This window comes from Schistocerca piceifrons, chromosome 5 (assembly GCF_021461385.2).
Source record: "Schistocerca piceifrons isolate TAMUIC-IGC-003096 chromosome 5, iqSchPice1.1, whole genome shotgun sequence".
NCBI classification, from domain to species: Eukaryota; Metazoa; Arthropoda; class Insecta; order Orthoptera; family Acrididae; genus Schistocerca; species Schistocerca piceifrons.
Genome location: NC_060142.1, coordinates 692,283,329 through 692,355,417, shown reverse-complemented (window position 1 = coordinate 692,355,417; position 72,089 = coordinate 692,283,329). Strand labels below are relative to the sequence as shown.

At 40.4% G+C, this 72,089-nt stretch overlaps 1 protein-coding gene across 1 annotated transcript; it reads left to right on the top strand.

Annotated features, from left to right (window-relative positions):
- The first annotated feature begins 36,075 nt into the window (after positions 1 to 36,075).
- On the top strand, positions 36,076 to 64,700 carry LOC124798106 (tafazzin). Its single transcript, XM_047261358.1, has 4 exons — positions 36,076 to 36,505; positions 36,967 to 37,095; positions 62,010 to 62,158; positions 62,242 to 64,700. The coding sequence occupies exons 1-4, from the start codon at positions 36,391 to 36,393 to the stop codon at positions 62,638 to 62,640; spliced, it is 792 nt and encodes a 263-aa protein (XP_047117314.1). The 5' UTR covers positions 36,076 to 36,390; the 3' UTR covers positions 62,641 to 64,700.
- Positions 64,701 to 72,089: the final 7,389 nt, after the last annotated feature.

Sequence of the window (72,089 nt, the reverse complement as noted above, 5' to 3'; positions counted from 1 at the left end):
TTGCCTTTTCTTAATCTTTCTTCTAAGATAAGTCGTAAGGTTAGTATTGCCTCACGTGTTCCAACATTTATACGGAATCCAAACTGATCTTCCCCGAGGTCCGCTTCTACCAGTTTTTCCATTCGTCTGTAAAGAATTCGCGTTAGTATTTTGCAGTTGTTACTTATTAAACTGATAGTTCGGTAATTTTCACATCTGTCAACACCTGATTTCTTTGGGATTGGAATTATTATATTCTTCTTGAAGTCTGCGGGTATTTCGCCTGTCTCATACATCTTGCTCACCAGATGGTAGAGTTTTGTAATGACTGGCTCTCCCAAGGCCATCAGTAGTTCTAATGGAATGTTGTCTACTCCCGGGGCCTTGTTTCGACTCAGGTCTTTCAGTGCTCTGTCAAACTCTTCACGCAGTATCTTATCTCCCATTTCACCTTCATCTTCATCCTCTTCCATTTCCATAATATTGTCCTCAAGTACATCGCCCTTGTATAAACCCTCTATATACTCCTTCCACCTTTCTGCCTTCCCTTCTTTGCTTAGAACTGGGTTGCCATCTGAGCTCTTGATATTCATACAAGTGGTTCTCTTCTCTCCAAAGCTCTCTCTAATTTTCCTGTAGGCAGTATCTATCTTACCCCTAGTGAGACAAGCCTCTACATCCTTACATTTATCCTCTAGCCATCCCTGCTTAGCCATTTTGCACTTCCTGTCGATCTCATTTTTGGGACGTTTGTATTCCTTTTTGCCTGCTTCATTTACTGCATTTTTATATTTTCTCCTTTCATCAATTAAATATTTCTTCTGTTACCCAAGGATTTCTATTAGCCCTCGTCTTTTTACCTACTTGATCCTCTGCTGCCTTCACTACTTCATCCCTCAGAGCTACCCATTCTTCTTCTACTGTATTTCTTTCCCCCATTCCTCTCAATTGTTCCCTTATGCTCTCCCTGAAACACTGTACAACCTCTGGTTCTTTCAGTTAATCCAGGTCCCATTTCCTTAAATTCCCACCTTTTTGCAGTTTCTTCACTTTCAATCTGCAGTTCATAACCAATAGATTGTGGTCAGAATCCACATCTGCCCCTCGAAATGTCTTACAATTTAAAACCTGGTTCCTAAATCTGTCTTACGATTACATAATCTATCTGATACCTTTTAGTATCTCCAGGATTCTTCCAGGTATACAACCTTCTTTCATGATTCTTGAACCAAGTGTTAGCTATGATTAAGTTATGCTCTGTGCAAAATTCCACAAGGCGGCTTCCTCTTTCATTTCTTCCCCCCAATCCATATTCACCTACTATGTTTCCTTCTCTCCCTTTTCCTACTGACGAATTCCAGTCACCCATGACTATTAAATTTTCGTCTCCCTTCACTACCTGAATAATTTCTTTTATCTCATCATACATTTCATCAATTTCTTCATCATCTGCAGAGCTAGTTGGCATATAAACTTGTACTACTGTAGTAAGCATGGGCTTCGTATCTATCTTGGCCACAGTAATGCGTTCACTATGCTGTTTGTAGTAGCTTACCCGCATTCCTATTTTCCTATTCATTATTAAACCTACTCCTGCATTACCCTTATTTGATTTTGTATTTATAACCCTGTATTCACCTGACCAAAAGTCTTGTTCCTCCTGCCACCGAACTTCACTAATTCCCACTATATCTAACTTTAACCTATCCATTTCCCTTTTTAAATTTTCTAACCTACCTGCCCGATTAAGGGATCTGACATTCCACGCTCCGATCCGTAGAATGCCAGTTTTCTTTCTCCTGATAACGACGTCCTCTTGAGTAGTCCCCGCCCGGAGATCCGAATGGGGGACTATTTTACCTCCGGAATATTTTACCCAAGAGGACGCCATCATCATTTAATCATACAGTAAAGCTGCATGTCCTCGGGAAAAATTACGGCTGTAGTTTCCCCTTGCTTTCAGCCGTTCGCAGTACCAGCGCAGCAAGGCCGTTTTGGTTAATGTTACAAGGCCAGATCAGTCAATCATCCAGACTGTTGCCCCTGAAACTACTGAAAAGGCTGCTGCCCCTCTTCAGGAACCACATGTTTGTCTGGCCTCTCCAACAGATACCCCTCCGTTGTGGTCGCATCTACGGTACGGCCATCTGTATCGCTGAGGCACGCAAGCCTCCCCACCAACGGCAAGGTCCATGGTTCATGGGGGAAGATTAGCCACAATGTCCTCAGAAAAAGTTCATCCTCGCAGATCAGATATAGAAAAGGTTAATGCGATCGTAGTAAAATGAAATAGTATCCAAGAAAAGGTCCGAGAATTAATATCGCTTACTGAAGGTTGTAATGGACAGACAGTATAAGGGACAGAAAGCTGGTTGAAACTGGACGTTAATGACAACGAAATCCGGAGTTCGGATTGGAATATTTATCGTAACGATAGGTTAGTCGCCAATGGTGGCAGCGTGTTTATTGCAGTAAAGAATTCGATAAAATCTAGAGAGTTATCACGGATTCCGATTGTGAATTAATCTGGGTAAAGTTAAGCATCAAAGATCCGTCAAAAACGGTAATCGGTTGCTTTTATAGACCGCCTGGGACAGGAGCTCTAGTGGTAGAGCGCTTCAAACAGAGCTTTCAAAATATTGCTAATAATTTTCCTGATAATGCCGTTGAAATAGGGGGTGACTTCAATTTGCCAGTTATAGACTGTGAGCGCCACACTATCAAAGCTGGTTCTAGAGACAAGGATTCGTCTGACATTGTTCAGGATGTCTTGTCCAAACATTATTTTGAGCGGTTAGTTTCAGAACCAACTCGTGACGGTAACTTCTTAGACCTCCTGGAAACAAACAGACCTGAACTTACCGAATCAGTTAACGCAGAGAAAGATATCAGTGATTATAAGGCTGTGATTGCACCTATGACAATGGGTCTTACAAAGAAAGTTAAGAAAGGTAGGAAGATATTTTTGCTTAGCAAGAGTGACAGGGCACTAATTTCAGAGTATCCGTGCAGTCAGCATCAATTATTCGGTGATGAGGACGAAGATGTAGAGAACAAATGGGAAAAAATTCATCGGCACCGTGCAATATGCCCGAGGCAAGTATGGTATTAAGAGATGGTAAAGACCCACCATCATTTAATAGCCGTGTTTGCTACATGGACAACTTGAACTTCACCTCAGATTGAAGAGAAGTAAAAATCTAGCTGATAAAAGCTGAAAGAAGCGAAAATCAACGTATAGAGAGTAGTGTCAGAAGTGTTCAATCACTCTGCAAATAAAACTTTGACAACTGATCTGAGTAAAAATCCTACGAGTTTTTGGTTGTATGTAAAATCAGTAAGTGTGTCAAAATCATTTATTCATTGGAAGTTGGAAATTTGTAGTAAGTCCTACAGCACCAAACTACCGAGGTCATCGGTCCCTAACCTTACGCACTGCTTAACTTAACTCTAACTGACACTTAGGACAACGCACACACCCATGCCCGAGGGAGGACTCGAACCTCCGACGGGGGCAGCTACTTGTTCCGTGACAAGACGCCCAAGACCGCGCGGCTACCCCCGCGCGGCCATCTATTCATTCACTCAGTGGCCATACCGGCGCCGAAACGGAAGATAACAGACAGAAAGCCGAAATACTGAATTCGGTCTTCCGAAACTGTTTCACCGCGGAAGATCGTAACACGGCCCCTCCTTTCAATAGTCGTACGAAAGTCGAAATGGCAGACATTGAGATAGCCGATCGCGGAACAGAAAACAATTACAGTCGCTTAATGATGGAAAGGCGTCAGGACGAGATGAGATACCTATAAGATTCTGCAAAGATTATGCGAAAGAATTTGTCCCCCTTCTAGCAATATTTCATCGTAGATGGCCTGAGCAACGAAAGGTACCTAGCGACTGGGAGAAAGGGCAGGTCAGAGCAGTGGAACAGATGCACACAATTATAGACCTATATCGTTGACGTCAATCTGTTGTAGAACTATGGAACATGTTTTACACTCAAGAATTATAGCGCTTTTGAAGAATGAAAATCTCCTCTACAAAAATCAACATGGCTTCCGCAAACAGAGATAATGCGATGCCGTGTTCCTTGACTTCAGGAAGACATTTGACAGCGTCTCGGATTGCCGTTTAGTGAAGAAAATACGAACTTATCGAGTATCTGAGCAGATTTGCGACTGGGTTCAAGATTTCCTTGCAGACAGAACTGAACACAGCGTTCATAATGAAACAAAATAAACAGATATAATTTCCGGATTACCCCTAGGGATTGTGATTGGACTGTTACTGTTTACAATATATGTATATATACAGGGTGGTCCATTGATCGTGACCGGGCCAAATATCTCACGAAATAAGCGTCAAACGAAAAAACTAAAAAGAACAAAACTTGTCTAGCCTGAAGGGGGAAGCCAGATGGCGATATGGTTGGCCAGCTAGATGGCGCTGCCATAGGTCAAACGGATATCAACTGCGTTTTTTAAAAATAGGAACCCCCATTTTTATTACATATTCGCGTAGCAGGTAAAGAAATATGAATGTTTTAGTTGGACCACTTTTTTCGGTTTGTGATAGATGGCGCTGTAATAGTCACAAACATGTGGCTCACAATTTTAGACGAACAGTTAGTGGGTAACAGGTAGGTTTCTTTTTAATGAAAATACAGAACGTAGGTACGTTTGAACGTTTTATTTCGGTTGTTCCAATGTGATACATGTACCTATGTGAACTTATCATTTCTGAGAACGCATGCATTTGGCAATACGTGTAACGACATTCCTCCCAACAGCGAGTAGTTCGCCTTCCGTAATGTTCGCACATGCATTGACAATGCGCTGACGCATATTGTCAGGCGTTGTCGGTGGATCACGATAGCAAGAATCCTTCAACATTCCCCACAGAAATAAATCCGGGGACGTCAGATCCGGTGAACGTGCGGGCCATGGTATGGTGCTTCGACGACCAATCCACCTGTCATGGAATATGCTATTCAATACCGCTTCAACCGCACGCGAGCTATGTGCCGGACATCCATCATGTTGGAAGTACATCGCCATTCTGTCATGCAGTGAAACATCTTGTAGTAACATCGGTTGAACATTACGTAGGAAATCAGCATACATTGCACCATTTAGATTGCCATCGATAAAATGGGGCCAATTATCCTTGCTCCCATAATGCCGCACCATACATTAACCCGCCAAGGCCGCTGATGTTCCACTTGTCGCAAGCATCGTGGATTTTCCGTTGCCCAGTATTGCATATTATTCCGGTTTACGTTACCGCTGTGAGTGAATGACGCTTCATCGTTAAATAGAACGCGTGCAAAAAATCTGTCATCGTCCCGTAATCTCTCTTGTGCCCAGTGGCAGAACTATACACGTCGCCATGCAATTCCTGGCGCATAGAAATATGGTACGGGTGCAATCGATGTTGATGTAGCATTCTCAACACCGACGTTTTTGAGATTCCCAATTCTCGCGCAATTTGTCTGCTACTGATGTGCGGATTAGCCGCGACAGCAGCTAAAACACCTACTTGGGTATCATTATTTGTTGCACGTCTTGGCTGACGTTTCACATGTGGCTGAACATTTCCTGTTTCCTTAAATAACGTAACTATCCGGCGAACGGTCCTGACACTTGAATGATTTCGTCCAGGATACTGAGCAGCATACATAGGACACGCCCGTTGGGGAATTTTGACCACAATAGCCATACATCGACACGATATCGACCTTTTCCGCAATTGGTAAACGGTCCATTTTAACACGGGTAATGTATCGCGAAGCAAATACCGTCCGCACTGGCGGAATATTACGTGATACCACGTACTTATACGTTTGTGGCTATTACAGCGCGAAAAAAGTGGTCCAACTAAAACATTCATATATCTTTGTGTACTACACGAATATGTAATAAATAATGGGGGTTCCTATTAAAAAAAAAACTCAGTTGATATCCGTTTGACCTATGGCAGCGCCATCTGGTTTCCCCCTTCAAGTTAGACGAGTTTCGTTCTTTGTAGTTTTTTCGTTTGAAGCTTATTTCGTGAGATATTTGGTCCGGTCACTATCAGTGGACCACCCTGTGTATGTTCGGTGTACAGCTACACTATTAATGACAAACCGCTGGAAACAACATCTACCGTAAAATATCTAAGAGTAATTGTGCAGAGCGTCCTCGAGTGGAATGACCACATAAACAAATAGTGGAAAAAGCAGGTGCCAAACTCAGATTCATGGGAAGTGTGTGATGTAACTCATCTACGAAGGAAGTGACTTATAAGGCGCCTGTTCGACCGATCCTTGAGTACTGTTCGTCTATCTGGGACCCCTACCAGGAAGGACTTATAGAAGAGACAGAGAAGATCCAGGGAAGAGCGGCGTGTTTCGTCACGTTTAGTCTGCATGAGAGCGTTACGGAGATGCACAGCGAACTCCAAAGCCAGACGTTACAAGAGAGGCGTTGTGCACCACGGAGGGGTCTGCTATTGAAATTTCGAGAGAGTATTTGTCCGGGAAGAGTCGGACAACATATTACTTCCCCACACGTAAGTCTCGCGTAATGACTACGAGGATTCTGTTCGAGAAATTTGGGCCGGTACGGAGGCTTACCGACAACCGTTCTTCCCAGACGCTATTCGCGAGTGGAACGGAGTTGGAGGGCTCAATTAGTGGTACAAAGGTACCCTCCGCCTCACACCGTTAGGTGGCTTGCGGAGTATGAGGTAGTTGTAGACATTAGTCGTCTTTCCGTGGACTCTTGGTAAAAGAGTAAGGAAACAATATTAATCTAGTAATCACGGAAACCGTTTTTTTAAAGATAAGTGCTACACATTTCTGTGTAACAAACAAACTTCTGGATCTTATTCCAATTTTAAAGAAATATATTAAAAGAAAAAGCGATTCGTTTACGTTTACGGTAATTCTTGAGATCTTCAAAAGCTTTAGGTGGGAGTACAACTACATGTATTGTAGGCCTATTATTCCAGCTATTAAACTTAGTGGAAAGAATGAAAAAATAAAATGTTATTCTTTTTAATTCAATAATTTACAAATTAGTTCACTTTCAATCAGAAGAAGTTGGACAGAAATCCAAAAAAATAACAAGTACTTTGACAATTACGGGTCCACCTTGGACCATATTGGCAGCAAAACGTGCCGGTGCTCCACATGCATATACCACGTTCCCGAACACTGCGCCAGGTAAAGTAGACCTTGGGTGAAATTAGAGTCACGTTGCTTGGGAACTTAATCGAAAGGTTTTCATTTCAGATACTTTATACTAACTAGGCCAATACTTGTGACTGAAGTAACGACACACCCGCAATTACATACCTCGCCAGCGGCTCGTTTGCGGATCCTCGTTTATCGGAACGTTTACATTTCTCACGTATACTTCCACCCGAGTTAGTTATCACTGTTAATTACGACACTGTTCGTGTAAAACTTTTGCACCTGGGCAACTCCAGCGACCCTTCAGCTTGGCTACCCAAGCAGCCGCCTGTCTTGCTTGAGACGAACACCAGGTCCGTGTGTAAGTAAACTGAAACCTGGTAGTCAAGGAAGGCAGGATTCGGCTACGATTGTGGACCGGGCCGTAATCTGTTACTATTGGTTGGCTTTTCTTCTAATCACACACAATTTATTTAAAATCAACAACAAATTAAAATAATGGCAATAACTTAAGAATTGTTTCACGGCTGAAGGCCTAAATGGCTATAAATTAAGAATTGATTAAACTTGCTGCAACTTACAATTACAGTTATTAAAATATGACAAGTGACCAAGACGTTAAAGCTCGCTGCAAAAACACATTTGCCAAATTAAAGTTTTAAGGCAAGTAACGACACTCACGGCTGAAGGCCTTAATGGCAATAAATTAAGAATTGTTTCACAGCTGAAGGCCTTAAACGCCAAGAATGGCAATTATTTTAAAAAATTAACAAACAAACATAGAATAATACAGAAAATATAATAAAGGTTAATTCAAAAGGACAAGCAACTGATCACCAAGCAGGCGAGAAAAATGATGGTAACTTGGTCAGGCCAAAAACACTGACTTGCATTCACACCACACGATGGTGATTCACACTAGTGGCAGACTAACGAGTGACTGATGATAATCTTGGCGAGTCTACGTGACGTCCTATAAACCAAATGCAAAGATGTAAAAGTACGCTGAAGCCGGAACCGGCGGTCTGAACTCCGGCCACAGACTACTGCGCTTACAGCGCCCCAAACAATAAAGGAATCACTACCACCAAGGTAGAAGAATCTCCAAACAACCTACAATCAAGAAAGCTGTCAAACTTACACGCCTACCGTTACACACACTAACCCCCAGGGCAGGTAACTGGGGTGTTAACGGCCACCAGGCAGGAAAATACCGCTGGTTGAACTTAACAACTGTAACAGGCTGAAGGTAGTTAACAGTAATTAGAAGCCCAGGAAAGCTAATCAGATCCGCCTTCCCAAGCACTCCACTCGCTCCTCTTTGCCTCGGCATACTTAGAGCATCAACACGAACCCAAGTCACTGGAGGATCACGGGATTTCACAGTGGTGGAGGTTTGTCTGCTCGAACTGAAATACACACAACCTAAAGCTTGCAGGCTCCGGTTTACGACGAGGTCGTGCACCCTCGTGACCACAGCCCTTCCATCCGGCAGTCCATGCGCGCCGCCAGCGGTCCCGGTGTGTTCTCGCTCTGCGCGGACCTGGCTCCTCCTGCCTCCCCAACCGAACTGCTCACTCACACGACACGGAAGAACAACGACGTCACCCCAAAGGTAGGGCCACAGTTACTACTTATCGATAACGCCACTGCTGCCACTAGCAGACAGGCAACGCTTGCGAAACCAAGTGGCGCCAGTCAACACAAGAAGAAGACAAACAACCGCAACCGTGTCATCTAAACGATACAGTCTGGCCTCCAACAGTGGACGGAAACCTACAACAGCACCAACGCGAGCCGTAGCACGGCTCAAAAACCTCATAGTTCACCTTGTCAGTTAGTCGACACTTGAGCACTATTTAGTCGAGATCTCCATTAGGCCATGACCTTAATATTTTACATTTAATTACGTTAGTTATTGTCAGGAGTGCTTTTGTGTAGAGTTTACTGTGATTATTTTCAACAACCTCGCCGTGATAACATCCCTGTATCTCATTTATTAATGACAGCTTCCCACATTCCTGTGAGAAACGACACTATCAGCTTGTAGAACAATAGTGATACAGACTGAGAGGGATATCATCAGCAGAATAGCAATACAGAGCAGGTAGAAGCAGCAGTTACTCAGCAGGTTAACTCAAGGATGGACAAGCTTCACCCTGCCACCTTCAGTGACATGGTTTTCCGTGACAGCAATGTCCCTGTGCAGGGTCGAAGCGTCTGCTTCTAATTAACAGTGTTAGAAGCGAAGCGTAATAGAGATGTTGCACTATGGGTAACTTAAAACTTACTCACTGTATCTACCTTCATTCGTGTAGACGATGTGATTCTGTGGTATCAGATGAATCTGTTTGAAATAGCCATTATTTTCAAAAGAAATAAATCTCGTTCGGTTATGATCAGACGTGTACACATTGTGCTGTTGACCAGCCCATGCATGCAGGGAAGCTGCCGCACGTTATCAGCGGAATGTTACGTTGCTTTACTCCCATCCAAGCCAAGCTAAGCCCAACCCAAGCTAATTAGTTACGTGTTTCATTGATCATTTAGCGTTATAGATCGCAATGATGTGGAAAGAGCTGTTTTACATTCACATCGGAAGTCAATTTGCACGTACGGTTACATTCTGAACATTTCTAACTCTTATTTTTTCAAAAAGAAAAAAAAAGTTTAGAGATGTGAGTTATTAATTCCTACCCACCCTTTTTACACATTACAGAAATAGAAATTCGTCTACAGAATAGAAGTTGTCAAAGAGAAACTTTCTCAGTTGGTTATCTAATTTAACTTGGATGTCATATATCACTGGGTAAGTGATCAAACATTTTTATTGCAGCACTGTGCACTTTTTTGTGCTAGAGAGAGCCTTAATGTGGAGAAATGAATGCGTTTTTCATTCTGGAATTGTAATTATTTACCTCATTGATCCTTTTTAACTGTAGTAGATTATTTACAAAAATCTTCATGAGACAATAAAAATACGTTAGTCAGACTGCCCAACTCTTTACACAGATGTCTACAAGATTATCGTGGGTGAGCATCTCATATTATTCTTACAGCACGTTTTTGGACAATGAAGAGTTTATCTCTTAACGATGAGTTAGTCCAGAACATTATTGCATGTAACAATATTGAATGAAAATATGTCAACTTATTTGTTTCTCCCCAAGATTTGCGTTGATTCTAAGCGCAAATGTAGCTGAACTAAGTTGTTTAAGGAGTACAAAATGTGTTTTTTCCAATTTCAATTCCCATCGATACGAACACCGAAGAATTTTGACGTTTCCACCCTATTTATTATTTCCTCACCAGGCTAAAGCAGTCTTGAATGCCTGGTCGTCTTCCCGCTATGTTACACTACGTGCCAAGTTATTCTGTACGCTTTCATTGTAGTTTTATGAGTAATGTCAGGAAGCTGATGAAAATATTCAAGTATCACAAGACGTGACTCAATGAAATATACATTCATTTTGGATCATTGTAGAGCATAAAATGGTGGCTTTTATTTGCCCTTTTTTTTCTTTTTGGCGTATATCGGGCTTATTTATTTGTTTCGATAACTGTTTTCTCTGCAAGTTCTCTCTTTTTGACTAGTACTGGCTATTGTCAGTTCGAAACATCAGCTCATCTTTAATACATGCTTTCCGTAATAACGAGAACCATCTCCAAAAAAGTCGAGATCTTTTGACTTAAGACTCTGAAGACTCCTATTACACCGCAACACCAACTGGAGCAACGTTTTGCGAGTCTATTTTCTGTAACCTTAGTGTATTTCAGCCAAATATGACCCCAGTTATACCAATATTAATTACTTTCACCAGGATGTGTATTGCCGGTGGTCAGAATAGTTCTTTCTTAATTCCCGGAATGCATTTTAGCAAACGGAGTTCGTTTCTCATATTATGTTAATCTAAAAAGTACAAGTCTGTGAGAAGCTTTCCTTTCATACAAAGCTTTCTTCGCACTACCATCAGAATGCGGTTTTTAATACATACTGACCCATATTTTTCGGGTTTTCGATATCTACTGCGCGATATTTTCTCCCTTTTTCAATCAATGTTTTTCCCTAAATGTAGAACGTCTGTATACTGCTAAACAGCCTTGAGTCCTTTGCACACACTTCTACATCCTTGCCAGCCACTCCACCTTTGTAGTCTTTCAAAATATGGATGGAGAGAGGAAACTACCGGTGAAATCTACAAATACGTCGTAACATACTCGAGGTCCCGAATGAGTGTTCAGTAACTTTTTACTCAATTTGCATCGCGAGACACCTAATTTATTTGAAGTTGCCTCGTAAACCTTTTCCCCTGTTGGATTAGAATTCTATTTCGTGACTGGTATATATTCCTCAGTTCTTACTTTCTCCTAAATCTCATGTAAGTGTTCTGCCTTGCGGCAGGTCTTGTCATGGTGGATGCCTCGTCAGAGAGGTCCGCCGCATGAGCGCCTTGGGAAGTGATTCCAGTGGTGGTTTCCCGTTGCCTTCCTGATGATGATGATGATGATGATGAAATGATAAAGAGGACAACGCAACACCCAGTCCCTGAGCGGAGAAAATCTCCCACACAGCCGGGAATCGAACCCAGGCCCCTTGGCGTAACAGACCGCCGCGCCGCGCTGACCACTCAGCTTTTTTTTTTATCGTTGGGTTTGGTCGTTGAGGACGTCACATGACATCCGTTAAAGTTCGTTTCTTGATCCTTCCACTCATTTTTGTTTATTACGGATGCCGACCAGCTGTCTGACCGAATACGCTGAGCTACCGTGCCGGCTGTCGGGCGGACAATCCCATGTAAGTCTGGTTTGTTCATACCGTTATGATAAATGACCTGCAGTGAAACTCCGTACGGAAACAAATACCTGGCAAGTCACGCGCAAACTGTTGTCAGGTGCAGCGGGCTAAACGAGTCCCGTGAAGCTTGCCAGTCATGTGGAAACCCAAGCTGGTCTGCTTTAACTACTGTGCTTCAGTACACGTGTACTCTTATGTCTCCCTTGCGACAGGTTGAGTTGCTATAATGGTTGCAGCGGAGATGGGACAGGCAGACTTATAGGAGAATATGTTTACACCTCTGGTTATTACACAAGTGTCTTGAAACAGATGTGACTAAATAAAAGTGAAAACACATAATTTTGCTCTTGCAACGAGGTTGACTCAGTTTATCATCGTCATCGAGATTGTAAGCTTTTAATTGGTCCCTGCCCTCGCTGTGGAAGACGGGAGACTGTGGTGCTGTGAGCACGTGAGCGTGTCGCAGCCGGGTCTGAGAGAGGGCCAGGCTGCCATCTCGCGCCGCGCATGTACAATGGGACATCTGTCGCGTTCCTGGCGAGGACGAACGCGGAATAACAATGGCCGGGGGTCCGCTCCCCGGCGACCTCGCGCTCTCTTCGCGCTCGGCTCCAGCGCTCGTGAACCGACCTCCAGACTGCAGGCGGGCTCTGGGCGCCATGTTGCGAGCCTCGGCGACTCGAATTGGAAGTACGCTGGTGTCCAAAATTAAAGCAACAAACCCGCTATTTCCCCATCCTGTGTCTAATTCACGATATAACCATACAAACTGTCAACAGATGTCGTTACGATCGTGTTTTGCGCGGAACATGGCATTCCGGTCAACGGACAACCACGCAAACGATGACGTCATGGAACCTATCAAACGGTACATTGTTTCAGGGGTAGTCCCTTATGTACACGGTCACAGATCGTGCAATATGGCACAGAGAAGACACCTAACAGACTCTCTGCACTGGAGGGCCACAGGAAGAAGGGAAACAGGACAGTGGCGAAATGATGTGGTCTATTGGCTTAACGTGAATCGTTCTGTTTCTCCGATGTGGCGACAGTTTATAGAGACCGAAACTGTACCCCGAAGACCAGGACTTGGTTGACGACGACTCACATCAGAAAGAGAGGACCGTTATTTGGCTACAAGGACACGGCGGTGCCGCCTTAGTACTGCACGGCAACTGGCATCTAACCCCACAGCATCCACTGGGCATGTTGTAACGAGGCAAACGGTGTACAGAAGGCTTTGTCAGAGTGGCCCTTACTGTCGGAGATCTGCTGCATGCGTACCTCTGACGTGTCTTTACAGAATGGAACGTCCAGAGTAGAGTCATCGACATGTCACCTGGACAGTCGAACAAAGCCGCAATGTTCTTTTCACATGTGTGTCCCGATTTGGTCTGGAGAGTGACTCTCGACGGATTGTCGTCTGGAGCGAATGTGGAACACAACTTCGGGACCCAAACACTGTGGAAAGAGGCCGGTACGAAAGAAAGAGGCCGGTACGGAGAAGGATCCCTAACAGTGTGAGCAAGGATTACGTTGACCATTCGAACACCTTTTCACCAAACTGTACCGGTGAATTGGTAAGGTTTAACTGTTGCCAGGAATCGTGATGAGATCTTGGGACCTCATGTGGATTGACGGACGATAATGCTCTACCTCACAGAGCACAGGTTTTTTTATTTTTTTTTATTTCGAGTCAAAAACATTACAACAATATTTACAATATATACAATATAACAAATCAGGTCAAATCATAAAAGAACAAACTAAACGGTATTAGCCCAAAATTGTGCAACGGCAGCAGCATTGTCTGAAACATCAACAAGCTCTTGTGTGGAACATGATACAGGACATCTAGGACAGTTAATTAAATGTTTGGTTGTCTGTTCTTCTCCGCAGTCACACAAGGTGGAAGATTCCTTCATGAAGCCCCATTTAAACAGATTGTCCTTAGTTCGTCCGACGCCACTCCTGAGCCGATTTAGAGACTTCCACACTGTCCAGACTTGATTTCCACCAGGAGGAAGGGTCTCAGAAGGAGTCATCCAATCGTTACTGTCAGATTTTGCTGTCCACTGAGATAGTCTGGCTGCTCCAGTCCGACCGGTGAGGGGTGTAGTAGTTCTCATGAAGCTCCTCCTAGATTTGAGTCTACTAATTGGTAGCTGGTATCCATGTAGCAGGTGATCGGTGTTATGATCTACTTTATGTCTCTCAAGTTTGGCTGCGACTTCACGCCTTATGTCTGGAGGAGCAATACCTGCTAGTTTATGGAGTTTATCAATAGGTGTAGCTTTGAGGCATCCCGTTACTGTCCTGCAGGTTTCGTTCAGGGCCACATCAACCTGCTTTGCATGAGATGACTTGTACCATACAGGACATGCGTATTCAGCTGCGGAATAACACAAGGCCAAGGCTGATGTTCTTAGTAGTTTGGGATCTGCACCCCAAACGCTGCCAGTGAGCTTCCGCAGGATGTTGTTACGAGCAGCAACTTTCTGCTTGGTGTTAGTGCAGTGTTTTCTGTAGGTCAACGTTCGATCTAAGGTGACACCCAGATATTTGGGGTAGAAACAATGTTCAAGCTCTTGATCTTCCCAAAACACTGTAAGTTTTCTATAGGCCTCTCGATTGCGTAGGTGGAAAGCACAAACTTGAGTTTTAGCAGGGTTCGGTCTTAAGTTATTGACTCTGTAGTACTCAGATAGGTCCTTGAGAGCAACAGTAAGCTGGTTTTCTACTGTGTCAAAATCTCTGGCTTGTGTGACTAAGGCAAGATCATCTGCATAGATGAAACTCTTTGTAAGAGAAGGTTGAGGCTGGTCATTTGTAAATATGTTGAACAATATGGGGGAAAGGACACTACCCTGAGGCAAGCCATTCCTTTGACTTCTCCATCTACTCTTTCTTCCTTGGAACTCCACATAGAATCGCCGGTTTTCCAAAAGTGTCTGCACAGTTCTGGTGAAATTAATGTCTCTAGTGATGTAGTAGACTTTGTGCAATAATTGTCGATGTTGAATGGTGTCATATGCTGCTGTGAGATCCACGAAGACAGCCCCGGAAATGTATCCTTTTTCATATCCCTCTTCAATATGTTCAGTCAGATTAAGGACTTGTGCTGTACAATTCTTTCCAGGTCGGAAACCTGCTTGTTGAGGTATGAGTTGTTTTTCAACAATGGGAGTGAGTCTATTTAGCAACATTCTTTCATAGATTTTATACAAATGGCAAAGGAGCGAAATCGGTCGGTAGTTCTTGGGATCAGCTGCACCCTTTCCAGGTTTTAGTAAGGGAATAACTTTAGTTTTCCTCCAGATGGCAGGGATCTGTTTCCGCTTCAGACAACCATTATAGAATTGCAGAAGCCATCTTTCCGTGATGGGACCAAAATGTTTAATTTGCTCAATCATTAGGTCGTCTAGACCAGGCGCTTTACCATTTTTGCATTTCTGAATTGCGGTTCTGAGTTCTTGTAAGATGAAGTCATTTGATATATGGTTGTTTTCACGTTCAGGTTCTCTTTTGAGTTTTGTTCTATCTTTAGAACAATTGACCCTTCCATTCTGAACTAGATGATGAGCAATTTGATCTGGTGCAATGTTTGCATGGCCATGATTGTGGACAGGGTCGTTGTTCAGGCGTCGCAGCAACTGCCAGGCTTTCTGACTGCTTTTAGACATATCAAGGTTCTCGAGTAGCTCTATCCATCGTTCTTTTTTGGATTTGGCTAAGGCTGAGGATAAATTTTGGCCAGCAGTTAAGGTTTCAATGCTGTAAGGATTATCATTGAAAAGTTGGATATAGTTATGTAGATGCTTCACGGATTCTTCTGTCAAGCCAGGTATGTAGTTAACTCGACAGCCTCTGGGAGTTGAGAGTCTTGAGCATCTTTTCACGGCTTCTACAAACTCATCATAGTTGGAAACTGAGGGTTCTATGCGTGAAACTTCTGAGTCAAGGAGATCAGCAAACTTCTGCCAGTCTGCTTTCTTGAAATTGTATCGCCTTCGGAATGATGTGATTCTAGGAGTAATGGCTGCAAACACTTGGCAGCCTATGGGGCGGTGTTGAGTATTTGGTATCGGATTTAGAACAGTTTTTCTGCATTGGTGAGCTATGTTCTCGCTAACAAAAATTAAGTCGGGGTTATACCCACGTTTCCAACGCCCACTGTTAAAAGATGGTGGGAGTTTATTATCATGGACAAGATTAAGATGGTTGGTATCAGCCCAAGTCAAAACTGCTTCACCATTACTGTCGTCCTCAGCATAACCCCAAACACTGCTATGACTATTGAAATCTCCAACAATAAAGTGAGCTTGTTGATTGGTGTAGTTGTCTGTAGGTGAAAATTGGAAATCTGCTCCTGGGGGTTTGTAAATTGACGACACAATACAACCATTCAGTTCTACAGACAGTATTTCAATATTGTTGAATTCTGTAAGTGAGGTAGAGAGAACAGCTATATCGTTCCTCACAAAGATAGCACTGCCATATTGTCTATGGGGTCGCTCAACTGCCAGTTTCATCCCAAGGATTTTTGGTCTTCTCATGGTGTCATCTCGATGGGTTTCTTGTATACATAAAATATCACACCTAGGTTCCTTGGCAATATGTTGCAGGAGTTCTTCTTTGGCAACAGACAATCCTTCTATGTTGATTGATACAATCACAAGGTGAGGTCTTGATAAAGACCTTTGGTTTCCATTCATAGTGAAACCTATAATGCAATGCTTTTGGAATGCTGACGTTCAGTTCAGTACTGGAGAATCTAGTCCAGTACCTATGCAGGGGCACCACGTGCAGGAGTCAGCACAGGTGGTTGATGTTTTCTTGGAAACTGAATATATTGCACGCATGGCATGGCCTGCTCGCTCTCCCAGATTCAATCCCGTAGAGCGTGTCTGGGATGCATTAGGGAGATGCGTTGCATCGCATCCGCATCAACCAACCACTGTCCGTGACTTGAAAGCAGCTCTGCAGGAATAATGGGTGGTATTGCCTCTACGTGGGATTGACGACATCATTCACAGCATGCCCCATCGTTCTCATGGCTGTATTCCTGTCAGGTGTTGTCACACCCTACACCGAGCACATTAACTAGTTGTCGGAATATGTGTGCAAATCTTTTAAGTTTATACAAAAAAAAGAAGAACATTTTTGTCATCGCTGAAGTTGTTTACGCCCTATATTGTTTACATTGTTTCTACTTCACTATCACTTGTTTACACTGTTCTGTGCTGAAATAAACGTTACCTTGCAAAACTTACGTTTGTTGCTTTAGATTTGAACACCAGTAATAGCAGTTTCACTATTTCGGTGTGGTACGCAAAATCAAGATGAGGTGAAGAAAGAAAAATTTATTCCTACAGCATATCACAGCCTGTCAAGAAAAGTGACAAGTCGAGAAAAGGCAATTATCAGTTTTTATCACCGAGAAATACATACATGTGAAGCGCCCCAACGTACAAGGAAAACGTCACCCCTCTATCTCGCAATTTGCCCATTTCAGGTCAGTTGCAGGCTACTTCATGATCTTCCATGGCAAGAACAGTCTCACTTAAGCATTGCTACTGGCAGGTGTGCGTGGGTCATTCAAGAACAATGGTACATCCTGAGTTGCGAAACTTTTCCTGTATAAGAATTTTTAATGGCATTGATTGTTACAATGTTTGTTTATACAGTGTCAGCATCTTACAGGGCCTTGTGGTTACCTGAAGAATGGCTACAAATCGTCTTCTTTGACCAATGACGTCATTATTTTAATCATAGACATTAGTTTGGTTTATTTTCGAGCCATAGATAATAAATCTGTTATCTTCTGTGGCAAAGCGTCACAATCGTAAATAAAAATGAGACAGATATTGTGCATGCTTTATGTCGCTTGTAGCAATTTTAAATCATTTGTGTACACATTTTGAATTACACCTTTGTCTGATAGTGAGTCGTTCCAGTTGTTTCCTCCGCAACTGATTCGTATCCTGTACTACGTAGATCAAGGGAATATAGGATACTAGAACTAGCGAAAGCAAAAAAAGCAACACACATAACACTATATACTGTATCTCAATTTAACTACGAAGGTTGTATCCCATTCTTCAGTTGACCTTAATTTGTCAACAGAAGCTCAGGACACAAATTTTACTTTTGTCGCTTTTTTCGGCTTCGCTAATACTAGTATTCTATTCTTCAGTTGACATTACTACCAGCAAGGTTGAAAAATCTGACATGCGTAAAATCTGTATCCTGTACTTCAGATGATCTATATCGGTCAACTGAAGAATAGTATACTAGGACTTTCTACTGCGAAAAAAGCGATATATGTAACATTACGTTCGAAATATGGATGTACGTGGTATATATCCACGACCTATTTTCTCTGCACTACCTTCTTTTGTTTCTGCGCATTCGTCTATGTATCTGCAATACATCATCTGTGGTAACTTGTGACGTCATTTTTCAAAGCCCACGGTTTGTATACCATTCTTCAGTGTTTCCTTGCATCGTCGTTCAGACAATGTTTTGACGTTTACAGCTGTTGTAAATAATACGAAATTTCGTGCGTTGCAGTGTACAAGGGAAAAATGGATATTTCTGCTATAAAGAAAGGTCATATTGAATCCATTTTCTCAGCGGAAAGGCATTATATAAGCCCATTTATGATTCCATGTATCCGTGTATTGTGTTCTTTAAATTGTAACAAATTGATGTTCGTTATTAAATTTTATTAATTTTAGTAAATTACAATTTTATATTTTGTATTTTTCTAATACAAGAATTTCTTATTATAACTTCAGTACTAATTTCGCCTGATGGAGATTCCAATGTATTTTATTACAGTGAGTACAAAAATCAAAAGTATTCGGACACCTGGCTCAAAATAATTTACAAATTCGTGGCGCCATCCATTGGTAATGCTGGAATTCATTATTGTGTTGGCCCATCCCTAGCCTTGACGACAGAGTCCACCCTCGCAGGCATACGTTCAAACATTTGCTGGAAGGTTTCTTGGGGAACGGCAACCCATTCCTCACGGAGTGCTGCACTGAGGAGAGGTATCGATGTCGGTTGGTGAACCCTGGCACAAAGTCGGCGTTCCATAACATCCCAAAGGTGTTCTATAGGATTCAGGTCAGGACTCTGTGCAGACCAGTCCATTACAGGGATGTTGTTGTTGTGTAATCACTCCACCACAGGCCGTGCGTTATGAACAGGTGCTCGATCGTGTTGAAAGATGCAATCGCCATCCCCGAATTGCTCTTCAACAGTGGGAAGGAAGAAGGTGCTTAAAACATCACTCTATGCTTGTGCCGTGATAGTGCCAAGCAAAACAAGGGGTGCAAGTCCCCTGCATGAAAAACACAACACGACCACACCATAACACCGCCGCCACGCCACCGAATTTTACTGTTGGCATTACACACGCTAGCAGATGACGTTTACTGGGCATTCGCCATACCCACACCCTGCCATCGGATCGCCACATTGTGTACCGTGATTCGTCACTCTACACAACGTTTTTCCACTGTTCAATCGTCCAATGTTTAGTTCCTTAGCCGGCCGAAGTGGCCGTGCGGTTAAAGGCGCTGCAGTCTGGAACCGCAAGACCGCTACGGTCGCAGGTTCGAATCCTGCCTCGGGCATGGCTGTTTGTGATGTCCCTAGGTTAGTTAGGTTTAACTAGTTCTAAGTTCTAGGGGACTAATGACCTCAGCAGTTGAGTCCCATAGTGCTCAGAGCCATTTGAACCATTTTTTTAGTTCCTTAAACCAAGCAAGGCGTCGCTTGGCATTTATCGGCATGATGTGTGGCTTATGAGCAGCCGCTCGACCATGAAATCTAGGTTTTCTCACCTCCCACGCAACTGTCACAGTACTTGCAGTGCATCCGGATGCAGTTTGGAATTCCTGTGTGATGATCTGGATGGATGCCTGCCTATTACACATTACGATCTTCAACTGTCGGCGGTCTCTGTTAGTCAACAGACGAGGTCGGCCCGTACGCTTTTGTGCTGTACGTGTTCCTTCACGTTTCCACTTCATTATCACATCGGAAACAATGGACCTAGGGATGTTCAGGAGTGTGGAAATCTTGCGTACAGACGTATGACTCAAGTGACACCCAATCACCTGACCACGCTCGAACTCCGTGAGTTCCGCGGAGTGCCCCATTCCGCTCTCTCACGATGTCTAATGACTACTGAGGTCGATGATGTAGAGTACCTGGCAGTAGGTGGCAGCACAATGCACCTAATATGAAAAACGTATGTCTTTCTGGGTGTCCGGATACTTTTGATCACATAGTGTATGTTCCGTCTTTGCGTCTAAATGAAAGGCCGTTTGCTTTTTACCATAAGCGTTTCGCTTCTTTTACTTATGACACATTTTCACTGATATGTAATACACATATGCATTACGTAGTAGCTACAAATATACGGGTGTACATAAAGTTCGGGAACACTTTCAATTATTTATTGCATAAAAACCGAACATTGTAGAGATATCATACATATGTTATTTTGAAGAGAAACCTTGATAGTTTTTTTTTTTTTCAGGTATACCGCTAGAGCTAGTTTGGTAGCAAACATGGTGAGTTCAGGTGCGGAGCGAGCTGTGTCATGAAATGGCCTCCCCGATCACCAGATCTCACTCCGTGTGACTTTTTTCTAAGGGGACACATTAAAGATCTGGTGTATGTACCGCCACGTGACGTAGCAGAGCTCCGGGAGAGAATATGGGAAGCGACTGCCACAGTCGACGATGCCTTGCTGGAATGGGTATGGCAAGAATCCGATTACCGTATTGACGTCTGCCGGGTCACTCATGGTGCGCATATCGAATGTTTGTATTAGAAAAAACTTTCAGAGTTTCTCTTCAAGATGCAGTATGTGTGACATCTGTCCAATGTTTAGTTCTTCTGCAATAAATAATTGAAAGTGTTCCCGGACTTATGTACACCCTGTATTGCTATGTTACGTTTTCTCTTGCTTTTCTCTTGATTTTCACATTAGAAACATTTGTAGCACAAAGTTTCGGGAAGTTAAATTCTTCTTGGTATTACTTACGATTTCCAGTGTTGCTAGACCATGTGTGTGGTCCTAGAGATGTCTTGATGGTCCCCATACTCCAGGTGGCCAATTTCTGGTGTTTTTCACCCACATTTATTACAATATTTCACTTGCACTTCTCATTCTGTGATCAACATTTGTGTGTTTACAGTGCATTTCATTTGTTTTATATATACTAGGATTGGAACTTTAATAGTGGCAACTATTTATTTACAACTCGTACAGAACAGATACGTGTTCCAAAGTTTTACTGACCTTCAAAGTAGTCATCATCAGCATTGTGTACAGCCCGTTGCCAGCGATGTGTAAGTCGTAGGATACTCTTAGCAGTGCCAGTTGTGTTGACAGTTCCAGTGACGCAGTCTATTGCCCGACGAATTTGTAGCAGTTCTGAAGCGAATACTGTGAAGCGTTTCCTTCAGTTTAGAAATCGAGTTGAGCTCATGAGGGCTGTCATTTATCGTCAATTAAAGTCATCAGAAGATCAAAACCAATTGGAAAATTATTTAAACTAGGTATCTGTGTGGTGCGCAGAGTGGCAATGAGCTCTAAATAATAAAATTTGTGATGTCATCTATAGGAGTACCTACTAAAAGGAATCTGCTAAATTTCGGTTAAACGATAAAGCACAGAAATCTGAGGTTGACAGTTCAGGTAAACACCTAAAAATTACAATTACGAACAGCTTAATCCCGAACGATCAAGTAGATAATTTTGTGGGAAAAGCAAACTGAAGACTACATTTTATTGGCAGAATAGTCAGAAGATGCAAGAGGTCTACTAAAGAGATTGCCTACAGTACGCTTGTCCGTCCTACGTTAGGGTATTGCTGTGCAGTTTGGGATCCTGACCAGATAGGATAGACGGAGGACATCGAAAAAGTTGAAAGAATGGCAGATCGTCTTGGATTATTGCGAAATAGGGAGGGTCACTAAGAAAAAGACGTATTTCGCTGCAGCGAGATCATTTCACGAAATTTCAATTACAAATTTTCTCCTCAGAATGCGAAAATATTTTGTTGATGCCCACCTACATAGAAAGCAATGATGATCGTAATAAAATAAGAGAAATCAGAGCACTCACGGTAAGATTTAAGAGTTCGTTTTTCACGCACGCCATTCGAGAGTGGAATGTTAGACAAATAGTCTGAAGGTCGTTCGATGAACCCTCTAAAAGGCACTTATGTGTGACTTGCAGAGAATTAATGTAGATGCGGATAGATTATATTGTCTTGTCGGAATTATGTGCTTCATACCAATTGCAACTCCATTACCAATGTCCCGATCCTAGCTTGATTCCGATAAAGGTAGAAGGGCACTAAAATCTGCCGCCAACTGCGTTCGGTTTTCGTAGAAAGCATTTTGGTAATGATGCCAAACGTAGTTTTTGCAAGACTGTAATTATGCGCTCGCCACTATGGTTTAGTGGGCAGCGTTAGTGGTTACCGACATGAAGGTAGCCTCCCGGTTTTGATATCCACCAGTTTTTTTTCTGTATTGGATACCTCTGGAATGGTTTCCACTTGGTCACGTGACGCCAATAAAATACGCAGTGAAGTTGAAACGCAAGCCGCCATCTAAGGACTTCCACTAGCCTGAGAACCAAACGACATCATTATTATGCCGACTCCGAGTTTCCGCGAGATTTATGGCCTTTACGCAATAGGCGAAGGGCCTGTTGGGAAATAAATAGTGCTACAGTAGTACAGGAACATAAGCGAAAGTAACATGAGCGTAAAGGGGAAACAAATAATGTTAAAGTATTAATGAACACGAAGTAAAAAAAATGATAACGGGTTACAGTCGCATTAAGTCAGATGATGCTGAGGCAATTAGATTAGGAAATAGGAATCTGAGAGAAGAGATTTGCTGTTTGGGCAGCAAAATAAATGACGACAGCAGAAATAAGGAGGATTTAGAATGTGAACTGGCAACAGCACGAAAAGCTACCCTGAAAAGGTGAACGTCGAACACAAATTTGTTAGCAAGCCTTTTTTTAATTATTCGTTTGTGGTGTAGCCCCAAATGAGATTGAAACATAGACGATAAACAGCAGAGATAAAAAGAGAATAAAATCTTTTTAAATGTTCTACTGTCCAAAAATGCTGAAGATTAGATGGTTAGGTCGAACAGCTAATGAAGAGGTGCTAACAGGAATTCCGGAGGAAAGCGCTTCATGCCCCAATCTGACTAAAAGAAAGATAGGTTCATAGCACACATCCTGAGACATCAACAAATTTGTTAATTTGGCAACGTAGAGAAGTGTATGGGAACAAAGTGGGAGGGAGCGGTTAAAAGGGGAGGCCGAGCCTTGAAAACAGTAAACAGCTTCAAATGGATGAAGGGTGACGCAGTTGCGCAGGGATTAAAAGACCCAGTAGAGATAGACTATATGAATAGCTGCATCGGACTAGTCTTCGGACTGGTATCTAAAGCCATAACAACGGAGACACAAAAGTTTCCATGTCCACTATTCCGGTACAAGGTAGTCTTCCTCTAAAGCGATAAATCGCAGGTTAACTCGTCGACTGGAACGTAGTGGATCATCTGCTTTGGAAAGATGCTAGGCAATGCATAAGTCGTAGCTTCGACTGGAAGTCCGACTAAGAAAGAGGGATCAGTACTTAGTGCGTTTCACGTCGATATCTGTGAAATGTCATATACAGTATTCTAAGCTTCATTAGTTTCCTTGAAAGTTACCGTAGCACATGAGCTTACGACGAGAGTAATCTAATCAGGCGGAGAACCGAACAAACGTGACGCCTTGGAACTTAACTGAGTTAATTTGTTCTTAAATGCCATGAAAGTACTACTCTTGCAGCCCCCTTGCAAATATTTGAAAAAAACAGCCACCGTATATTTTTATCACATCACTCGGTTGTATAGGCTTAGCAACAACAGGTGCATCAGCGGCTGTACTACCGAACAATCTTAGTGGTTGGGATAAACGAGAAAGTTTTTATTTTTATTTATTTTATTTTATTTTTTGCTCTCAAACGGTTTGGTGCTCTCAGATAGTACTCACAGAACTGTTTACATTAGGGGCGAATTTTCGCTACTGGTTCCTGTGTGATAGTCAGCTGCTAATACTTTCTGTAAGTGCATGAGTTTTGCAAAGAGAGGTCGAAGTGTTTACACACAGCAAGTTGAGAGAGTCTGTGAAAGCTGAGAGACCACTGTCCGCGAGATTTTTCAGTCTTATTTCTGTGCGTGAAGGAAGCGGTTGCGATGGAAGAGCATCGGGCTGCAGCAGCAGTTTTAATACTTTTAGCGGCAGGGAAAAATAGATAAATGACCGTGTTTGTGATGGATAAGAGAGTGGATTAGACGGCGGGATGATTCTGGAGCCTGCAACAATCTCATCGTAGAACTTGTGATGGAAGATCCACAGCAGTATCATAATTTTAGGAGAATGGCAGCGATATAGATGGAAGACAAACTCCTTTTCATTAGACCCAGAATTCTCAAGCTGGATACTTTTACGCGTAAATCCATTAGTGTTCACGACAGACTGCTTGTGACACAAAGACTTCAAGCGTCAGGTACATTTATTCTCCTTAACATTTGGTGAAGCAACAATTACGATGAAACAACATTACACAGATTTCGTCTTGATGCCTGTACTCTTTCAAAAGCCAGACAGGAAGGTTATCTGATAAATGTAACACATCCGAGCATCCATTAATAAAAACTATTTGTATTGACTTAAAGAAACAGTCGTTAACTCCTGAACGTCTTTTCTTCAACACCAATTATAATCAGTAAATATATCACACAAAATTATTGATACAGCCATGTTAGGTGAAGTTAAATGGCAATTTTCCAAGTTCCAAAGCGATTGCTTTCAAATATAACTTCTTTTTTCTCTATGGTAATTAATCTATGTTATAAAAGTACCTTGTATGATTCCTTAAACTGGGGATATTCTGTTAAATTCCTTCCATGGAGGTATTAAAAACTGCAGCCACTCCAGTCAACAAACTTTGCTTTTTATCTCAGTTCCTGTAATCCAGTAACTGTACATTCCATAACGCTGGCCTTTTCTCGCACAAACTTGTTAAACGCACACCTTTGACCTGAGTCCACTTTATGGCAGTTTTCTTCGCCACTTTTTCTGCGAGCGATTTTAGTTGACTTTTTATTTGTCAATATTCTCACGTCTTGAATGGGACATCCGTACCAATCTAGGGAACACTGAATGTCTTGTTCCTGCAAAGCTCCGTTCTACGCTTTTAAGAAATAGCTTACGCAGGAGGATCGTGCTAACATACCGTCGTTTGACCATCACAGAGTCCCGTACGGACGACATAGTAATAAGCATCCCTCGCGTAAAGAAATAACTGAAAGAGTTTAAAATAAATAACTTGGTTTTACAAAGAGTAGTCTACGGCACTGGCGGCTTACTTAGCTTGCGTTTCTCGCGAATCTCTCGCACAGTGCAAAGTTCCAAGCAAATGGAAGAAAGCGCAGGTGACTCCTTTATTTTAAGTACAGTAAAAGAAAGGACACGCAATATTGCAGGCCAATACCATTAATATCAGTTTGCTACAGGATTTTTGAACATATTTGGGTTCGAATATTTCCCTGGGAGGGAAAAGCTTATGTCTACCGATTGGCGCAGTTTTAGAAACCATCGCTCATGCGAAAATAACCTCGACGTTTTCTCACACGATACACTGCGAACTATTACGATGAAGATCAACATGCTGGTGCCAGTTTCCTAAATTTCCAAAAAGCATTTGACACGGTGCCCCACTGCACACTTAACGAAGCTGCTATCACATGGAATAGGTTCCCAGATATGTGAGTGGGCTCAAAGACTTCTGAAGTAATAAAACGCAGTATGTTGTCATCGGCGGCGAGTATTCATCAGAGACAAGCTAATCGCCAAGGGTGCCACAGCAAAGTGTGATAGGACTACTTTTCTGGTGATGCTGTGATGTAAGCGAAGGTGTCGAAATCGAGTGACTGTAGGAGGATACAAGATGACTTTGATAAAATTACTCTTTCGTGTGATGAATAGCAGCTAGCCCTAAACGTGTAAAAATGTAAGTTAATGTGAATGAGTAGCAAGAACAAACCCGTAATGTTCGGATACAGCATTAGTAGCGTCCTGATATAAACAGTCACGTCGTTTAAACATGTGTGTATAATATTGCAAAGTGATTTGGAACTAGCAGGTGAGCACTGTGATAGCGAAGGCGACTGGGAGAATTTTGGGAAAGTATGGTTCACCTGTAAAAGAGACCGCATAGGGGACACAAGTGCGACCCATTGTTGAGTACTGTTCTAGTGTCTGGAATCCGCAGCCGGTCGGATTAAAGGCAGACATCGAAGCAATTGAGAGGGAATCCCTGGAAGGAAGGCGACGCTCTGTTCGAGGAACACCACTGAAAAAATTTAGAGAACCGACATTTGAAACTGACTACAGAATGATTCTACCGCCGCCAACATACATTTCGCGCAAGGATTACGAAGTTAATACACGAGAAATTAGGGCATGTAGATAGCCTCTTTTCCCTCGCTTTATTTGCTAAAGGGTCAGGAAAAGGGAATGACTATAGCTCACACAGGGTACCCTCCGCCACGCACCGCACGATGACTTGCGGAGTATACATGTAGCTGTAGAATCAATCACAATGTAATATCTTTTCTTAGCAATTTATTAAACGAGCAAATTTAGAAAACCCACAAATATCGATGTAGTCCCCTCTTTAAATAACTGAATTATCAGAGTATGTTCCTTGTTTCCCCAGTACCACAAACGGCCGAAATGTTTTTTTTTTTCAGTCTGAAGAATTTTTTGATACAGCTCTACATATCTCTATACTGTGCAAGCCTCCGAGTAACTGCTGCAACAAACATCCTTCTGAATCTGCTTATCTGTAATCATCTTTTGGCCTCCCCCTAAGAATTTTTATCCCCCAGGCTTCCCCTGGGTGATCCCTGAAAATTTGTGCTTGTGAATTTTTAACAGCTATGATAATACTTGCAAAACGGAAAACGTGGGACACATGAAACGGATAATAGTAAGCAGTGTGGTGAGTAACCGTTGTTGAGGAATATCACAGAACAGTTTGAAACCTCCCCTTAAAAAAATTAATGAATTACTGTGCTGGTAAACCCCTTACATTATTTGATTTTCAAACAGCTGAGCAGAACTGAACGTACTCAGACATTTCGCTCTTTACTTATTCTGATCAACACTAAACTGACACACAATATTTTTAGCGCAACGCAATCTGACTTTCAATAATCCCTACAAAAAGAATGGACCTGACTAACAATAACCTATACCTTTCATGAATCACTTACCTCACAAAAATCTTCGTTACTCGAACTACTGCAATACAGCGAGCGCCAATACTGCCAGCTAAATAAAAGATTCTAACTACTGAAAGCACTAACTACTGATAGGCATACTTAGCAAATGAAAGATTGTGATAGAGAACAAACAATGTATTTACCTTAATAGTGTTTAAAAGTCAATATATATATATGTATATATATCAGTTCATGACATCCAGTCTTACAAATTTACTCTCTGTGATGGACACACGTCCAGATCATCCGCTCTCAAAACTCCGCCATCTCTTTCCCCACGTCCACCACTGCTGGCGGCTCACCTCCAACTGCGCAACGCTACGCGCTGTTAACATCCAACTGACCAACACTACAATAGCGAATATTACAACAATGCCAACCAGCCACAGACTGCACACAACACAGCCAGTGATTTTCATACAGAGTGCTACGTGGCGTTACCAATATAAAAACCTAAACAGCCTACTCACAAGATTACGTAATTTGAAGTGCAATAAATTGCTAACGACTTAGGTGAACTATTCATGCACCAATTGCATATGTCCCACGTTTTTAGTTTTAAATTTTGCAATCTTTGTCATAGGTATTAAAAATTTCCAACCACAGATTTTCGGATTATCTGTTTGTCGATATAAATCTGTATGGAGCAAGGAGAAATTAATACATTTTAGCCCGTTTCAAAAAGTGTTATATTATAAAGTTTTTACTTAAATAATTATTTTAATTTAAATTTATTGATGTATTTCTCTCTGCCCTCCGGTTAACATCCAACATCGATAACTTTTTCGGTAAAGCTGAGGCGACGAACAAACCACATACGATACATACATTGAATTTAAACGTAAATGTCATGTTCCGACAAAAGGTGATTCACGATCTTCTCATCTTCGCAGACAGTGAGAATCCGCCAAAAATCTACGATCTCATGCATTGCGACGAGGCCCCGCCCACCAGACAACTAAATGTTTTAAATGCCATTTGCCTTCTACTCACTGAGCTGAACTAAAACTGACTTCATTTACGACCATGTTCCTTACTGCGAATGAGTACTACGTTCGAACTTTCACGTCTCTATAATGCGCTTCCTCAAATCCTTGTTACTCTCGTGTGTAATTCGTATCTGCTGATCGGTAGGAAGTGCGCGCCGTATGGCGTTGTCGGCACTGAAGCGCAAGCGAGGAAACATTCCGTCTGTCAAGTCCCCGCTTCCCGCGGTACATCGTGGCCATTGGCCAACTTATCGTCTACAGAAAAAAATCTATTTGAGCCAGGCGTCCGGGATTTTCGAAGTTTTTGTCTGGGTTCGACAATTTAAGTGATAACAGGCATACCTCAGTGATGTGTCAGCTTAATTAGTTACGCGTTAATGGCACCTGGAACAACTAAATCCACAACAATAGATGAATTAGTTTTAAAAATGGTAAAAATGAAAATTACTCCATTCAGTACGTAATTGAAAGAACATGTATAATGCTTATTTTAACTTTCGCATACCCCTTGTGCTACGTCTTCACTTACCCCTGAGATTAGGGCTACCTGCATTACATTACAGTAATACTTGTCCCACAGATGATGAACACCACATTTCGTAATCTATGGAACGTGTCAGTTTAACATAAGATTTCTTTACTCAATATAATTAAAATTTTTCTTTACAATTACTACTTGATATCTAAAAATTCATCTGTTGAGTAGAAGGAGTTGTCAATTTTTTTTGTTTTTAAATGCTGGTTGGCTACCTGTTAGACTTTTGATGCTATTTGATAAAGGGCCAAAGTCTTTTGTGTCAGCAAAATTCACACCTTTCTGTGCCAAAGTCAGATGCAGCCCAGCATAATCAAGAACATCATTTCGTCTAGTGTTGTAGCTATGCACTTCAGTATTATTTTTGAATGGGAAATCGGTTATTAATAACAAATTTCATAAGTGAATGTATGTATTGTGAAGGTACTGTGAATATCCCGAGTTCCTTGAATGAATGTCTGCAAGGTGATCTTGGATGGGCTCCAACTATTATTCTGGTCACACACTTCTGTCCGATGAGTACTTTTTCTCTTAATAATGAATTACCCCAACATATGATGTCATATGAAAGCAGTGAATGAAAACAGGCACAGTAGGCTAATTTAATTAGATAAGTAATTTAAAGTACCAAAATTTGCAAAAACTCTAATAGCGTAAGTAGCTGGACTCATGTGTTTCAGCAGATCATCATTGTGTTTCTTCCATTTAAATTTCTCATTAGCACACGTACCCATTGATTTTTAAGTATTCTGCCTTAGAGACAGACTTCTGCTTGATGTCTGTCGATATCAATGATGTTATGCTATTTACTGTCCAGAACTGTATATATACTGTGTTTTCTTAAAATTTAGCGAGAGTCCAATTACGGAGAACCACTTAATAATTTCCTGGAAGACATTATTTACTTCCTCAGCTAATTCTTGTTTTTTATGTGATTACTATATTTGTATCATCAGCAAAAAGAACTAGCATTGCATCTTCATGAATACAGAGTGGTAAGTCACTAGTATATACTGAGAACAGTAAGGGACCCACGACTGAACACTGCGGGGGCACTGTTCTTGATACCTCCACAGTTAGAAGACTCTGCTGATTTTTGCAGAATATATGTACTGTTAATTTCAATCTTCTCCATTCTTCCAGTTAAATATGAATTAAACCTTTTGTGCACTGTCCCTCTCATACCACAATACTTAAGCTTATCTAGAAGAATTTAATGATTCGCACATTCAAAAGCCTTTGAGAGAACACAAAAAATCCCAATGGGTGATGTTCGGTTATTCAGAGCATTTAATATTTGATCCGTGAAAGCAGATATAACATTTTCTGTTGAAAAGCCTTTCTGAAAAATCAAACTGGCATTTTGTTAGTACTTCAGTTATACAAATACGTGAAGCTACTCTTATATACATTACTTTTTCAAGAATTTTGGATAAAGCTGTCAGAAGTGAAATTGGGCGGTAGTTGTATCATACCTATCCAATGGTTTAACAACACCATACTTAAGTCTATACTGAAAAATGCCCTGTTTCAGTGAGCTACTACATGTGTGGCTAAGAATCCAACTTACCTGTTAAGAAAAAATTTTTAGCACTCTGTTGGAAACGCCATCAATCCCGTGTGAGCTTCTGCATTTGAGTGAATGTTTTAGGTTCGTAATTTCAGTAGGAGAGGTGGGCTAAATGTAGGTTTTATCAAATTGCATAAGTATTGCCTCTTAAATATACAGCCTTGAATTTTCAGATGAACGGCTGGATCTTGCTTTCTCTACTACACTTAAAAATGATTATTAAAATAGTTTCTACTTCTGACTTTTTGTTAAAAAACTTTTCATTGACTTGGATTGAAGTACAGTCTTCCCGTGCTCTCGATTACTCTTCTTCCCTTTTAACAAAATTCCAAATTGTTTTAATTTTAGTACCGGAGACGCTAATCTCACACATAATGCATATACTTCTTGACTTTTTAACAACTTTTCTTAACAACGTACAGTAGTTTTTATAATGTTTCACTGTTTCTGGACCATTACTCCTTATAAAGTAAGATACATTTCCCTTTTCCGTTTACAAGATGTTTTTATCGCTTTAGTAAGCCACGGCCTTTTTGATGGTTTCTTCTAACCACGTTTCATTGTCTTCTTAGGGAAACAGTTTTCAAATATACTCACAAAGATATTATGAAATAGGTTAAATTTTAAACTAGCCTCAGGCTCCATGTACACCTGTTTCAAGCCTTCCCTAAAATTTGCAATTGTTAAATCATGAAATGAACGTACTATTTTGGAGGACCGTTTTGCATTACTGTATGAAACTACGTCATATAGCTAGCTACACTAGCTGTGTATCATGTTCAGAATGATCATTCCTTACAGGAGAAGTTTTTATTTGACTAAATTTATCTTGGTCTATAAAAACATTACCTGATAGTATGCTGCTTTTCTGTACTACCCGAGCAGGAAAATCAATCACTGACGTCCAATTGAAAGAACCGAGTAGTACTTCTAAGCCATTCTTTCTTTCAGAAATCTACATTTAAATCCCCCACAAACAATAATTTGCTTCCCTCTGTCTGACAGATAGCACAACAAAGAATCGAAGTTTCTCAGAAATAGCTGAAAATTTTCCAACGGGAACATACACACAGGTGCAGTTACAAAAGTACCATTATTTATAGGATATAGATTCTGCCGTTTTGCAAACACGCTGTTTTTTTCTTTTTACCCAAACGTGTTTCAGCACCTCTGTGTCATAATCTGTGAGGTTTCATCTGTTGAAAACTAAAAAGTGAACATATTTTAGGTTGCACCTGATCTAACAAAGTGATGCTTAAAGAAAGTTTTTGTTCGTTTTGCTTCTTACCGTGATTTTACATTATAAGGGTTAGCAGGGATGTGTAAACTCAACGATATAATTCACATTTACATCGTTTGGTTTGTAGATGACTGGCGATCAGAGCAGGACACCACACAGTTGGTCCTGCAAAACCATATAATATAAAATCACGCTAAGAAGCAAACCGAACAAAAACTTTCTTTAAGCCTCACTTTGTTACACCAGTTACAACCTAAAATATCAATTTTTACAGTTTTCAAGAAATCAAAACCGACAGATGATGGCACAGAGGAGCTGAAAGATATTTGAGAAAAAGAAAAAACAATGTGTTTGCCAATAGGCGGAATCTATACTCTGTAATTTAATCTACAAACACAGAATGAAAGACAAGAACTGCAGATCCAAAAGATGTATACCATTATTTAGTTTAAGCTCACAGCCACATGCTTCTACATGCTGCTCTACACAAAAATTTTTAGTTCCTAAATTTTCAACACTGTGATAAATTTTAACATAAATGGCAGCTCCTGCTCTCTCCGTAGTGTCTACTTACAAGCGCTGAAAGCTTATATCCACCCATATTTCCTATTTCCACATAAGTGACTATATTATGTACAAGCAGGCATAGTGTATCTATTCCACCTTTAATTTCTAAATCTTCTAAACAAACAAGAAGCTCTTCTACTTTCTTTTTAATCCCCTGATATTCTGACGCAATATACTAACATTATTTTCACTGTACTTTTATGAGAATCTTATGTTATACTAATATTATTTTTCACTGTACTTTTATGAGAATCTTGAGATATTTTAACAATTCTAGTACATTCCTGTCTGAGCTTCTCATTAAGCTAAATTTCATTCGGTGCAAGCTTAATTTCATTCAATGTTGAATCACTGGATAATATTAGCCTAAAAAAGCGTTTCTCCCATGATCTCCTATACTCATCCCCTTAAGGCGTATACCTTCGGCGGTATAATGTAGCACTACTTTCGGGCAACTAATGACACACTCCAGACTGCTTTCCCAGAAGAACCTAAAACAGCGTAGAGTAGTTTCAGTTGAAAGAATGAATACACGGTTTAACCGGCAGAAAAACTGCTAACTGTTTTCACTTGAAAAGAATGGTTGAGTAATTCAGTCAGTATGCACAGCTACAACAATGTAATGTTTCCAAGTCAGTATGCACAGCTACAGCAGTGTCGAATGTTTTCACCTACTAACTCGACTGTCTTTTCGGCTGCTCCCAGACTGGTTTCACTCCAAAAAATGAATGAATAATTCAATCGATACGTAAAACTACAACCGACTGAGTAGACTGTTTTCCAACAATCGAATGAATTGATTGTTTTCATTCGGTTGTTCCCATCACTATCTTCCTGGCTGTATGGCCGTGGTCGAACAAACTTATCTGTTCCTGAAGTTTCGTCCAGAGCTGCGCTGGACATCTTCGGTGGTTCTTCTGGGCGACGCTCCCGACTGTCTCTGCAACAAGACTTTTAATGGCACCTCTCTAGCATGTCGAAACACCTTGATGCTGAGTTAAAGCTCCTGAAGCAGGCTTTCGAGAAAAGTGGCTGTTCAGTAAAAGAAGTAAATGGGATTCCGCGACTGAATAACAATAGAAACAAGAACAACGACAAAACACAGTTATGGGAGAACACGGTTTCTCTCCCTTTTGATAAAAAAAAGTAACCGATCAGGTGGGCAAGATTTTACATAAATGTGACATCAGACCGGTTTTTAGACCACCTAAGAAAATACGTTACACACACTGATCTGTAGAGGACCATGTTACTTTACTTGACACGGTGCATTATATGCATGACGTGGGTACTAATCCTAACAAGTAAAAATGTGCTAACATGTCAAGATGTTTTGATTTATCTGTCAGGTAATTCGAAAAGCTAGTTCCGTTCTTTCATATCCCTAACTCTGTCCAGGACAAATTCGCCTTTTTGTGCTATGATAGCAGCATTTTTCAAAAATTTAAAAGTGCAGTTCTTCTGAAGAATTCACAGTTTTTAAGGGTTCCGTACGGAGAAACTGGAATGTAGCTGATTGACCTCTGAAAATGCTCGGTCTTCCAGATTTGCACCTCGTTAAGCAGAAGCGTTTTCCCACTCGGAAACGAATATTTTAACAGTTCAGCTGATCTCAATACAGTCATATTTAAGACAATAACTGCTTTTTCTGGAATGGACCATTTAGACAAACTCGAGAAAAAAATGTTACTGGTCCCGAATCAGACTAAGAAACACATTGTAACTATAGAAACGACTTTCACGATTCCACTAGTGTTCACAGAGCAGATAACTTAACCCCCTGATATTGTACGGGGGTAAGAGTGTTAAATTCAGGATTTAGGTAAAATACAGTGCCTTCCTACATATTTGAAACAGATAGTGGAGACACAAACGTAAATGTCTGTGAGAAGACAGTTATTCTTCACTAATGACAGCGGTCTAGACACAGGAATAATTCGTCAACCACAGACACACATCCCTGATCAGATTGCACGTGCGACAAGGACAGCAAAGTGGAAACACAGGAAAATTTTTGCCGGTAGTGCAAACAGGTCACATGGCAATCCATTAACATTTTTAACCATCTTATGGGGTGGTTAAGCTGTTATAAAAACAATGTGGGCAGTATTAACTAAATGGCAATTTTGTAGTTTGACAAATGCACATAAAGTATGTATATTATTAACATTTATCGTCGACATGATCTACGGAACATGGAACCATTTAACTAAGCCTGGCATTAGTTAATGTCTGCTACACCTGTGCCGAATACTGTCGTACTAGTAGTATATTACGACTGCTGCTCTGGCAATTGTTGAGGATCATTATGTCTAAAATTACCGATGTTTTTGGTCACACCGCTTCTTTGAAAAGCAACCACCAAATGACAGGAAATCACTCTTGGCTATGCATATTTGGTCCCAGGTAATGTAATTCAAGAAAGAAATTTGCAGGCGATCACTTCCTGTTGCGCATTGTTCCTCGCTTTCAGGTGACATTCGAATTCTCAAAACACGATAACGACGACAAATTGCGCAGTTTTGGAAGTCTTTTGCGGTCGTGACACAAATGTACTGCGCCATCAATGCGATTATTTGAACGCATGAAAACAATTTGTATCCATCTGAAAACTGTCTCTCTAGAAAACCGTCATGATGAAATTGAGCAGAAGACGAATCACAGGAGTGACCTATCACTCCTGTGATTCGTCTTCTGCTCAATCCCAGCAGCTGGATTGTATGTTAAAATTTATCTCTTGTAACTAACATTAATTCTGTGACTAGGACACTAGTTTTAAAATATCAACAGAATTTATTTTTGTAAAAATAGATTGATATTTCTTGTATATTAGTTTTGTGATACTGATGACGTTTAAGTAGAGCTTATATAAACTTTTGTACCAGGACGAAACGTCACAAGATTATCTCCCGCCACCGCTAAATTTGACGCGATGGATACAGGTGGCCGATATAACAAAGCACTTATAGTTAACTACGAAACGGAGCAGCAGCTCATTTGATTTTGAAAAGAGTCAGCAGACAGTAAATGCGAAAGCGCAGTATTAAGTGTGGAACCAGATAGCAAGACATCTCGCATTAGGTACAGCAAATTGATCATACTCACCAAATTTACCGTCTCATAAGGTCGATTTCCCACAGGTACTGCCACAAAGTTCACTAATCACTGACACTATTAACAACACACAAATTTATTAACGCACACTTCACAAACACAATAAGTATCACAGGAGGGACTTCACAGAATTGTTGTGGAGGGAACGGATTAAAAAAAAAATAAAAAAGAACTTTCACATTTATCTAAGAGATCAGCATTGATATAGAACCGTTGAAAAAGTATTTTACAATATGCTGACTTTGGATCATTCTGATTTAGTAACTGTGATATTATTATTTCGTGACAGCTTGCAAATATTTTGTAATTTTAATAAATTTTATTGCGGTCTCCTATATTATTTATAAACACAGAAGGCCATAAGTAACGAGTCCACGATAGAGCTGACAGCCGATATTTTCACATCTCGGTCACACACTGCGATCACTTCTCAACCACGCGTACTCACATCCAAACGAGTTCTACAGGTGCTCCTTTGACGCAAATCATCGCTGCCGCGCTCACCAGACGGGAATATGCAACGCTATCTATGATGTTGCTGTGGAAGCTCTTCGAGCACATGGAGTAAATCAGGCTAGCCAACTGGTCGACGAGTTTGAGTTTAAAAACAGATGAACAACTTTGTATACAGTTAGACCAGCAATCAGAGAGATTGATCAATAAACAGCTTTGTATAAATACATAGTATTACTTGACACTTCGCTCTCTGTATTTATAGGTTACTAATAAACTACTGGTGTTTGGCATATTGGTTAATTTGTCTTCAGTGATGCTTTTCGAAAACCAGTATGGTGCCCCTTTGAGGAAATATTGTTGTTTTGTTGCCTTAAATGATTGATCAATAAACATTTCGTGAAGCGTATTGGGTGCAACTCCGAAGTGTACGGAACAATCCATTACAATGTACGCAGTGATACCACAGTCTCATACGTCGCTAGCTTGCAGCTTCAGAGTTCAGATGATCTTTGGTATTGTAATGTATTGGATGATGATAATGTGTTTTGGGTGTGAACAAAGTGTTAGGGAGGATGTGTTGTGATGTAGATTGGGTATTTCCAGCACTAAGGAAACCTTCTCGTCTGTGGAATGTTGCTAGTACGGTCACACTTTCTGCTGTTGGAATGTTCAGTAAATTAATTACAGGTTAGTTTCACCAGAAGCAATAACATGACTTTATGTTTTTTGTAGTCATCACTATGAATAAAAGTGGACATTGACGTCATGGTGACAGATTAGTATATAATAATTGAACTTTAAAAGTGAGGATGTTTTGTGAACGTTGCATGTGTGGATTTGTAACATTGTGGACTGTCAAGACTGTCAGAACAAGTTGTACATAAACTATGACCCTTGGGCCGTTTCTGGGACGGCAGATTGGCAAGAGACTTGAACATATCTTCTTTTTTTTTATTTTCATCCAAAGTAGTTGTTCTGTGTGCTCTTAACGCGAAATTATTATTGTGTGTACTGTTAATTCATTAAGTATGAAGGCATTCTACGTTCACTATTTGTTATAGCATTTTATGTCTTTATTATAAGTTAATAAACAACTAAGTACTGCAGTTATACCATAGCTTATGTAATCAGTCTGATGATATTTTCAGAATGGCTGAACACCACAAAGGTCTACAACCGTGACATCTTGATTCACGCACTAGAGAACAGACCACCTACTGTACCACTGATAACAGTTTCAAATCACCATTCCTGCTTTGATGATCCAGGCTTATGGGGTGCGTATAGTCTTTAAAAGACTTCTTTTTCAAAAATATTCCTGTTTATCTATGTCAAAAAATGCATTGACTAAAAAAACTGTCCATCCTTTTGAGCACTCTCGGAAAATCTTCTCATACTTCATATATGATGTCATGTATGAGGTAGGCTATTCACACTTGCTAGGAAATGTTGACCTTTAGACTTCTATGAACCTGATGACCATCCTTCGTTTAGATTTTTTGTTATGTACTGTAGTGATGTTTCATGTATATCCAATGAATTATACAAGTTGCTATATCAGCTACCACCACATGTTAATACTGGTGCAGTTGAGCATAATATGCATTTTCCATAAAAGGTTCGTCAGTCACATAATATTATGCCTTTAAATTTTCACGGTCATTATAACGCTATTGAAAGCTATGAATTCTCTTGGCGCACTCAGTTGCGTTGTGTGCTGTTGTTTTATATATACTCTATTAAAGTAATTAATTAGCAATCTAGAAAGTGTGTTAAGTTATGCTTTATGCAGTTCTTTCCTGAGTTGCCCCTCTTGAAGTAACTCAGAGCCTTTGCAATTAAACAAATAGTCCCATAGAGTGAACCATAGTTTCAAAAAATAGAGGAAGAATGTAAGCTGCTTATTCAAGAAAAGAATGACTGTATTATTGTAACAGGCTAAAAGGCAAGTTTATGAATGTGATTTGCTGTTTTGTTGTTTGATTCCCGACTGATAATCTTAATTTTTGACAAGTTGTTATTCGATCTTTTTGCTTAATTTGACCTCCTGCTTCCAAAATATGTACTATCTTCTGGCCAGAGGGAAGCTATTGTTTTAATGCAGAATGGAAGTGGTACTCATTGTGGCTTTAGTAATATGAGTTGACTCTTACGTTTTCATGATAAATTGTGTGAACTTTTGAGTAGGGTGCAATTAGTCTTCAGGACAGGATTCAAAATTAATATATTGATTGAAAACACTTAGAACTATTTCATGCACGGGAATTCATTGATAAAAATTACAGAGGCTGCAAAAGAAAGTAACCAATTTCAACTACTCGGATCTCTATACCTATCACCCATGCATTTCTTTGTATGAGGTTATGGAACCAACTTTGTGTATGGGTCTTGAAAATAGTTTCACAATCCTAAATACAAATGATTTATGAACTTCCATTTGTGACTCCACAAGTATCAATATGTACAATGTGAAATGAATTATCATTCCATGTAACCGAGGAGAGTAAAATATAACAGCCGTAAAGTTGTTGTTGTGGTCTTCAGTCTAGAGACTGGTTTGATGCAGCTCTCTATGCAACTCCATCCTGTGTAAGCTTCCTTATCTCCAAGTAACTACTGCATCCTACATCCTTCTAAATCTGTTTAGTGTATTCATCTCTTGGCCTTCCCCTATGATTTTTACCCTCCAGTACATAATTGGCGACCCCTTGCCTTAGAACGTGTACTACCAACCGATCCTTTCTTCTAGTCAAGTTGAGCCACGAATTCCTCTTCTCTCCAATTCTATTAAGTACTTCCTCATTAGTTATGTGGTCTACCCATCTAATCCTCAGCATTCTTCTTTAGCACCACATTTCAAAAGCTTCTATTCTCTGCTTGTCTAAGCTATTTATTGTCCATGTTTCACGTCCATACATGGCTACACTCGATACAAAAACATGTAGAAAAGACTCTCCAACACTTAAATCTATACTCAATGTTAACAAATTTCTCTTCTTCAGAAACACTTTTCTTGCCATTGCTAGTCTACATTTTATATCCTCCCTACTTCAACCATCATCAGTTATTTTGATCCCAAATAGCAAAACACATCTGCAACTTTAAGTGCCTCATTTCCTAATCTAATTCCCTCAGCATTGCCTGATTTAATTAGACTACATTCCATTATCCTCACTTTGCTTTTGTTGATGTTCATCTTATATCTTCCTTTCAAGACACTGTCCATTCCGTTCAACTGCTCTTCCAGGTCCTCGGCTGTCTGAGAGAACTACAATGTCGTCAGTGAACCTCAAAGTTTTTATTTCTTCTCCATGGATTTCAATTCCTACTCCAAATTTTTCTTTTCTATTCTTTTCTGCTTGCTCAGTATACAGGTTGAATAACATCAGGGATAGACTACAACCCTGTCTCACTCCCTTCCCAACCACTGCTTCCCTTTCATGCCCCTCGACTCTTATAACTGCCATCTGGTTTGTGTACAAATTGTAAATAGCCTTTTGCTCCCTGTGTTTGACACCTGCCACCTTTAGAATTTGAAAGAGACTATTTCAGGCAACATTGTCAAAAGCTTTCTCTTTAAGTCTACCAATTCTAGGAACATAGGTTTGCCTTTCCTTAACCTATCTACTAAGTCATAGGGTCAGTATTGCCTCAAGAGTTCCAACTTTCCTGTGGAATGTGAACTGATCTTCCCCAAGTTCGGCTACTACCAGTTTTTCTATTCATCTGTAAAGAATTCGTGTCAGTATTTTGCAGCCATGATTTATTAAGCTAATAGTTCAATAATTTTCACTCCTGTCAACACCTGCTTTCTTTGGGATTGGAATTATTATATTCTTCTTGAAGTCTGAGGGTATTTCACCTGTCTCGTACATCTTGCTCACCAGATGGTAGAGTTTTGTCAGGGCTAGCTCTTCCAAGGCCGTCAGTAGTTCTAATGGAATGTTGTCTATTCCCGAGGCCTTGTTTTGACCTAGGTATTTCAGTGCTCTATCAAATTCTTCATCCAGTGTCATATCTCCCATTTCATCTTCATCTCTGTTTTCTTCCATTTCCATAATATTGTCTTCAAGTACATTGCCCTTCTATAGACCCCCTATATACTCCTTCCACCTTTCTGCTTTCCCTTCTTTGCTTAGAACGTGTTTTGCATCTGAGCCCTTGATATTCATACAAGTGTTTTTCTTTTTTCCAATGGTCTCTCTAATGTTCCTAGTGAGATAAGCTTCTACATCCTTACATTTGTCCTCTAGCCGCCCCTGCTTAACCATTTTGCACCTCCTGTCAATCTCATTTTTGAGACGTTTGTATTCCTTTTTGCCTGCTTCATTGACTGCATTTTTATATTTTCTCCTTTCATCAATTAAATTCAATATTTCTTCTGTTACCCAAGGATTTCTACTAGCCCTCGTCTTTTTACCTACTTGATCCTCTGCTGCCTTATTTCATCTCTCAGAGCTACCCATTCTTCTACTGTTTTTCCTGTTCCTGTCAATCATCCCCTAATGCTCTCTCTGAAACTCTCTACAACCTCTGGTTCTTTCAGTTTATCCAGGTCCCATCTCCTTGAATTCCCACCTTTTTGCAGTTTCTTCTGTTTTAATCTACAGTTCATAACCAATAGATTGTGGTCATTGTCCACATCTGCCCCTGGAAATGTCTTACAATTTAAAACCTGGTTCCTAAATCTCTATCTTACCATTATATAATCTATCTGAAATGTTCCAGTATCTCCAGGCCTCTTCCATGCAAAGAAACTTCTTTCTTGATTCTTAAACCAAGTGTTAGCTATGATTTAGTTACACTCTGAGCAAAATTCTACCAGGGTGCTTCCTCTTTCATTCCTTACCCCCAGTACATATTCACCTACTACTTTTCCTTCTCTTCCTTTTCCTACTATCAAATTCCAGTCTCCCATGACTATTAAATTTTCATCTCCCTTCTTTATTTGAATAATTTCTTTTATCCCCTCATACATTTCTTCAATCTCTTCGCCATCTGCGGAGCTAGTTGGCATATAAACTTGTACTAATGTGCAAGACATGGGCTTCATGTCTATCTCGGCTACAATAATGCTTTCACTATGCTGTTTGTTGTAGCTGACCCGCACTCCTATTGTTTTATTCATTATTAAAGCTACTACTGCATTACCCCTGTTTTATTTTGTATTTATAACCCTGTATTCACGTGACCAGAAGTCTTGTTCCTCCTGCCACCGAACTTCGATAATTCCCACTATATCTAACTTCAACCTACCTATTTCCCTTTTTAAATTTTCCAACCTACCTGCCCAATTAAGAGATCTGACATTCCACGCTCCGATCCGTAGGACACCAGTTTTCTTTCTCCTGCTACCCATAAAGTATGTAAAATAAATTAAATTGGCTTTTACATTCTTTGTAATTCTTATTAATGTATTCTTGTGCTTTAAACAGTTACAGCTCTTCCCAATTAAGATATTTACTTTGAATTGTGCTGTATATTAAATTGTGAATATGCGGCTGCCAAGACAATGATTTGAAATAGATACTGTTGACAAAACCATAAGTCCCTCTTCCCTTTTGTCCCTTCCTATCTGTTCCTTCCATTCTTTGTTTCTACCTCCTACTTCTTCCATCAAATTCATTGCTACCGCATCCACATAAAGACTCCACCATATTTATTTGCTACATCTTTGGTTTCCTTACATCATTCCAGTAATTTTGGAATCTTATACAAAAACACTTGGATTTCCTGCCACTGTTTTTCCAACTGAACTTATCAGTCACTAATAAAATCTTAGCCAACTGATGAGGAACTCTGGGCTAATCTGGAGTGGCGTGGCAATCATTTTATTCGACGTGTGCAGAAGGGTTGCAAAAACCACCGCATCAATACTGGCGCCTTCATTCTGGCTTCTCCCAGAGAAGGTCAAGGTTATGTGCTACGGATGTGCCGTAAAGCCGTAAATCCCTCCACGTATGTGTTGCTTTCGGTGCTTACGTTTTGGGGATATGTCTTGCCGCTGTACGGCAGACCCTTGGTTTGGTGACTGTGGCCACCCATTCCATGAGGGAAGCCATTGTGTTCTGCTGCCTGTGTGTGTCAAGTGTGCTGACCGCCACTCCCCTCACACGCCAGATTGCCCGGCTTACAAGACAGAAAAGAAGATACAAGAATACAAGTCCCTGGATCGCCTGTCTTACACTAAGGCTCACCAAAAGTATGAGACACTCCATCCAGTGTCACCATCTTCAACTTTCGCCTCTGATACTTCCTTTCGTCCTCCTCCTCCTCACCCCAGCCCCGCCCCACTCTCCCTTCCACCTCCCCTGCAGTTCCCCTGCACTCCCCCTCCCCGGCTGAAGAAGTGCCCCCCCCCCCTTCTTCAGCATCTGCTGGTGATCGGGCTCCCTCCCAGGAACCCTCTCCCTGACGTCTCACAGGCCAGAAACCTCTCACCACTACTCGGCCATGAGGCACACCATCTGTGCGCCCCAAGGTCGCCCGCTCTCTTTTGGTCCCCGTTCTTGCAGACGCCTGTACTCCCCCTGTGTCCTGCCCTCCTACACCTCAGTAAGAGAAGTCAAAGAAACTTAAATCCCGTGACAAGGCACCTCCGGTGCCCCCCTGTAAGTGCCAACTCCCCTCTCGCAACCTGAGTCTGACATCTTTTTTATGGATGTCACTCCATCCTTGTAGGTGACTATTACTGACAAAGTGGCCTGACCTCCTCCTCAGCTCCTTTATGCCTACCTCGGACTCACGCCACACGATCATCCAGTGGAACTGCAATGGATACTATTGTCACCTACCGGAAATGCAATAACTTGTCTCCTCTTATTCTGCATTATGTCTTGTTCTCCAAGAAACCCATTTCCGTGATGACCACTCTCCAACTCTCCGTGGTTATCGGGCATTCTGTCAGAACCCTGCTGGCCCTGGGGTAGCCTCTGGCAGGGTCTGCACTTTGGTTTGCTCTGATGTTCTTAGTGACTGGAACCCCTATGTAGCACCTTGGAAGTGATAGTGGTTAGAGTGCAAACGACTTCGGCAATCACCCTTTGCAATGTGTACCTCCCTCCAGGTCAGCCACTTGATTATGATGCACTATCTACCTTAAACCAGCAACTCCTGCACCCGTTTCTCCTTGGGGATTTCAATGCCCACCATCCACTGTGGTGGATTGTCACTTCAACGGGTTGGGGTATCCTAATCAACCAAATTATCATGAACTTCGATTTGTATCATCTCAACAATAGTTCCCCAACCCACTTCAGTGCTGCTCATGGCACCTAAAATGCTCTAAAATGCATGCCTTAAGAGCTACGAGCACTTCTTCAATAGAAGAGATGTTTCACTCTACGGAAGATGAAGAAGTGCACATAGTTTTAAAGTATGCATTTTAGACCCCATGTTTACTAGACATTCTTTTCCTATTTTGTTCACTACTTCCTTGTCCCAAAAATATGGAAAGCAAAGGCCTTCCATTAGAAAAGATTTGTTCCATAATATCAAAGTTGAACAAGTGCTCTTACTTCTTAAGGTATGTATTTTAGAGCTCATGTTTACTAGACATTTATTGCTCATTGTGTTGTTTATTCTGATGGACAGTTGTTCCCCGCAGAACCACTAAGCACAGTAGGAAATTGGTTGTTGCATAGCATCGCTGTGGTCAGGCAAAAATTAAGTAGTCAGTGTACTACTCCACATACCAGTCGTGTAGGGGTGAGTCAGAGAAGTTGCAGCCGATATAAGTGCAGTCAGAGCCATCCATAGTAAAAATGGGGATGGAATATAGTGACCAGAAACTTTCTGTGGTATGTACCAAGGGAATACCACGCTCGTGAAGAGATTCATGGTAGCAGAGCTGCATAATGTCTGCTACAGCATTTCTTGTAGAAGTTCAGTGTAAAGAATGTATTACTATGTCTTTGTCCCACAGTGGATGGTACTTAGTGATACTATCGACAGTTTCATTGCCCCTTAAGCCTTGATGCCCCTTTACCAATAGCATGGTGAGTTTCTTGTTGTGGTGCTAGAGCTGTGAGCTCCATTGTAAGGACCCAGGCTGCTGGAGAGAGTTGGAATTGACTACTATGTTATGTCTGTTCATCACAATATATGCTGCCAACACCATCTGAAGGACATGATCCATCTTTGTATAGATGTTCCCGTCCACTAAAAAAATCCTTTAACAGTTGCAAGTCCATAATAGGTTGAATGTATGGTGTGATACCATTTCTGTTTGATGACAATTACAAAATGTCATAAGATATTTGCTGATGACAGAAGTTTCCTTACAAACCAGTGTCTACCTGTGAAACATGCTTTTGGCAATGCCCATATCCTCGTAAACAAAGGGTCGTGCCCAAATAGTGCGTGTTCAAGTAGATATTTGGAGCCAATATACTGTTGTCTGGGGTTTGAATGGCATTAGCTTTGAAAGGAAGAGCATTCAGAGGTTGACTGCAGAGTGCTCAAGCAGCATCTTATGACATTATATTGGCATCTGTCAAGCATTTGTAGGGCAGAATCAGTGGCCAGCCATGGCAACTGCAACTGTAGCCCATATATGGCTATGTTAGTATACAATATAGCTTAAGACATACTCTTGAGTTGGCACCACCTACAAACCTCCCATAATTGAATGCATAATATTAATTTCCTTACTTCATAAGTATGGACTGAGTGAGTTTCTGGTTGATATTGGGACAAAGGTATTTGAGAACTTATTGGACCAGAATGTGAAAAGAACCCAATAACACCGTTCATGGTTCTTGTAATCTGTCACATTTAAATGCAAACGGAAATATGGGTGGTGATATTTCTATGGAACTAAAACCCAACCATTTCTAAAACTTTTCTGTAGCAAGAGACATAAATCAAGCCCGTTGTATTCAGCAGTGAATTCTCCCATTGGTTGGTGAATCTTGCTCTAGCTCACAGTTGGGAAACGGCAATTAATTCAGATTGGACAGTTGGTTGGCTGTCATGCCCACAAAAAATGCTGTGCAGAAACTGCAGCAGAGTTGGTATATGATGGCTGCTTTCAGAGGTGGCCGTGCCTCATATTGCATAAACCTGTGATGGAACTGGGATAGTATGTGCTGGGTGAGGGACTTGGGTAGGTGTTGCACCTGGATATTCCACTGAGGATATGACCTGTGTGGCAAGGGGTTGAGAACAGGAGTGGCGTAGGGATGGACTAGTATTATGTAAGTATGGTGGGCGGCATAACACCATTTCAAGAGGGGTAGGAAGGATTGTTAATAGGATGACCCTTATTTCCGGGCACAGTACATACAAACATACATTAATGCTTGTTCCATAGATCATGAATACGAAATTTTGTAATGATGTGTATCATATCACTTTAACATAAGTTTTCTTTACACAAAATAATTATTTTAATTTTTTTTATAGTTACTACTTCATATCTAAAAATTCATCTATTAAGTAGAAGGAGTTGTCATTCAGTAATTCTTTTAATTTGTTTTCTGCCAGGCTTTTAATGCTATTTGGAAAATTAACAAAGATTTTTGTGGCAGCATAATTCACCCCTTTCTGTGCAAAAGTCAGATTTAATCCAGACTAGTGAAGATCATCCTTTCTTCTAATGTTGTAGCTATGCACTTCACTGTTATTTTTGAATTGGGATCAATTATTAATAACAAATTTTGTAAATGAATATATGTATTGCAAATATATTGTGAATATCCTGAGTTCCTTAAATAAATTTCTGCAAGGTGATCTTGGGTGGGCTCCAGCTATTATTATGATTACACACTTTTGTGCAATGAATACTTTTTCTCTTAATGTTGAATTACCCCAAAATATGATGCCGTATGAAAGCAGTGAAAAAATAGGCATAGTAGGCTAATTTACTGATATGTTTATCACCAAAGTTTGCAATAACCCTAATAGCATAAGTAACTGAACCTAACCATTTCAGCAGATCATCGATGTGTTTCTTCCAATTCAATATCTCATCAATGCATACACACAGAAATTTTGAATATTCTGCCTTAGCAACATACTTCTGTTCAAAGTATATATTTATCAATGGTGTTATGCCATTTACTGTTCAGAATTGTATATAGCCTACTGTGTTTTCTCAAACTGTAGTGGGAGTCCATTTACAGAGAACCACTTAATAATTTCCTGCAAGACATTATTTACAATTTCTTCAGTTGATTCTTGTTTGTTGGGTGTGATTTCCATACTTGTATCATCAGCAAAAAGAACTAGCTTTGCATCTTCATGAATATAGAGTGGCAAGTCATTGACATATATTAAGAACAATAAGAGAACCAAGATTGGGACACCATTCTCGATACCTCCTCAGTTAGAGGACTCTGCTGGTTTTTGCAGACTATCTGTACTGTTAATTTCAACCTTCTGATAGTCAAAGCCCTGATGAAGGATCTGGTTCAGTTGTTCCTGTCTTAATGATAATGGGTGATGAAGGGATTGCTCCTTTGCAGCAAGTTCTTGCAGTTGGCAGGAGGATTAGGCGTGTGGGAGTATATGGGGCACGAAATTTGTCTGTGTACTTGGTTTAGGGGATAGTGCTTGCCTCGGTGAGACTTTTGGCAAAGTGGGCGAGGCATTTCTCGCAATTGTAGAAGCGCTGTCCACAGGTTAGAAGACTATAGGGAAGGTTTTTTTGGTGTGTATGGGATGACAGATGTCAAAAAAATATACATTGTTGATGGATAGTAGGCTTGATATTGGCAGAAGTTGTAATGTAGACATTATGATATCATGATGGTTAAAATGAAATCATGATCAGACATTGTTAATGTTTACAGTTTCTTCTTCTCCTTAATTATTAATTAAAGCAACAGTTGCGGATACCATCAATGGACAATAATCTTACTTTGAAAGCAGACATATCCTTTTTTAAATTAATGGTTGCATTTTTAGTGAAAACTATTTATAGTTCTGCTTTTCAGTTTTGTTTCTTTTCTTTCGATTTACTAGTTAAGACTGTAAAAATACAAAATTCACAATAAAGACAAACCAAATGAAAGACAAATTCAAAGCAAAATAAATCATTGCATCTACATATTCATGAATTTGACACTCCCATTTCGTAAAGAAAAGACTTGTCCAAAAATGCAAGATTGTATAGTATGTATATAGGAGACCAGTGGAAAAATTTCTTTGTTTAAACCACTTTTACTGCTGATGTTTCTGAGAATAGATTCAACACTTGGAGTATGCTGTGATGGCATACACACTTCAGAGCACAGCAACCCCCATCTCTCTCTCTCTCTCGGAATGATTTGTGAGATCATCAAGAATTTGATAGTCTTAGCAAGACTCTCCATCAGAAGAAATTCTTATCCTTAGTATAAGCTTTGTGAACTTATGTTCTTACACTGTGGATGGGTTAGCCATGCTAACAACGTACCTAAGTCAGTAACGTTGTTGGAATAGGAAAGCTTTGTGCCTGGATTATTATCATGGCAACAGATTACTTACCTCACCTGCTTTTAACAGCTGCTTGGAGCTGGCGGGTGGGGGGGGGGGATGATCGGAGGAGGGATGATGTGAAGCATCTTTGTAGAGACCACACATGACATTTAAACAAGTTCTGTCAGTTAATAAAGAAGTTATAACCACTAACATTAATTTCAGTGCTGACATAGTAGTAAGTGAATTTTGGATCCTTTCAGGGAACAGCATGGATTACAAAAGGGAACTCCTCTATTGGGCTGCATAATTGTAGACTTGAATATAGTTACATTGTTCATTTAAAATATAACCAAACATAATTGCTCTGTCCTTAGTTAAGGACAGCAGTTTGGGCTACACAAAGTATCCTCTTGTTGCATTTGGTAAGTCTTAAATGTGTTCCATGCCAGTTAAATTTTCGTGGGTATTGCTAGATAGTCTGTAGATAATACATTGCTGTTATTCTTCAGAAAGATTTCCTGTGTCCAGTTCAGAACCTGATGCATCAAATATGAAGATCATGTAAGATATATTGACAACATTTTGACCATGGCTGCTACTCAGCAACAGTACACTAGTTTCAGTATAGGATTAAACAGCCAACCGGTTGCACATAAATGGTAGGTACATTGACCTAGGTTTCGAGATCTTCTACGGACGTCTTCATCAGAATAAATGTTGTTAAATTCTAGAATACATGCATAGAAAATCAAGTGTGACAAAAAACACATTAACAAAGATGACAATTTTCATGAAGCACACAGGTTACTTATGTAAAATTATATTACTGAAAAGCAATAGTTAGAATTTGGAGGAGCTATGCTCAAGTCAAGTAAAAAAAAAAAAAAAAAAAAACAGAGAGAGAGAGGTTCTAGCCTTTGCCTTGTGTGCCTAGCTGGGAACAGCAGCAGACTGATTGGCCCATTGGCTTACATTGCTAGTTGCACAGTAAACTGTATCCATTTGAAACATTGTAACAGAAATAAATGAAAAAAGTGACAGTAAATTTAAAAAACAAAATATTAAGAGAGGTTAATGTCTTTCTGAAAATACAGAATCACATAGAAAAATTTTTACAAACAGTTGTACAATCCAGAAAATATGTGCATTAAGCAGCACATATGTATGACATTAGAAGAAAATAATGTTTTGAAATTAGAAGCAGGGAAAGTATAGAAGAATCAAAATTCCTTGAGCAGTGGATTGAAACCATAGAAAAAGTTTTTCTTACACAGTTGTAACTGTTCATTGAGGATGAGGCCATCGTTCTTAGAAATATGCTTTAAAATCTCCAGCTCTTAAGAGTATATCGAGCCTATGACATTTCCTTTTTCTATGTGAAATGGAAATGGAAATTTCTTCATTGCATTCCAGTTTGTGTCCAGAAATTAGCAGATGATCAGCAAAAGTGGATTTGTGTACATGAGTGCCTCTTTTTCCCAACAAATGTTGCTTGTACCTGACACTAAAAGACCTTCCAGTTTCTCCTGTATAATAAACAAAACACATATCACAAGCAGTGGCGGATACATATGGGGGCCACGGCACCCCCCCTTCCCCCTCGTAGGGCCGCCCATATTGCCACCCGGCTGCCCCCACCTGTCAGACCGCATGCTATTCGTTCATTTCTTTTGTCAGTCGACTCTACGTAGTTGTACTTTCCTAGTAGCACGTGCATCCATGTCGTCATATTTTATACGTTTCTGTCTGACACATAGGGATCTACTTACTGGCTTAGCTCTGTTGACCACGCACCCTGACATTGATTGTTTTCTTGACAATGTGGTTAACCAATTTGCCAGAAAGAATAGGCGCATAGAATTCATCATTTAAGGAAGAGAACCACATAAGATGGCATTGTCTTGTATATGTGTATAATCAGTTTAAATAAAACTTTCTTAAACTTTGCATGTGACTTGATTATTTTTTATTATGGTAAAAGTAAAGTTAGCTGAAGATAACTTGAGCAGATCATTCTTGAGGGTTTTTTGTATCCACCACTGATAACAAGTGATTTTATACACTCTTGAATTGTGCATTGGAGCAACTGTGGACTCGAGGTTGTGAATGAGATTTTTTTGCAACTTATTGTTCTTGGAAAAGGCAATTTTGAATCAACATTTTTTAATCAGAATTTTTTATGAAATAGGGCATAAAAATATAATCGAGAAAACATTTTTATACTCGTTACTGTCAGGAATAGCATTGCTGCCTAAAGTGGCCACTTTAGTGCCAGTTTTAACTTTTAAGATCTTGTCAACTAACACAGGACCATAGCCTTTATTAACTGCAATAGTTTTTATTTTGTTCATCTCTTCATTAAGCTTGTCAGGTGACAAAGGTATAGAGACTGCACGATGAATGGCTGAATGGAAAAATGCTTTCTTATTGGAATGAGGATCCACTGAACTAGCGGGCACAATTTGATCTGTGTTAGTGGCTTTTTGAAAAATACCAAAAGTAAGTCTATCATAGTGAATAGCAATACTTAGGTACAAGTAAATAAGCTGATGGTCACTATTTTCCAACTCACAATTGAATCTAATTTTTTCCTGAGGGCTATTAAATATTTCAAAAAAATGCTGAATTCCTTCCTGGGAACCACTGTGTATGATCAAAATGCCATCTACGTGCTGAGCATACGACAAAATACCAAGATCAGCAGCTGAAAAATTATTGAAGAATTTGTCTTCCAGCAAATTAATGAAAATATTAGCCAAGATGCCTCCCAGTGGGTTACCCATTGCCAGGCCATCAGGCCAATGGTATAACTTGCCATTGAAAGCAAGACAGTCGTATTTTACTACTATTCTTAGCAGACGAATTAAGTCAGTGATTTGTTCATCAGAAATATCTTTTTTGAAAGTACATAAGTTTTTTTTCATTGATGTCAATGGTTGTTTGAACAGATACGTTAGTATATAGGTTGGTAATATCACTTAAATCCAGGATTCAGCTTTTCATCATCATCATCAGGCATTAATGGAAAAAGTTGATTTTTCCATCTTGGATCTGTATTGTGCAGTATCTGAGGTTTAGAAGGTTACAGCAGATACAGTTCAAACATCTTTAAAATCAGGCAAAAGAAATCCTCTCAGCTGTTTTTAATCAAATCTAGCAGGCTCAAGTCTTTCACAACTCATGGAGGATGTCCATCTGAAGTTTTGTTAGTATTTCTGTGCTGCACTCCCTCCCCTCCCCTGTCCACCTGTGCCTCAAATCCAGGAAAGGACTCTGTTGCCCAACAGATACCATAGCATGATACCACCTGTGTGGAAAAGATGCGAGAATGCATGGTGAATCACTTCATGACCTGACTCTTCTGGTCTAGGAAACTACCTAATTCCAGTTTGGTTTATCATTTGAGTCTAGTTTGGATGGGGATGGCACTACAACAATATTTATATCTTTTATAATATGACAGTGTTTCCTGTAACTGTGTTATTGTCTTTGTCATACTGGATGAAATTACACACGTCATTACAATGGTGGATACTTTGGTTTACTCCAGGAGCAGAATGGGTGGATACTATAACTCATTATAGTTCACTTTATTAAAAACTAGATAAGAAGAATTACGTAACTTTGTACTTCCTATTTCCATAGGAATGTCTTGAGTCTGTCACTTGGCAGAGACAAAATACAGGTCTCTTACTCTGAGTACATTTAACAATAACTTCCACATAGTATTCTGTCTAATACATTGATCACACAGCTAGCCTATTAGAAGACGATGCTGTTGTCTTATCCAATGTGCTGAGCAGTACTGTGTTTGGCTGTAAATAGAAGAGTCAATGCAGCGGTGTAGCAAAACTTTTCTGGGGGTGGCTAAGCCATTGTCATTTGTTCTTCACTGCAGCTTGCAGCAACTCTTTTCATGTGGTTGTGTTGCAAGGTAACAACCTTGCTTTGATACCTCACTCTTTGGATTACACCACAGTTTCTGTAGTTGTAGTCAATTGTTTGTGGACAGCTTTCCTACATTTTGCTCGTCCTCAAGGTTTGTGACTGATAGTCAGTTGCAGCCGACAATTAAGTAACCAAACGATTGGTTTCAATTATTTGTTGGGAAAAGATATGTTTGTATAAATTTTAACCTTGTCTGCATCCTTTTACCAATAAACAAAATGAGAGACAGGCGCAATTCTTATAGTTTCTGATATTTGTTTTATGGACATAAGACCATGGTCCAATGCATAATCCTCTGCCTAACATTTCATCTTCCACTGCTAGAGAAATCACAAGAGGTGTCAACAAGTCATAAAACAGTTACAGTCTCAAACAAACTCAGTGATACTAACTGTTTTTGTGTGTCTATGCAACAGTTGGTTTGCTTCATCATCAGATGGATGCAGAAGATTTTGAAGTCCCAGTGATGTATGTTATGGAGCTTGTAGTGGGGAGGAGTTGATGTATGTTTTATTTAGTGCTTAGGCCCACAACTTGTCTAGTGCCCCCTGCGGGTCCGGAGTAAGAATAGGCCCGAGGTATTCCTGCCTGTCGTAAGAGGCGACTAAAAGGAGTTTCAACCATTTCGGCCTTCAATGTGATGGTCCCCATTGGGGTTTGACCTCCATTTTTCAAAATTCTACAGAGGTACGAGCCTTTTGGGGAAGGACACCTTACGTGGTGTATCACCGGTCCTCAGTGCACTCATCATTGTAATGGCGTCATAACTGCACCCACTATTCATCAATTTGGGCCTAAACACCTGATGGGTTGCACAAGCTACGCCCATAGTGCATCCCCATCTGCACCTAGATCATGATGGACTTTCCATGGCACTGGAAATCCAGCACGGTAGTCAGCCTGTTGTGGTGGGGTCGTCATGTACCCTCTAGGTTGTAGCCCCCTGACAACACAGGGCTGAGGCTGGGTGGCGCCTGTGGGGAGAGCCCCTGGTCAGAGTGGGTGGTATCGGGGCGGACGTTTCGCAGATGAAACGTCAACATGCATCAGGTTACTCTGTGGCTGCGTCTTCTAAGAGGAAAGGTTCTGTCTCTGTCTCTGGCTCTGGTACTTCTGCCTTTCCACCCTTGGCCACTCCCTGGGAGGAAGGACAGGCTCGCCGGCTTGGGGCGAAATACTTCCCCTGCTATTTAATCTGTTCTCGGACCGATGGGGGGACGTTCGCCACCTCAAAGCCCATGTTCTTTGTACAGCATATCGAGGAAATCTTTGGAGAAGTCAAGGCTCTTACTAAAATGCGTTCAGGGTCCATTCTCATAAAGACCACCTCCGCTACATAGTCAGTGGCACTCCAGGCATGTGACCGACTAGGGAACATCCCAGTGTCCATTGTCCCACATCTGGCGCTCAATAGGACACAGGGATTATTTTCCATCGGGACCTCCTGCTGCAATCTGATGAGGAGCTCAGGGCCAACCTGGAGTGCCGTGGCGTGCATTTCGTCTGTACATTTCGTCCAGCGAGTCCCCAAAGATCGTCACGTCGACACTGGGACCTTTATCCTCACCTTCGAGGGGGATGTTCTCCCGGAGAAGGTAAAGGTGATGTGCTCCCGGTGCGATGTGCGAGTTTACGTCCTGTGTCCTATGCGATGCTTTCGATGTTTAAGCTTCGGGCACATGTCATCACAGTGTGAAGCTGAGCCCCTTTGTGGTGATTGTGGACGTCCTCTTTGTGAGGGACATATATGCACCCCACCACCTCGGTGCGCCAATTGTCCTGGCCTCCACTCGCCTAGATCTTTCGACTGCCCCTCATATCAGAAGGAGAAGATGATACAAGAATTGAAAACCTTGGACCATCTGTCTTATTCTGATGCCAGGAAGAAATATGACCGCCTCCATCCCGTGATGTTGACAACGTCGTTTGCTTTGGTCGTGTACACTCCTTCCGCAGTATCCTCACCCCTATCCTGTCCCCCTTCCACCTCCTCACTCCATCCGGGGTCTATGCCTCTGCCTCCCAAATCCCTCCCTTCCAAATCCTCCTCCCTCGCGGCCCCTGTCCCCTCTGCCCCAGTGGCCACCCTTCCTCCTGCTGTCCGTATTACTCTTTCTACCTTTACTTTTTCTGTTTGTACTGTCTACACTCCATCGTCATCCGCAGTTAGTCGGGCTGACATGATGCACCTGATTGCTCAGCTTCCTCCGCCGTTTTTATTGTTTGGTGACTTCAATGCCCATTATCCCCTTTGGGGTTCTCCTGCATCCTATCACAGAGGCTCCCTCTTGGTGGATGGTTTTAACCATCTCAATCTTGTCTGCCTCAATACTAGCGCCCCAACTTTCCTCTCTGACTCTACTCATACCTACTTCCACTTGGACCTCTCGATCTGTTCTACCACTCTTGCCCGTTGGTTTGAGTGGTATGTCCTTTCTGACACCTATTCGAGCGACCATTTCCCCTGTGTCGTTTGTCTCCTGCACCACACCCCATCCCCACGTCCCTCGAGCTGGAACATACCGAAAGCTGACTGGGGACTTTACTCCTCCCTGGCAACCTTTCCGGACCAAGATTTTCTCAGCTGTGACAGTCAGGTTGAATACCTCACGGCTGTTATCATCAATGCGGCCGAACGTTCCATTCCTCGTACTACCTTTTCTTCACGTCGCGTTTCAGTCCCCTGGTGGAATGAGGCTTGCAGAGACGCTATCCGTGCTCGACGACGTGCTTTACGCACTTTTCGCTGCCATTCTACACTGGTGAATTGTATTACTTACAAACGACTCTGAGCGCAATGTCGTCGAGTCATCAAAGACAGCAAAAAAGGTTGTTGGGCCTCTTTCACAAGCTCCTTCAACGTTTTTACTCCCTCCTCTGTCGTCTGGGGTGAGGTACTTGTGGACCCTGTGGATGTCTCCAACGCCTTTGGCCACTTTTTCGCGAAGCTCCGCCCATTACCACTCTTCCTTCCACTCGCTGAATCTGGAAGATTATAATGCCCCCTTTACCATGCGGGAACTCGAACATGCACTTGCACTGTCCTGGTCTTCTGCTCCGGGGCCAGATGCCATTCACGTTCAGATGCTGACACACCTTTCTCCGGCAGGCAAATGCTTTCTTCTTCGTACCTATAATCGCGTCTGGACCAAAGTTCAGGTCCCCATGCATTAGCGTGAGGCCGTCGTTGTTCCCATACCCAAACCCGGGATGGATAGACACCTTCCTTCTAGTTACCGCCCCATTTCTCTTACAAGCTGTGTCTGTAAGGTGATGGAGCACATGGTTAACGCTCAGTTGGTTTGTATTCTTGAATCTCGAGGGCTACTTACCAATGTTCAATGCGGCTTTCGTTGACGGTGCTCCGCTGTTGACCACCTTGTGACCTTGTCGACGTTCATCATGAACACATTTTTGCGAAAGCGTCAAACGGTAGCTGTGTTCTTCGATTTGGAGAAGGCTTACAGTACCTGTTGGAGAGGAGGTATCCTCCACACTGTGCACAGGTGGGGCCTATGTGGTCACCTGCCCCTTTTTATTGGTTCATTTTTAACAGATCGAATGTTTAGGGTGCGTGTGGGTTCCGTATTGTCCGACATCTTCCTTCAGGAGAACGGAGTGCCTCAGGGCTCCGTTTTGAGCTTAGCCCTTTTCGCCATAGCGATCAATCCGATTATGGATTGCATTCCACCTAACATCTCTGGCTCTCTTTTCGTCGATGACTTTGCGATCTACTGCAGTGCCCAGAGAACATGCCTCCTGGAGTGCTGCCTTCAGCATTGTCTTGACAGCCTATACTCGTGGAGTGTGGCTAATGGCTTCCGGTTCTCTGAAGAGAAGACGGTTTGCATCAACTTTTGGCGATGTTAAACATTCCTTCGACCATCCTTACATCTAGGTCCCGTTGTTCTCCGATTCGTGGAAACAACGAAGTTTTTAGGGCTCACACTAGACAGGAAACTTTGTTGGTCTCCGCATGTCTTTTATTTGGCTGCCCGTTGTACATGTTCCCTTAATGTCCTCGGTGTTCTTAGTGGTTCATCTTGGGGAGCGGATCGCACTGTCCTGCTTCGCTTATATCGGTCCATAGTCCGATCAAAGCTGGATTATGGGAGCCTCGTCTGCTCGGCCATCCCTCTTATACCGTCTCAACTCCATCCATCATCGGGGGTTATGTCTTGCGACCGGAGCATTCTATACTAGTCTCGTCGAGAGTCTTTATGCTGAAGCTGCCGAATTACCATTGACCTACCGGCACGATGTACTGCTTTGGCGGTATGCCTGCTGGCTGTTGTTAATGCCCGACCACCCCTCTTATCAGTCCTTCTTCGACTATTCTCTCGACCGTCAGTATGGGTTGTATGTGTCTGCCCTGCTGCCCTCTGGAGTCCGCTTTTGTCACCTGCTTCGACAATTGGATTTTGCCCTCCCTACAACCTTCAGAGAGGGTGAGAGCCTGACACCACCTTGACTCCAGGCTCCGGTTCACTTTCATCTTGACCTCAGCTGCTCCCATAGGATGGTACTCCGGAAGCAGTGTATTGCTCACGGTTTGTCGAACTTTGTGCGCGACTCGCCAGTAACACCTTTATTTACACTGATGGCTCCAAAACTGACGATGGTGTCGGCTGTGACTTTGTCATCAGGGACATCACCTTTAAATACCGGCTCCTCGACCAGTGTTCCAGCTTTATGGCCAAGCTTTTTGCTCTCTCTCAGGCCATTCAGTATGTCTGCCGCCACCGCCATTCTCTGTATGTACTCTGCTCTGATTCACTGAGTGCTCTTCAGAGCCTTGGAGCTCCATATCCGGTCCATCCCTTGGTGCAACAGATCCAGCAATCCCTCTATTCTTTTGCTGATGATGGCTCTCCTGTTAGCTTTATGTGGGTTCCAGGCCATGTAGGAGTGCCTGGGAATGAGGCTGCTGTGGCCAAGGCTGCAGTCCTCCTACCTCGGCCAGCCTCCCTTTGTGTCCCATCGTCTGACATTAGTGGGGTTGTTTGTAAGAGGTTTGTGTCATTATGGTGGGATACTTGGTCATCACTTCAAGAAAATAAGCTCCGGGCCATAAAACCGTTCCCAACATCTTGGACAACCTCCTTCCGACCCTCTCAGCGAGAGGTGGTCATTTTGTCCAGGTTGCGGATTGGGCATTGCCGGTTTAGCCACCACTACCTGCTATCCGGTGACCCCACCCCGCAGTGCCCTTGTGGTCAAGCATTGACAGTGCGCCATGTTTTATTGTCGTGTCCCCGTTTTAATCAATCTCGTGTTGTCCTGTCTCTGCCATCACCTTACAGGAAATTTTAGCTGATGACGCTCGAGCAGCTGCTCGTGTTCTTCGTTTTATTACTTTGACGGACTTGTCCAAAGACATCTAACTCTTTTAATTATTTTATCTGTGTCTTTGTAAGAACTTTCTGGTGTTCCCTGCCCCCCCCTCCCCCCTTGAGTTTTTCCAGATTATATGTGCACTTACATTTGTGACTGGGCGCTAATGACCTTAGTAGTTGAGCGCCCTCTTGTCTAGTTTCAATCCTTCTTTCCTGTTAAAGTTGTTTCTTTGGTTTTTGAATTTTTAATATTAAGTTCACTGGGAGAAAAAGAGAGTGTGTAGGTCAAATTTCATTTTTAGATGTAAACGTACTTAGAAAACCTGACAAAACTTTAGGACATAAAGTCTGCAGAAAGCCAACTCACACGGATAGATACCTTCACAGGAATTACAGTCAGCGTGTCCAGAGAAAAGAGAAGTTACCTAAATATTGATGGACAAGGTTCAAAGAATTTTATTTGATCATGTGACTAATTTCTCACCCTCTTAAATTTCCTGTACCAAGTGGATTCGCAAGCCCTCTGAGGTGACCCTTCATTCTTTACAGAGGAAGGTGAAGGAGGTGTCATTTTGCTGGGTGCAAGGGCATGTGAGAATCGCAGGGATGTGAGACCGCAGGTGAAGCAGCCAAGGGTGCTGCGTGGAAAATATGCCACATGGAAAATACTGTTGCAATGTGCTATCTCCTAAATGCAGCCGTCTCACTGCTGAAGCAGAGATCAGGCACCTATTGGAAGGAAAGGAACTGAGGTAGAAGAACAAGAAGCTGTGGGCCCCTGACCATTGTGGTGAGATGAAGTTAATTTGTTTAAATAACTGACTGGCATGTTCAGCTTTCATCTGAGCTTTGTCTGCCAAGATTGTGTTTGGAACCTTAATTAATACACTTTTGCTGTCAGCAAACATAGTTCATGAACTGCCTTTAAAGTTATTGGAAGATCATTACACAATTTAAAATTTAGAGTGGGCCCAGTACCAATCCCTGTGGCATTCCAAATGTTATATTCTCCCACTCTGCAGTTGTTTTCATGCCTGAGATAAAGTCTATTAATGAGACCCATTGTTTTCTGTTTTGAATGTAAAACTGCATCTATGCAGGCGATTCACTGTTAATGCTGTAACACCTTAGTGCGCAGATTAGAATCTTGTGATCCACACAGCTAAGGATTTGGCGAGGCCACAGAATTAACAGCTTAATTTTACTTGTTTAGCTTTTTTAGCATTTAGTTTGTGAGGTGGTGCATTGCTTTCTCTGTTGTGTAGCCTTTACAAAGGCCAAACTAAAAGAAGGAAGTTAACAAATTCTGCTCACTTAAATGAGTCAGTAATCATCTTAGGCCACTTCCACTTTTTACCGCAGCATATTTGAGCCCGTCAGGAAATATTCCCAAAGTCATTGATTGTTTACAAAGATAATGTAGGAGTAATCCTATTAAATCAACACAAGATTTTAACATTCTTTGAGAAATGCCGTGGTAACCAGATGAATTATTCCATTTTTGTTTTGTAATGTGCTTACAAGGTGAAGGCCTCGGACACATCCAACCGGTTTGGCTCACAATTGGCAGATCACTTGTGTATCATCTAAAATGAAGGACTCTTAAGATGTTTTGCACAATTTACAAAATGTATCTTGAGAATGTTTCAGAACTGTATATTGCTGATAACAAGTTTTGTATCATATGGATTTCTTGAGGTGGATGAACTAATACTGTCATATAGCCTATAATGACATGTTTAAAGATTAAAAGGGTCACCCAACTTGCACAGTAGAAGTAATATCATCAAACTGCATTGTTAAAATTTATCAGCAAGTTAAAACTTAATTTAGAGGCATCATAATTACAATTTGTGCTTGAAAAGCCAGCAGATATTGCGCAGCAGTGTGCACACAGTAACAACCCATAGTATCATTCATTATCTACTTTGAGTGCCAGTTTTTCAGGCAACGTTATCCTATGCATGGTACACATCAAAATTAATTACTGAAAAACAAACATTTTTAAATGTAATTTAAGTCTCTATTCCACTGAATCTCGGGAAAAAATAATTTAATTGTACAGAGGTTGCATGCCTTAGATGTTCACAGTGCCACAAATATATTTACTTTGTCTGTTTCCATCCAGTTGTTCAAAGAAATTTGAGGATTGGAGTGAATAAAAGAGCAATTGTAAAACAACCAGGATTAAAATTTTAATTCTTTACTAATCCAAATAATTTTAAAAAAATTATTTACATATCTTGTTACTTCGTAATTGATTTACTTATCTTATTAAACCTCATATTCTCATCAGTTTCAATATGGAGAAAAATATGCTAGGAAAAGAAACTGCGGAGTACATGTAGGAATCAAAAACAGATCCTCTACTTTCCACCCAAGCGCCTTGGATGCTTGGCTTGCCCTGCTTTTATTGAAGGGTGTTGTTAGCTTTATGGGTATATAAGCAGTATACATAAAGTTTTCATTCTTGATTTCTCTGATAATACCCATTTGTGGGTGCCATATATAGTAATGAGTTCAGTTGTCTGTTGATCCTGTCAATTTTGAGTCGAATATACATCATGAATTTAAATGCAATTTTCTCAAAGATGAAGGGGGGTGGGGGGTTGTAAACCAAAATATATGAACCCTTCAGTTTAGGTGGTACACAAGTGACCTGCCAAACATGAGTAATACAAGTCTAATTGATTGGCTTTTTCTCACCTTCTCCTTGTCAGTTATTGTAGTTCTTAAACTAATGTCTGATGGTTGTGCATGCAGTATGTACAGGAACCCACATTCAGTAGTTTACTACTGACTGCAGTGTTTACTGGAAGTAATTATGGAATTTGGTGGTCAGTGCTTTGAAAGTGTCACTGTTCCTGTCGAAACTTTTTTCTGGGGTGCTTCGTTTAATTTCAGTCACCATTCTTGTTTGTTTTTTGTTTAATAATGTTCTGAATATTTTTTCCTGTATTCTTGTAATGTTTTATATTTTGAAATTTAAAGTCTCAAGTACACCTTGTCCTCTGGATTAGAAAGAGTTCGCTCCTTCTAGCAATACACACTTTAATACCAGAAGTTATCCATCCATTATTCTTGTTTCTGTTTTAATTTAATTTTGGTTGTTTTTAAGGGAAAACAAGACCAAAAGAGCTGTAGGAATATTTTTAAGAAAGAGTTCAATTTTTCATCAACACTCTATGTTTAATATATAATTCCTCATAATTCTTAATGTAAATTCTCCTTAAACATTGTTGATGATTCTGTGATACAATGCCTTTCGTCTATGACCTATATCTAAATGATCAGGATATTTTATTGCTAACATTTGACCATCAAGATCAGATCAACAGTTGACTATCAGTTTTAGCTACCGTATTTACTCGAATTTAAGCCGCACTTTTTTCCGGTTTTTGTAATCCAAAAAACCGACTGCGGCTTGGAATCGAGTGCAAAGCAAGCGGAAGTTCTTAAAAATGTCGGTGGGTGCCGCCACAACTTAGTTCTGCCGTCGAATATATGTAGCGCTACACAGGCATGCTTAGTAGGGTGCTGTTTGTAGGCACAAAGGTAAATACTGGTGCCAAAACCTCTGCGTCAGTAAATAAATTAAAACAAAAAAGGTGGAAGACAAGCTTTTTTTCTCCGCGCCGAGTTTCGACCACTGCATTTTCATACATTATCCAACGAAGTAAATACTAATTCCGTATTGTTCATCTTCGAATGTAGTAGCATTTCAATGTACTACGAAAACCCGACTGGCAAGAATGTTTAGGATGTTTGTCAATATGGCCAACTCTACGTTCTGAATATTTTCCTATCTGTGAGAAGAGATGGTTGCTAATACGAACTTTTATAAATTGTGAATCACATGCAGTATTCTCGTCACCATAAGAATAATACGAATACAAACATTTTGCCATGTATTGTTTCGTGATTGCTACTATCTCATTTAAATCCTGTCTGCGTAATAAACCACAAAACTAGAGTGAGACAACAGCAAACGCGGAAGAATATAATATCATGTCATGTGTATATTCTTATTATTCTTATGCTAAACAGTGATACAGTCAGAAATGAAGCGAGGCAATTGCCTAGATTTTTAAATCTAAGATGACTCTTAATTTCTGTGCAGAATGTAATGTACTAAAGAGGCGCCGGCAAAGATTTTCAAACGGAGAAAAATTTTTGCTAAACTCTCGTTCAGAACATCTTCTATCATACGCAGTCTATTATTTGGTTCTTGTTAGTCATTATCAAAGAAAGCAGTAGTGTAAGTACAGTAATGCATTTTCAGTGTAGAGTGACGTAAACACCTATAACAAAGAAAACTGCGCTTATCAGATCAAAGAAAAATAAGCAACCAATTCAAACCAGACAAAGCACGTGAAAAAGGAAGGGTACCCGTATAAATACGGACGGAGCGCCTGACGCATAGCAATGGCTACCTGGTAAAGCTTAACTGCTAAGCTTACGACTCGAACCAAACTACTGTAGCTGTATCGTCATTCATTCGACCTAAATTGTCTCATATTACAGTGGACCAACTTTGTTTCGATTTGGAGATGTTGCCTAAAACTTTTCTCTCCCCTTGAATTTCGAGTCTCAAATTTCAGGTGCGGCTTAGATTCGGGAAATTTTTTTTCCTTGATTTCGAGTCTCATTTTTCAGGTGCGGCTTAGACTCCAGTAAATACGGTAAATCACAGCAGGTTGTTGGGTCTAAAATAAAACTGTCAGTAGCTGTTTCACTAGTCCTTCAAACCTTGTAGGGAATTTTATTGTTTTCCGCAGTAAATCCGAAGCTGACTATCAACAACACTAGGTGCCGTATAGTTTTCTGGCAAAAAAATCAACACTAAAACCTCCACCAACAATCTCTCCAGTTAACTGTGCACAACCTTAGTAAAACTTGGTGAAAGACATCTTGTTATACATTATGAGCCATTATATCTTACTGATGGTCAGCTGTGTGTCCAGATACTGGCCTGACAATTAAATATTTTCATATGCAGCTGATGGTGTATTTTAACTAATACTTACAAGCTGCAGGGCACCCAGCATACAAGATTTTCACTAACTAAACTATTGCTAGGTGCTTTATGACGCTCAAGATATATCCTGCTGGTGGCTGCAAACTGTCAGTACAACAAGCTTGTGTATTATGATCCCTTATACACAACTTGTGTACAGTGTAGAAACATGTAGTATTATCTCCAAAACTAATATTCATTTCCAATACTTGCACCCCATTTTGAGTAGAACCAATAAACTTGAAAGATATTTTTTTCCTGTGTAAAGTGTCTTAGTGTCCATGCCATGGAAGTACGTAAGCTTTCCTCACCATTTTTGTTTAATTTTACTTTAGACACCTTGTTTTATTCTTGGAGTGCCCATATAATGCACACCACTTTGTATTTTAATTGTTCTTAAGCACGGTCTTCATAAGATTAAAGCTTGTGAATGACTATCTGATCATGCATTTGCAGGGTATTCATAACTAAATATTTTGTATTTCAGGTTGTTTAGGCTTGAAGCATTTACTGAATCGTGAAATTATGAGATGGTCCTTGGCGGCACACGACATATGCTTTACAAATATGTTTCATTCATACTTTTTTATGTTGGGAAAATGTGTACCTGTAGTTAGAGGGAAAGGTGTATATCAGGTTTGTACATACATTATTGATGTTGCTTATTTTTTGGTAGAGATACTATGTTGACAAGTAATGCTCTAAATTAACTGTTTCAGCAAGCGTTAGATTTTTGTCTGGAGCAGCTGTCAAAGGGAAACTGGATTCATGTGTTTCCAGAAGGACGTGTTAATATGGCCAAAGAATACATGAGATTGAAATGGGGTATTGGCCGTCTGATATATGAATGCCCAAAACTTCCACTTGTTATTCCGATGTGCCATATTGGAATGGATAACATATTGCCAAACACTCCACCCTACATTTTACGAATGGGAAAGAAAGTGACTTTAAATTTTGGTAAACCTATTGATTTCAGAAATATGCTGCATGGTCTCAGAGAAAGTAATGTCCCTCCACAGGAGGCAAGAAAAGTTATCACTGACAAAATAGAAAACACACTGATGCTGCTGAAGGCAGAAACTGAAAGACTTCATCTTATTACCCTGCAATCTTGACATTAAAATGTTTGTTGCATTTTTCTTCAAAATGTTGGAGGTTTTGGTGATGTGGGCATTAACTTGCTGAGCATGAGACTGCAAAGTCTAATATTGAAGGAAAAAGTCTTACATTTATATTTTTGCTAGTCATTTTTTAAATTATTTTTATAGTTCTCTGCAAATTATTTACAAAAAGGAACTTCTGAAGACTATAAGAGCACAATTCTTGTTATTGATGTTTGTAAATTCCATCCATTGTAATATATAGGCCTACACGGGACTCAAAGTATTATGTGAGTTTTAGTTGCCACAGTGGTTATGTTGTGTGCACTCATCTCATCCTGTTAAGACCTGTAAGCCCTGGGTAATTTTACAGTATTGGTGGTCTAAACCTTCATGCTTTAAAACAAGAAGTTAAAAGTAAGTTAAATCTGACAAAAAAGTTTGTTATTCATTTGTGTGAAATGGAACATATAATTTGTTATTATTTTATCCTGGAGGCATGGAATTATGCCCCAACGTTTTTCAGCAATTGCACTGTAGATAAGTGCAAAGTAAGAGAAATGCTGCCCCCTTCATCCTTTCTACTTCTTCCTCCCCCCCCCCCCCCCTCCCTCCCTCTCTCTCTCTCTCTCTCTCTCTCTCTCTCTCTCTCTCTCTCTCTCTCTCTAGCTCTAGTCAGATGAACTGAATTGTGAATTTATAATTTCTTGGCAACGAAAGAGATAAACTAGAGTGAAACGAATTATTGCAAAAATCATTTTATGCTGTTCATTGTATATGTACCAGTAATTTAGTACCTATGACATATATTACAGTGTAATAACAAATTTTGTTGTGTGCTAACTTGATGGAAGAAGCGGATTTGTGGAAGAAACCGTATCCGAGACACAGTTGCTGGTGCATCACTCTTAAGTATCCAACTTAAGATTTGTAATAATATGGTTCTATTTCGACAAGTGCAGCAGGTGGAACAACACATTCTAGTCATTGAATCAGTGCCTTCTTGTGTATTGTCGTTTTACTGTCTTTTGGTATTACTGGTAAACATGAATAATTATGGTGAAGTTGAAATCAACTGGTGTATTTGAAAGCATGTTTAAAATAACTAAAATGTGTGAAAGCTATTTTTTGATGAAGATAAAGTGAGAGCTTTGTCAAATGGTAATTTGCTGTATCATAAGTAATCCGTTGGTAGCATTTCTAGGTGCCTGCCAAATATTATAGAAAAGCAAAATGATTTTGTGCTACATCATCCGTCTTCATAGCTATTTTCTAAACGTTAATTGTGACAGGTTTGTTGTCCCAGATATTTTTATATTCCATTATTGTGTACCTGGAAAAAAAACTACAGATTATAAAGCAGTTTAAAGTTACACTTGTTTCATTTAAATCTCATGTTGACTTTCTCATTATTAAAAGCAACATATAATTCCTACATAATCTTTAGTGAGACATGAATAAAAATTGAATATATACATACTATTTTAGTGTGATGTAGTTTTTTTTTTATCAGATTTGTGGTTTATAATTTTATTTGAGGTGGCTAATTTTTTGTCTGACTTTTGTAAGTTGTTAAGCAGTCTTTGCAGAAAAGGCAAAGTGAGTAAAGTCAAAGAACATAATTTTCCATATTTAAAAATTTATTGTGCTAAACATAAATGAATTTAACTCGGAATAAAAAAATTATGAAGCTGCTAACAGCAAATAAAAGTAATAATAGCCATGATTGTCATAGGTTTTGCCATTACTGTATTACAGATTAGGATCAGCATGTTCTTACAGTGTATGTGGAGTAGAGTTGCAATATCACATTACCCATGAGTGCAGTAACTTGGTTTGTAACAATTCTCAACTTCTCTTCAATAGGTTACAGTTATTTTTTATTTCTTTACAGATTTTTGTTGCCTTACAAATTCTGATCCATTGTTTTGTTACATATGTACATTTCACAATGTCAAGTAACTGACATTAAATTTTTAAATGATATGCTTTTATAACAAGTTATATTTCAGGTTGTTGGTATTTTATGGTGACATGCTTTTAAAAACTGTAATAATTTTTAAAAAAGATCTGGTATGGTGCAGTTATTGTAAGCACATGCCATATTTATTGTGTTTTTCTAAATGCAAATTAAATTTTTATAAACATTGAATTCTCATTTTTGTAGCTGTATTTTTAATATAGTAGTGTGTGATTTCTAACAGCAGAGACTCTGACTTCGCGGTCCTGTAAACAAATCAAGATAAGCAGCAAATAGGTTTGTAACGTAAGTTGAGGAAATGTGGCTTACAAAGCACTCATGCAACCCATCCTAGAATATTGCTCCAGTGTGTGTGACCTGTATCATACAGGTCTAACAGGGGATGCTTCTTTTTTTTTTTTTTTTTTTTTTTTTTTGGGGGGGGGGGGGGGTGGAGGCTGCTGTGGAAGTGATAGTTAACTATTGGTAAAGTTTAAGTGCAGCTGTATAAGTGTTAGCATGCTTGTATTTTTGGAACTTACATTGTCAGATAGTGGTAATAGCTGAGTTGCAAGGACAAAAAGCTAAGTATGTACTGTAGTGTTGTTGTAAGCAATAGTTGGAATTTTAAATGTTTATGCAGAACAGGTGTGAGCTCTTTATCAATTTCGATGATAAAAAGAACACTGTGTTCCCATCGAGTTTGTTCTATTTTCTACTTCTGTAGTGAATGTGTCTTAATTAGGTCTCAATGTGCACACCTAGTAGTAATCATATCAAATAAAGGAGACACCAAACATTTAACTAATTTAGTAACATTTGCATATCATACACTCAAGTTTCTTATAAATTACAGACATGTAACATGAGTCAATTGTTTTTATTAAACAGTACCACTAAAAGTTGTATAATCAGAATTTTTCATTGAACACAAACTGTTAAATAATAATCTATCTTAAAGCAACAAAAGATCACAATGAACAATTGTGGAAACTGCTGCAGACTAGTGAGACAATGTGAAGACTGCTTACACCTTTTTCATGTTGGGTGCTGCGAAGCTACCAGCTTGAATGGATATGTGGCTCGCCTTGGGCGTTTCTGTAGTTTGGATATTGTGTCACTATGTGGCGGCAGAGCAGCTGATATTAAAACTCAAAGCTTATCTGGTATGAGGGGCAATCAAATGAAAACTGAGTACCCGCCACCATGGGACCATTCAGTATTAACCATCACACATTATGACCGTTATCCCACTAGGAAATGAGACGATCAATCTGTTTCGTAAAATGCATTTGGCTGGCGATGAATCCACAACTGCACCCACTCATGCACTTTGTTGTCTGATTGAAATTGACATCCACACATGTGTGACAATTTCATGGTGAAAGATCCAGGAAGTGCAGATGGAGTGCTTACCAACCAAATCACTGAAGAGTAGCCTTTGTCCATTTGTCAGTTTGGGGGCGTTTTGAGGAAGACCATTTGCAATAGTAGCCAGAACACCAGAGAATTGTACACACTGACAAATAGGGTTTACGATGACACTAGAGAATGCTCATTACAATAATGTGAAAATTGTTTCATTCTGAGCGATATGATGCACCATGGATGAAGTCTTCTATTGAATGCATAAATGCAGTGTTTTGTGAGTCACTTGATAAATTGGGATGATCACATATGGAGGTGACTAATGTGTCGCCCCTCAGATGGTTGCACCACACACACCGTCCAATCCCTGTGATTTCCAATATTTTCATTAGGTCTTCTTTTAGGAAAATTTTTCCTTAAGACAGATTTGTTAAATAACTATAGAGGCAGTTGTGATAATAGATGGCAGCTTGGACATTACGAAGGTTAAAAATCATTATGCACTTGGACTTTTCCATCAAAACATAAAAAGTTTATTAGAGAAAGAGTTTCTCATATCAGTACAAGGCACTCAAACATCTAAAGGTATGAAACTTCCTGGCAGATTAAAACTGTGTGCCCGACCGAGACTCGAACTCGGGACATTCATCTAAAGGTAGTTCCGTAGAAACAGTATGCATAAAAGAGAATATGGAAGTCACAGAAATTGAACAGGTGTGCCCAGATGGATACAAGTTAGTATCATGTTACTGTAGCCATAATAAGAGGAAAAATGGGTGTGATGGTGGGAGGGGCTAAGTACACAAAATGTGGAATAAGGTTGTAATATCACACACACGTTGTCCATGAGGTGAAAAAAGTACTGTATGTAGTAAATATCTAAAAGAACTGTCACCTGGCCAACCTGTATCCAAAAGCAAATAACATGATGTTTTTTTTTTTTTAAATTTGCATGCTGCCTTTGTTGTGTACCTAACTACAGTCTGTAGATTTCAGAAAATATACATATAGAATTTCCTGAAGATTTTTATTTTGTCTCCTGCATTACACATTGCCTCCACAAATTCAGATTTTCTTCAGTGCTCATGAAGTTAAGTAACTCCATTAGCTGTTATATTACTTGAGACAATCTTCTACATCTTACATCCATGCCTAAAAGATAAAAAATTCGCTTTGTTTCATGTCCGGTAACTTTTTCATGCAAAATACCACATTTAAATAAAGGTAAAAAGCAATAGGAAGGTCATTTATTACATTTAACGTTTTTCTTTAATATCTGTTATCTTTGCTAATCAATCTGGTACACGAGTTAAACATTGCTTTTGCCTAAAGCATATAATTTAACTAAGTGAACCAGAAAATATACAAGCAATTTTCCAGCATTGTTAATAATTTAGTTGACACTTTCATCAGCCACTATCTCTTTTGAGCTAGTCCACATGTCAAAGGAAAAAGCATGAATTCTTTTGATTGTTAATGAACCTTCCTCTGTTAACAGAGTTCACATCAACAGGTAACAATTAGTATTTGAAAGTCTCATCTACTTGAGAGGTCCATTCATACTGTAAAACACACAAAAGATAATAAACAGTCCAGTACTGATGCTAAATAATAAGCAACCCAGTAGTAAAAGTAAACAATGTGTTGTGAAATACTATTGTTCACACACACACACACACACACATTCTGCATCTAAGTTCCTTCTTCCACTTTATAGCAACATCTGTCTTCATATACTCTAGAAAGACACCCCTCTTCTTTCCTTAATACTTACTTCTTAAGCTTTCTTCAGGTATGTAAAATTTTTTTACTAGTCATTCCATTCCCTAGAAAACTTTCACCTTCACTTTAGCAACAACTAACACTGATTACATAACTCTCATTTTTTTTAACAGACAACTCCACTAATGCTACCTTTTTTTTCCCTTAACTTTGTTTTTCCAGTAATATCCTTAATATATACTCCAGCTACTGGGAAAATTTGACTCTGAGTAATTTTTTCCCTTAGCACATCCTGAATTATACTAACAAACTTCCTGAATCCAAAATCAACACAGTTGTCATCCTTTTAACTTCTCCCAATAACAAATGGGTGATTGGTCTCGCCTGTCCATAAATTTCCCCCAGAGTTTAACTCCTCTCTCTCACACACTCCCTATTGCAAAAAGCTTGCTTCAAACCATTAGTGGATGAAGTTGTGTTATTACGTTAATTTTTGGCCCTGGTACGCCTTTTAGCAAATTCCATATGTTGTGCAAGCCTACAATCTTCCCAGACATTGGGTCTTTTAGCACAAAGGTATGCATGTGCTTCACCAAGATGACTTCATAAGGCCCTTCATACAAATGAAAAAAAGTCATTATTTGTTTGCCAATTTATTTATGTGATATAAACGTCATCTCTTACTTTGAAATTTGGTACTTCTGACACCTGATTTTCCTCTTGTTTGAAACCCTGTGCTCCTCGTTTTAAATTGTTGCTAAAAATCTCAGTGATAGCACTTGTGTCTGCTTAATCCTTACTTGGTCAATTAAATTCCCTCAAAATCTTTTCCCTTTTGCTTCATCCCCAATAACTTCTTTAGGTGCTTCTCCAGTACTGTCTTGAGGTACATCACTTCAAATTCCTTCAAATACCATGACTACAATGTATAGATTTGGAAGAACCTTCCCAGCTCTCGCATTAACCATACAGATGGATTGCCTGGTGGGTGGAATTTTGAAATCAAAACTTGCTTTACTCCCTATTCCTGTAATAATTCCTTAAATATTGAGGTGTAAATTGTGGGCCATCGCCAAACAATAGTTTCACTTGCATCCCTGCTTTGGTAAAATATTCATTTCTCACGATTCACGTTGTTGTTTTTCCTGTAGTTCTAACTGTCAGCTATAGTAATGTAAGTTTTGAACAGACCTCCAATACAACCAGAATGTTCTGTACGCATTGTCCTTGTGATAACAGTTCATAAAAATCATTGCTACTGAGCACCACAACTCTTTTGGCAAAATTGAATAATGTGTGTACTCAATTTTGTAGGACTTCCACTTTGCTTTGCATCATAGCTCACATGTTGAGATAACATTTCGAACATTCTTGCACATCCCTTTAAAACAACAACATTTTTTTCAAATGATTAGAACATTTATGTGCACCACGATGGCCAAACCCATTGTGAACATATCTGATTAAAGAAACCATATATTTGCCTAGAGTACATAACTTCCATAGATGGATCCCAAACCCTTGACTACTGAACAATACTCTTTCGTGCAGTTTGAATTCTTCCCTCAAAATTGGGTTTTCCTATCATCCTTCTCAAACTTCCTCAATCCTGAGAACTTTCCTCTGTTTCTTTTTGACTTTTCATGTAAATTCTTTTATTTCGTTACTGCACTCTGTGCCTAAAAATAAATCTTAACTCAGCATGTACCCCTCACAATCTGGTATTTCCCCGCATCCTGACTGGAACAGGAAATAGTGCATTCACAAAATGATTCTCATCCCCCTCCCCCCTCCAATGATAAATTTCAGGTTGAAGCTTGTGCAAAAATTAATACTCATCAAATGAGACAGCTATTCAGCAATCTGCTTTGCATAAAAAAATGTAATGGCTCAGTGATCAATATGAATGACCACGTTATGCCCAGCTAATATATAATGACACTTCTTACAGATCCATACAAATACTAATGCTTATACTCTATGATCATGTACTAAGACTGTGGCTGTAAAACAAGGGTTAGGGACGAGCTGATTTATATGAGGAATTGCGTAGTAAAGTTTAAATAAAATCTTACAAATAAATTATCAAGTACATGCAATGTGATTTTTTGTTTTCATAAGTCATTGTTTCCAAATATGCTCTAAGACAAAAAAAACCACACACATCGTGAAGAAGTTATGCAAACGGATCATAAATTCATATTCACAGGTATTTACAGACAGTGCAAAATTGTAAAATTTGGTGGCTCACATTCGAATGTATGATGCTGTAGTGCAGTTTCACTGTGCAGCTGGCATGGACAGTAAACAGAGGAGATGTTTATACCAAGGCATAAAGTCCCTGTGAATTTCGTTCTGTGTACTCAGTTGGGCAGTAACTATGCCTCACAGGTGTGTCTGTACAATATAAGCAGATGTCAGCATTTGAAAGAGGACATGAAGTTGGGGTAAAAGAAGTGGGTTGGAGTAATGAATGAATCACTATACATTTGAACAGGAGCAATGCCACTATTTGACAATGTTAGTAGGAATGGGTGAACCACAGCTGAACATAGTGCAAGAAGGAAGCAGTCGATCTAGAGTGAACACGATGTGAGGACTGAGCAATTTTCAGAAAGGCACTCAGAGCCCTAAATTCATCATAAGTGAAGACGATATATTAGATATAGTGTATGGTAATGACGTAACGTGTCTGCCAACAAAGAATCTAATTCGTTGTACAAGGTACTGACGTGGTCAAATAAATGGATGTTGCAGATGTAATGTAACAGGCGTTTGTGGATTCTAGGTAGGTAGCAGGAATGACACTTGCACTGGTTGCAGGTAAAATATTAACAGTATTTATTTATAGAATTGTGGAGTAGATGTACAAGGCATCTGCACTATCAAACAGCTAAGAAGAAACTGAACTCTCATGCAAAACCCCAAAGACATCAAGAAACTCAAAGAATGTCTGACAAAGATAATTACACACTGAATTTAACACAATAAGCCATTGCTTGGAGGGCAAAGTCTACACAGAGTTTCTTCCTCTCCAGTGCAGAGCACCAGTAGGAAACTCTGGCCGTGGCATTAGAGCTTCCATTTCCTGTTCACTCAGTTGCCAGAGTGTGACCCTGCTGTGGTAGGCTTCAAAGCAGAGAACTGGATCATTTCTTCGATATTCTCTTCTGGCTAGTTATTCTTGTGGCTGGCTACTTTTGCAGAACAGCAGCTCGGTCATTTCTTGCAGGTAAAAGGGTATTTGGTGCCCGACTAGTCCAACTGATGCCAATGGCCTTGCTGCAGTGGTAACACCAGTTCCTGCCCGATCATCGAAGTTAACCACTGTTGTTAGCTAACACTTGGATGGGCCACCATCCAGGTCTGCTGAGTGCCGTTGGCAAGTGGGGCGCCTTTTGCCCTTGTGAGGCTAATTGAGGAGCTATTTGATTGGGAAGCAGAGTCACAAAAACTGACAACAGCCGGAAGAGTGGTGTGCTGACCACAAGCCCCCATATCCACACCCAGTGATGCCTACCACTGAGGATGACACGGTAGTTGGTCAGTACCGTTGGGCCTTCCGAAGGCTGTTCAGACAGTTTTAGTTCAGTAGTACAACTTGACAGAAGTTGTGACAAGCCCTATGGTACTACTCATAATGTGAATGCTGGTTGTGGTCTGTGTCAATCAATCTCTGAAGCCATAGAACTTTGACCTCCTCTGGTGTAAGTGGCTGATGTTGGGTTTTAGTATTTCTTCTACCCCTAGAAACTATTGGTCAGCCAGTACTGTATTTTCCATATTGCTCATTGACATATTCTGCAGGAACCAGGTGGGTTTTAATCAATGTAAGAAGACTGTGGAAGGCTTCCCATGTAGCACAATGTAAAAGGTATACTCTCCTCACTTGAGGGTTGAATCTGGTCATATCTAAGAAGGTTTTAGCACTGTGGACTGTGTAATCCTGGAGCATAATGTATTCTCAATCTGCTTTGTTTATGAAGACATGTTCACCACGTTGTTGCAGAGGCTGATTACATATACGAGGGACAGTCAAAAAGTTTCTAGCCCGAGATAGTTACCTTAATGTCTCGCACAAACACCACCACCTACTTTTATGGTGACTCTTTGGGTATGCAAGTCAAATTTCGCGGCTCTATCTTCGTTACTTTTCCGCTAGGATGTGTTGTGTACCATAATGTAAGCAAAATGGCTAATATCAAGAGAATCGAAAACTGTGCTGTGATTTAATATCTTCATTTGAAGGGAATGACGCCCAAGGAAACTGCAGAGGACATATGGAATACACATTAAGGACAGGGCTCCATCTTATCCAATAGTGAAAAGCTGGGTGTCAGACTTCAAACGTGGAAGAACAAGTGTGAAAGATGCCCCAAGGAAAGGAAGGCGCGGCACCATTGCCACCGGTGAA

Bases quoted from the DNA above. Each gene is read 5' to 3' on its own strand.
- LOC124798106 (XM_047261358.1), top strand. From the start codon at position 36,391: ATGTGTTGTGATGTAGATTGGGTATTTCCAGCACTAAGGAAACCTTCT. The intron at 36,506-36,966 runs GTTAGTTTCACC...TGATATTTTCAG, and splicing joins GTTCAGTAAATTAATTACAG to AATGGCTGAACACCACAAAG. The intron at 37,096-62,009 runs GTGCGTATAGTC...TTTGTATTTCAG, and splicing joins TGATGATCCAGGCTTATGGG to GTTGTTTAGGCTTGAAGCAT.